This window comes from Typha latifolia, chromosome 11 (genome assembly GCF_019914945.1).
Source record: "Typha latifolia isolate L0001 chromosome 11, TyphaL0001v2, whole genome shotgun sequence".
NCBI classification, from domain to species: Eukaryota; Viridiplantae; Streptophyta; class Magnoliopsida; order Poales; family Typhaceae; genus Typha; species Typha latifolia.
The window spans coordinates 7,025,774-7,091,100 of NC_133096.1; the positions used below are offsets into that span (position 1 = coordinate 7,025,774).

Sequence of the window (65,327 nt, forward strand, 5' to 3'; positions counted from 1 at the left end):
CTTCTCTGAACTGCTAATGCTACTAATTAGAAATTTGAGTGCATGGATTTAAAGAGCAGACTAATTTTCGCTGTCAATTATCGTACCCTCCATTGGCTAACCTAGCCTTTAAGATACATCTTTTGAAGCTTATTTTCATGCCTCTATTGCACATGGATTTGTCAAAATTGCAATATGGATTGTAGGATATTTGCTTAAAATTGTAAAATCTTGATCGAATGATCTCTAATCTTATTTTTTGTGATACTCTTATTATGTTGCATCTAAGCTGTTGGTTTTTATCCAATGGCTAGGGAACATTCTTGAATAAGGTCCCAAATCCAGTTATGGAAGGATTGCGTGATTGGATAAATATGTGGAATTGGTGGTGATAGAAGGAATTCTCTACTCTGTCTCGTGCGGCTGTAGAATTCTTCAATTTTCTCTCTACCTCTACCTTTATTTCTCCCTCCTCTTACTCACCCTCTAACTCTCTATTTTCCTTCTTGTCTTTCCTTTTGCTTGTGGGCTTGTATTATTTTCTTTTCCTAGTAGAAGTATCCATGCTTCCTGGCTTTCCATTCATGCATTTGGAAGTGAGAAGAGGCATAATCTAGAAAGGTCGCACTAGAGGGATTTGGAACTTCACAAATAGAGCATATTGATTCAGCTGGAATCCTAGAGATTCTTGGTTAATGAAATAATTATTGTGATAGTGGTGACGGAGAGATATTCTATGGTTTGTATCACTCTTGAAGCTCATCTTACAAAATTATGAAAATTATGATAGCAATTACTGGAAGCAGGTCATAGAGTACCTGGAAAGTCCCTAGTGGAATCAATGTGGACATGCTCAATAAGTAGTCATCATGACACTTCATATCCTATGGATTTTTTCTTTGCCAAAGCCAGGTATATTTTCTGGTATATTAGCCACATAATTATGAAGATTTGGAGATACCCAGTGTCCCTGAGAGTTTGATTGTTCAATATGCATCCTACATTAAACAAAATATATCTGAAACAAGCAAGTAATAGTGAAAGTTGAAGGTGCACTAATAGCACAAGTAGAGCTTCTAATTTCAGTTCTTTGTTTGCAGATTATTTTAACCGTTAGGCTAAGAACTAGACGCAATGCATTAGTTAGTTGCTTTCAACTATTAGATATGGTTCTGATGATGAACCTGAAACTTACTCCCTATGCAGGAATTTTACTGGTAGCATTACATCCAGAGATTATGGCCAAGCACCATCCCGATCTCATTATGTGCCGAAAGCAGCCTGGAATTGCTATTGGCCGCCTATGTGAGAAGTGTGATGGGAAGTGTGTCATCTGTGATTCATATGTGCGCCCATGCACGCTCGTGCGTGTCTGCGATGAGTGCAACTATGGTTCATTCCAGGGAAGGTGTGTCATATGTGGAGGTGTCGGGATATCTGATGCCTACTACTGCAAAGAGTGTACGCAGCAGGAGAAGGACCGAGATGGGTGCCCTAAGATTGTGAATCTGGGGAGTGCCAAGACAGATCTATTCTATGAACGGAAGAAATATGGATTTAAGAAGAGATGATTTGTATGTAGCCGATTAATATGGTGGAGCCCTGGAGCCTGTGCATCTTGCTGCTGATTGAGATGATATATCCACGAGTTTCGCCAAATTTTCTCACTGTAGTCACTTATTCATCGTTTGATTCCGAGGTTTATGGATGGATGACTTTTAGATGGATTACATGATTCTCTTGTCTGAAATGTTTTTACTTGCTCCTCTATCAATATTTCTTAATGATTTCGCTTATTGAAAGCTGAGACTACATTCAGATGTATTGTACTTGTAGAATATTAGTTCCCTCTTGATTTTATAGTCCCATCGTAATAGTTCTTATAGTAGTTCAAAATGTTTTTACCCAGTTTCATCATATTAGCCAAACTACATATTTGTTTAAGGTCAGAGCTACTTATCTGATCATACTGAACATCTCTTACACGTTTTTATTTTTTAGTTTATATCGTCCTATACATAATTTAGTCCTATGAATTATTTAGATAATGGATGTGAATAAGTGCTATTTGAATGTTTTTAAATTTAAAAATAAAATGATTTATTAGTAGACAATATCAAGAAAAAAAAAATCTAGGTGCTGAAATATCAAGAAAAAATATCTATATGAAAATATTTTATATATTGCTTAATATGCAATTAATGTAAGCAATAATTTTATTTAGATTTTTTGAACTACCATTTTTACTGCATGCACTTCTTAATTTTTTTTTTATAATATACACCTTCTAAATCAAAAAAATTTTAATTTAGAGATTGGTTTTTGTTTGTTTTTTTTTATTTTTTTTGGTTTAAGATGATATATGTAGATAATTTCTCTAGTTAAGTATACATGACAAATAATCTAAGTAAAACTAATTTTAAATTTAATTTTATATTGAGATTCTACGGGCCGAATTATTTTTCCAATATAAGTTTTCTCTTATGTTTTCGGTAAAACAATATAAACTATTTTGAGGTACGTAGGTAGTCGGTAGTAGTACTTAAAATTTAAGGGACGTAGTAGTAGTAGTACTTGTGACATATGAATTACACTTTGTTGGGTTACGGTGAGATCTCCAACAACTCCTATGCTTCCAACCACATTGAATACTCCTCCTAGGTACTATAATTTATAAAAGATGAAAAAGATATAGCCATATACATAGGACACAAATTAATTAGGTTAGATAATTAGGGCACACGGACGTGAATCATAACAAATCTAAATTACAAGGTTTCACCATTAATGCTTCTACCCTTACACCTTAGCCTTGCATTTTATTTATTTCATCACATGAGAGAGATATAAACTTAGGTCTCAACTAAAAAGGATAATTATACTTAGACCATTTAAAATTATATTGCATATTTTTATATAAATTCTCTTAAAACTAGATTTTATTTATTTATTTATTTTATTTAAAAAATATTATGTGATTAATTTTAGATGCTCCAAGAACCGTTTTGATCTTATTTTTAAAAAAAAAACAATAAGAGAAGTAGAAGGTGAAATTGCCATGCTTGGCCTCTACTCCTTTTACATATTTTTATTATCCTAATGAAAGTTTAATTAGGGTTTAATCCCTAACTCTTTTTCAAAAGAAATATAATGGCTCCGTCTCAAGTTTAGAGAAAGCTTCGCCATTTTCATATTATTCGACTCATTTAGAAAGCTCATAGCCAACCCCTCTAATGTTATATATTTAAACAAATTAGGCTTCTAATTAGCACTAAGTGCTCGAGATTAATTTGACAAACGAATCCGTCAAACATCTTAACCAAGCTTCTAAGCAAAACTAGATATTCTTTTGTTTGGCGTAGCCAAATTGTAAAGCTTAGTTGCTTATCAACAGACGTATATAATACTGCAGACTTTGACTTTTTGAGACAAGCTTCTGTCATTAAATCTTTAATCTTTGATTAAGTGTTTGAAACAAGTAACTTATATCTCTTTGATTAGTTGACGGTACGAATCCAAATCCATAGCTGAAAGTAAAATGTAGAATAAAAATAGAACATAGACTATGGAAATTTATTAAAAGCATCTTTTATGTTTTTGTTTTTATTTTTATCAACACGTTACTCGTGCATTTTGTTTTTATTATTATAAAATTATCTTGAGTTAAATTTAATTTAATAATAACTGATAAAGAAATAAATTAAAAGCAAACCACAAGAATTGAATGATAATAAAAGTAGAAGGTAAGATATCTTGAATTAATTTTCCTAAATTATGTTAGATACTACTCTTCACACAATAAAATCCAAGATTTTTGGGTTTGAATGGTTGAATTTTATGTTCAAGATTAGACAATTGACGATTCTTACACCCAAACTATTCTTTTGGTGGGGCTCACTCAGTCATCTTCTAGGTTAGACAAAACCCCTCTCTTTATAGCATAATTACAAATACATTAAGCCTCTTAATTAGATTGACTTGCCACCTAATGGCATAAAGCTCAAGCCTAATCATTTTCTTTATGAAACACAAGGGATTCATTAATTTATGGATTAATTCCACTTAGATCAACTATTATCTTATAATTTTTTATTGACATATATCTTTAGAATTAAGAAAAATTCTTAATTCAGGATGTCTATATAGTTATATATTTTTTAGTTCGAAGAATCTATTTAGATTAAAAGAAAATGAAAAGGAGTATGTAAAAAATGGTGGTAACTCATATGTCTAAACAAAAGTAATCCCTTAATTTATTGGTGTATTCTTATCTTGCATCAAAGCATATCTAATGAGATACTTTGGAAATATTTTTTTTTTGTGTTTATATATATAATAAATGGGGCCATTTTGATGAACAAATCTTGCATTAGTTGAGTGTGTCCTATAACATGGAGGGAGATGGATAAGTTTCTGTCTCACTAAATATAATATTTTAGGAAGAATATTATTATTTTTATTGGCATGAGGATCTTGTGATGATATACAAGAAAGGTGGCCCCCTTCAGTGAGAATAACTAGTTATCAGATAATAGTTAATATCCAGTTAGTAGATAAGATGTGGATCTGAATTGAGGATTTGTTTATATATATATATATATATATATATATATTAGATAGTGCTAAGATGATTAAAAAAGTTAATATAATAATGAGTATTTTTGAATTTGAATTCTATCGAGTATCTCCATTTCTGTGGAATAAAAGAAAGGCTAAATTGCACTACAAACAATTTGACTCATATTATTTGATATCACTTCGATCTTATGAAGGAAAAAAAAAAATATTATAGATCTTAAAGCAACATGAGATTTTTGTCGTCTGTCTTAGACTAGCATCCTACCAGATCACTGGCTTGTGCTGTGGTATATGTGCTCCTTCTTCTCCCACTTAGTCTTCTCATGGAAGGTGATTCTGTGCATTCTTTAGGCCTTAGTTTTCTTTTCTTTTTCTTTGTCATAAGTTGGTGGCAAATAACTTTCATTAGCATCTGTCAATAATTTTTGCTTCCCTCCCCCCCTTTGAGAGTTGGAGGGGTTATGTTAGAGTGTGGAAGAATTAGACTAGCAATATTTCTCAATCAGAATCATTTACAAATTCCAAAGGATCCTAATTCCTGGTCAATTGATTACCACTTAGATTAGATGATAGATGTGAAATCCCAAATTCCCATGGATTCTATATCTCCACATAGTTTGGTGACCCTTTTTTTTATTTAATATCTTTCACTTTCCTAATAATACTCAACTATCTAATATAACTAATAGAATGAGATTTTTTTAAAAAAAATTTAGAGAGTTTAGATAGATTTTTTTTAAAAAAAAATAGCATTACAATAGCCACTCTTCTGGAAGGGTGCATAGTGTTACATTTTAAACAGTGTGAGAGATGAGTGTACATTTTTATTCTTCTGATCATACTATATGGATGAAAATATAGTTTACTTTTTAATGTTGTTCATGTGATGAAAGTGAAATATGGTCAGTCTTTGAGCTCCCTTCTATGGCTACAAAATGATGGATGCCACTATCTTCATGCCAAATCCCACTAGTTTAACTCCCAACCAGAGAAAACATTTTTTTTTTTAAAGACCCATGATAGTGTCCACCAAAGGATAAATCTGATGATGGCATGGATAACTTTTTTATCCATGAATAGTCCTTTCTTTTATTAATTAATAAGTCTAACTAGCCCCCTGTGTGAGAAGAATTGACCACTTTTTGAAGACCATTAAACCTTTTGGTCTCTCCACTTAGATAGATAGGAAAAGAAAGAAAGGAATCTTGCATCCTAATCATTAAATTGATCACTTTGAGGCTAATTTATGACTTTGATTAGTTAATTTTATATTTTTAGTATTGATTTTTTAAAGAGTAAATTTAGTTAGATATAAAAAAAATTAAAAAAAATTAGTTATTGAATCAGATTAGAATTCAAAGAGTTACTAAACTCAAAGCAAACAAAGCCCCGGCAGTCGGGCAGAGCAATAGTAATTTAGGGTTAGGCTAAAGATTAATAAAAGTTTGTCTTGCTTTAGTCTATGGCCAATTAACAGAGTTAAAAGTTAGACAATGGGTCCTAATCTTTTAATTTTGTCCACCAAATGTCCAATTAATGGAGGACTTAAAATTAGACAATGGGGGCCTAATCTTTTTATTTTGTCCACCAAACTATTGCTAAGCTGTGAAGATTCCAATCTTTTTGGAATCCAACCTTGATGGCATATATATATATATATAGCTTTTATATGATCTCTTTCCAAATGTGAGCCAATGGCATTCATTTTTCTGATTGACTACAAAATCTTGCATTTACCCACCCCAGCTGCACTATTCTTTAATTGCAATTTGTAATTAAGGGGGCTTTATAATATAATTATATTTAATATTTTTTATTACTAATAAATATGATTTCTCATGTGGCGTGTAATTAAGAAAAATACTTTAGGTTATTTATAATGTCCTTATAAATAATATCCTACGCAATAAATTTAGAACTATTTATTGTAAATAATATTATTCTACTCAACATTTACAAACACACGACAATAAAAACCTTAAAATTGTCAACATTACATCAAACCAACATGGCCAACTTGGTTTTATATTATTCAACGAAATTAAATATTGGGGCCCTGTTGCCTTCCAAAGATAAGGTTGGCTACGTTTTTGCTCTTATCTAACTTCCACGTTATTTTCGTTTAAAAACTAATAAAATAAACATGAAATTTAAAAAAAAATAAATTAAAAACTCACACACTATTTGAGAGAAAAGATCGCCGATTATTTACTACTCATCGCCGCCAGCTGGCGAAGAAATTGACCTGTCAAGGTCGTCCCTCAAGATGCACGTGCTATCTTACGCGCCTGCCTTTTGTGCGCCCGTTGTCATACGCCGATGGCAGTCCTGTAATTTCCGGTGAAAACTGCGCCCGGTTTAGCGTCGTCTCTTGTTATAAAACTCCGACCACATGCTTCCTTTCTTCCTGCTCTTCTGCTGCTTCTTTCTCCTTCCGCTCCAGAATTTGGGTCGTCTCCCAGATGATGTGAAGAAGAAGAACTCCCCGACTTATCACCCAACTCCGAAAATCCATTTCGATTAGACCACCAAGATTCAATCTTTTATTTATTTTTTTTGTTCTTTTTGTTTTGTTTTGTTTTCGAGGAGGTCTAAATCTCAACCCCATCTCAAAACAGCTCCCTTGTGGTCATTTCGCTCCTAAATTTAGAAAGAGCGAAGAAAGGAAGGTATTCTTGGCAAAAAGAGGTAAAGGAAGAGTTGCGTGAGGTTGGAAAAGGAGAAATATTTCAACTCGGATAATCTTAGCATCAAGTTTCCATCTTGGTATTGCTCAAAAGAGATCAAAATCTCATATTTTTTTCAATTCCTTGGATTTCTTTTTCTTCTCTCTCTCTCTCTCTCTCTCTCTCTCTCTAAGAGCAGATGGGTAAGTCAGAAGGAAGACTGGGGCAATTTTTTAACAACAGATGGCTAGTTTTTGTGGCTGCAATGTGGGTGCAGTCCGTTGCAGGAGTTGGGTACCTCTTTGGAAGCCTTTCTCCAGTGATCAAGATCTCTCTCGGCTACAACCAGCGCCAGATCGCCCGCCTCGGCGTGGCCAAAGATCTCGGCGATAGTGTTGGGTTCCTCGCCGGGAGCTTGTCGGAGATCCTGCCACTTTGGGCCACTCTCTTCATTGGGGCGCTGAAGAATTTTATTGGGTATGGCTGGGTTTGGCTCATCGTCACCCGGAGATCGCCAGCTTTGCCTCTGTGGGGGGTGAGTGGAAATTCAATTGCTATCTTTCCAGTTTGAAGCTAAGAAATTGGTGTATTGTTATGATCTGTGTAATTTTACAACGAAGGTTAACTGTTCCGATTTTTCTTGTCCGGATTTTCATGGAATCATGACAGAAATTTATGATAAGAATAAATCTATGTGTGTATATCGATTAAATCATGTTGGTTGAGATTATTGATTTATATATCAACATTCAATCCCATCATGCTCTTTTTTTTCATTCAGGACTTGTTTATGTTCTGAGGAAATAAGCTTTACTTCTTTCGTGAATTTACTTGAATTCTACTCAATTTGGCCTCAATACTACTCCTATCTTGTTGTTAGTCAATATTTTCTGCTATTGTAACAAACTAGATGTTCAACTCTGCTGGAGATTTTCCTATTGCCATAGCATGTTCTGATATCTAGGAATTTCTTGTTTACAAATTGTAGACATATAAACAATCACTGACCACTGAATCATTTTTCCCATCAGTTCCTTCCTACTATCTAGATAATCTTCATCGATTTAGGAGCTAAAGTGGCCCTTCTAGATTCCTATTGAAATTTATGCAAACATATCATATCACCTATACGTTTTTTTTTAATGATTAGTGCTATTTTATGTTGTTCTTAAACCAAAGTATTTACTTCCTGCATCCATTTTTATCTGTTCTGCAGATGTGTATTCTTATCTTTATAGGAACAAACGGGGAGACCTACTTCAACACTGCTGCACTAGTTTCGTGTGTACAAAATTTCCCTAAGAGCAGAGGCCCTGTTGTTGGAATACTGAAAGGATTTGCAGGTCTCAGTGGTGCAATTCTGACTCAGATATTCGCAATGATGCACACACCTGATCATGCTGCACTCATCTTCATGGTTGCTGTTGGGCCATCAATGGTGGCTATTGGTTTGATGTTCATTGTTAGACCTGTCAGAGGCCACAGACAAGTACGGGCTTCAGATAAATCTAGTTTCATGTTCATATATAGCGTTTGTGTGCTTCTCGCAGCTTATTTGATGGGCGTCATGCTTGTAGAAGACTTAGTGGACTTAAGCCATTCAGTGACTGTAGTCTTCACTGTGATGCTTCTCTTCCTCCTAGTGATTCCTCTTATTGTTCCTATACTGTTGTCATTTCATTTTGATATTGTATCCCCTATGGAAGAGTTTTTGCTACCTGAGCCTTCAAAAGAAGAGACGAGTACATCAGGAGAAAGCGTCAACCAACAGGAAGTCATTCTAAGTGAAGTTGAAGATGAAAAGCCTAAGGAAGTTGACTTATTGCCGGCCTTGGAAAGGCAGAAACGGATTGCGCAGTTGCAAGCAAAATTATTTCAAGCTGCAGCTGATGGTGCTGTTAGAGTCAAGAAGAGGAGAGGGCCACATAGAGGGGAGGACTTCACCTTGATGCAGGCATTGATAAAGGCAGACTTTTGGCTTATTTTTATCTCACTTCTATTAGGTTCAGGATCTGGTTTGACAGTAATTGATAACCTAGGTCAAATGAGCCAGTCCTTAGGTTATGAGGAAGCACATATCTTTGTATCAATGATCAGCATCTGGAACTTCCTTGGCCGCGTAGGAGGTGGATACTTCTCTGAGATCATTGTGAGGTATGGCCATCATTTCATTACAATTTTGGATCCATGCTTCCAGCTATCCAATGATATTTCTTTTCCTTTAGAAACACGGAATTTCTCTTCTATTACTATTTCCTTCTGTATGAATACTAATGCTATTAATTTTGAATTAAGACATAGCTTAATACTTACAGAAAATAGATTTTTACATTGATCTTGTAAATTTACAATTTAAATGATTATATTTCTTATTTGCATTTCAAGTTAAGATTGAGAACTGAGAGCGATAGACCATGATGTAAGATTCATCATCGCAGATCAAAATTTCTTATAATATAACAATCATAATTAGTTCCTGTAAAATGAGAAAGGGAAAAAGGAAATAGGGAGTTTGTAAAGGATAAATTACCTTAGATTGGTAAAAGCATTACTAGCAAAATGTGTAGCAAACTTGCCATGTTTCTGGTAATTCAGTACAAACTTTCGGGTAACCTCTGAGTTTAAGTTCTTAAAATCTTTCCTATATAATACATTATTCTTTCCTTATCAGAGACCATGCATATCCAAGGCCAGTGGCTATGGCTGTGGCGCAAATCGGCATGGCAATCGGACACTTTCTCTTCGCTATGGCTTGGCCTGGAACAATGCACATAGGGACTTTGCTGATTGGACTCGGATATGGAGCTCATTGGGCTATCGTGCCAGCTGCTGCTTCTGAGCTGTTTGGATTGAAAAACTTTGGAGCTCTGTATAATTTTCTTACAGTAGCCAATCCTGCAGGCTCATTAATCTTCTCCGGTCTTATTGCGAGTAGCATATATGACTATGAAGCAGAGAAACAAGCACACATGCATCAGAATTCGGTGTCCTCACTTTGGACCTTACTCCCAGGCACAAGTCTTCTTGCCGACGAACCACTAAAGTGTGAGGGGGCTATTTGCTTCTTCCTCAGTTCCTTAATTATGTCAGGACTCTGCATTGTTGCAGTAGTCTTAAGCCTCATTCTTGTTCATAGGACGAAGATCGTCTATGCCAACCTTTACGGACGCACTCGCACATGAGTCTCAGTAGCGCAGTCGTAAGATTATTTAAGTTGGTATACTTATGCAGTTGCGTGTGCAGTTCCTCCCTTACATATGCATTATGCGGTGAACTCTGTCTTCTGGAGAAGGTATGTGGCAACAGTAACATCCTTCTCAGAGAGAGATCAACTTGGGATAGTCTAGTGGCTTATTCTTATGTAAAGATGTCACTCTATTTGGTGTTCATGTTCTTAGTATACTCAGCATTATTTCATAGTCTAGATTGCCTGCTTCCACCTGAGTCCGCCTTTTTCTTTTTATCTTCTGGTGCGGAGAGAGGGAAAAAGGGGGGCAGTACTACTCCCAATTCATCCGTGGGAAATTCCCAATATATGTCTCTAGAATCTGAGGAATAAAAGTTATATTGTGGCATTAGATACTGTTCTTCTTCGCATGCAGTGGAATGTGCTTCATAATCATAGATTTCAGTTTAATATTTTGAGACCAACTGATAAGTGATAGGTTCATAAACTACAATCTCAAGTTGCATTCTTCATTCAGATAAGGAAGCAGTTGCTTGAATGGCTCTGCTTGAATAGTACAAGTTTTATTCCAATTAATTCAAATAATTATAGAGCACGTATTTAGCATGGGCCTTTCCCATATCTGGGTTTGATAATAACATAAAGCTCTTTACCTTCCCTCGAAGAAAGAATAAGAACATAAGATTCCTCTCAGTTGCGATTAATCGGGAAAATCCCTTAATATTTCAATTGGAAAATTTGATCGTTTACACCCTACTACTATATGTTTATTATTGGATTCCTACATTTTACTTTAATATCTTAAAATTATTTGACTTAATTTTTAAGTAATAATTAGCGGAATAGAAAATATTTTATAACTTTTAAAAGTAAGAACTATTTTTTTTTTTAAAACCGTCATTTGACTTTATAATATGGTTCCTCTTTTATTTTTATCATAGTCTTAAAAACTTTGTTAAAGAGTATTAAGTTCATTTAACTCATTTACATAGTAATTTTCTACTATAAAAGTATCGAGTAACTAACGATAGAGTGAATAATAAATAAAAACAAAAGGTAGAATTTTATTTTACAAAACATAGTATAACCCGTTGGACTCTTACGCATTTCAATGGGAAAGATAGATAATTTAATGTTGAACAATATTTAAATAACTCTGTATATTTATTTCATCATTGATTAGCAACTCCATCTTTAGAAAGATTTTGTAATCTGATTTTTTTTTTCTAAACCCAACTATTTTCTTATCGACGAAATCTATTAACTTTAAATATAATTTTAAAATATTTAAATTACTCTTTGGTAGAGTTCATAACGAAAAAAAGAGAGATATAATTACAAAATCTACATAGAGAGGGGAATATTAGTAGGAAAATAATGATATAGTATGAGTTGTTATTTAAAAATCTCTTTAATGAGACAATAAAGCATGATACAATTATTAATTACTACCTTTTTGTGCAATTTTACGACTGCTTACCTTTTTGCAGTCCGTCTGACCGGTACTTCGGGAAGCTTCGTCACCACGGTGACACGGGACGATGTGACATGACACCACGTGGCATCCAACCTTAGACGCCAGATAATATATCGTCGGCAACGGTACAAATTGTGGTCCGAAAAGACGGTGCGACTACTTGTTTTCTTTTCTTTTATTTAGTAAAAGGGGCTGTAAAATGGAGGCTGCCGGGCATACTGAAGGATAAGTTTACAAAATTCTGGGTAGGATGGAACATTAGGTTCAAGAATATATATGTCAATATACAACCAACCTCGTTGGTTTTATCCGGTCAGCTCGCCGATTGCACTTTCTAAACACATGATAAACTTATATTCCTAAATCCTAATACTAGCTGCATTCTTGACTCTCCATAAACTCGTTCCATCCTATCTTAGCAAATTGATTGCCTCCAAACAGTTGAATTCAACATCCAAGTTGTACTCCTACATTGCCAGCATCATTCCTAGTATGATGGCACAATGTTCTAGTTGTAGGGGGGACTCATTGGTGGAAGGTTCCCAAGTCACACCTCGAGTTCCGGATGACCATGTCTAAACCTCCTTGATAAGCTCCCTCAATATAAGAGTCATTAGTATTAACTCTGATCTATCATGTGTCCAGAGACCTCCAGCAGATGCTCCGTCTGAATTTATTATTCAAAGCGTCTTTCTTTATCTTCTTTTATGTAGTTCTTTACTAATGCAGCGGCCTGATCAGCCTTGCTACTGCTCAAGGGTTTGCAGCTGCCCCACTAAAGGTAGCCTTCTTCATTTGATTCCATATGGACCATAACATAGTAGCAATGAATGCCTCGAACCCACCGTCCTGATTTGGTTTTAGTGCCAGCCAGCCATATCGAGCCTACTTGTAAAAGCGTCAATGGAGAAGTCTAAGCTCCTCCCATAGCTACAGGGATAAAACATTTGGATTGTTGTCTTCGTGTGTAAGCAGCAAAGTGCACAGTTCTCCTTCGGGGTCATGCAACGTTTGTATAGATACTTTTTAGTTGGCAACCTGTTTCAAAATAGCTTCCAGTAGAACGTGATGACCCTCAGCGCTCTCAAAAGATGCTAGAGTTTGTGCCAACCTTCCCACCATTCCAATTTAGACTAAAGAAGAAAGGAGTACATGGCTTTGGTTGTGGGCTCTCCCCTAAGGCGTCGCCACTATATCCATGAGTTAGCTATGTAAGGCTCACCCACCATAAAGGAGGCAATGCTAAAGGCAAGGTCCGGTCCACCTCTTGAATAAGTCTATTCGCAATCCACATGCATGAGTCTTTGATGTCCACTACAATCGCTGTGTCATCCATGAGCGTTGGGTATAGTATTCTCGGTTGCATGCTCTATGATATAGGTAAAATATGTGGTTTGTAAGCATCTAAAGGTTTTTTTTCAGGAAATAAACAGCTAAAGTTGATTGACCATTTCCTACCGATCTTTGTGATAATATTATTGATGCAACTCCCATTTTTTATTTTATTATTCAGGAGCCTGAATGCTAAATATAGGCTAGATAAAAAGTCAATACTTATATGAAATAAAGTCACTTAAGCATCACTAAATTTTAGCCAACAAAAATAGCTATCCAATCTAAGCTCAAAGCCATTAGGCTCCAAGCTGCTCTTTTAAGTTGGCACACCACTGAGCCATTAAATTGAGTTGAGTCGAGCCACTGAGCTAAGTCACTAATATTCAAATAATTTATCCACAATAAATTTGTTTAGATATGGATTTGAACTTATGAACTTGTAAGTTAACAGTGGGTGATACCCTGATCGATTGCACTACCATCACCCACACTTTTTCTTATTTTGATCATTTAAGAGTCTAAAAGTTAAAAATGGGCTAAACAAATAGTCTAACAATTTCTAGATACAAAGACACTAAGGCTCCATAAAACTCTAATTAATATACTAAATCATTTAGTTTAGACTTCAAGTTATGTATATTGCCGAACGCTGAATAATAATACTATCATCCATCCACACACTAATATGGCAATATCGGAACAGTCTCCTCTTTCCCTCGAGCAACATATTACACCGGCTTATTTGGCGGCTTTCCGTTGGGTTTCAGTCTTGTATTATAATCCAACTGTATTAACTTCCTGCTTCCCATCCGGACTTCTAAAACCTATTTACCTGACGCCACGTAATGATCGATCAACCATCTTGTTCCCACCAAACTCACTTGCACCAATGACGAAACTAAACGGATTTGCAAACCTTTCTAGCTACCCCCGGCCAGTCAAAGTCAAAATGTGCCAGCTGTCTCCAGTCGCACGTGCACATTTGTTTTTAATCTGGCGGAGAGGCCGTAGAGAGACCACTCAGTTACCGAGGCAAAAGAGTAAATGCCGCAACCAACGGATACATAGTTGGCATCGTGCCCTGGCGGCCCATCTTAACGCATCTCCCACAAATCAGCCGGTGGCATTTGGACACGTGGCATCCGCCAACCCACCTTCCCCCTCACGTCTATAACGGCTATGCTCTCTCTCTCTCTCTCTCTCTCTCTCTCTCTCTCTCACCAATTGCACAGGAAGAGAATTAAAAAAAGGGGGAAAAAGGCAAAGAAGGGGGAAACGAAACCCTAGTAGATGGGGAAGCTCCTCTGTGATTCGAGCGCCGTCGCCGAAACCTTAGCTCCGGCGCCGCCGCCGGAGATCCAGTGGCCAGATCCGAGCCCGATCCCACTGGCGCCGGCACTTGGATGGGGATCCGTGCGTGGATTGGAGGACCAGCAGCGGCGGAGCCTGGAGAGAATCTCGGAGAGGGGGGTGGCGTGGAAGAATCCAGCGGATGCGGGGGCACTGGCTGTGGTTTTCCGGCTGGATCACGGCGGCGACGTGGAGGCGGACGGGAACTGCTTGTTTACGGCGGCGAGGAAGGCGATGGGATCGAAGGTGGGGGCGAGGGAGCTGAGGCAGAGGACGGTGAGGCGGTTCGTAGAGGATTACGGCGGGGCCGCTGCGGAGGAGGGGAAGGCGGCGGTGGATGCGGCGATCCGGCACCTCTACTCGCCGGATCTGAAGGCCGGGTGGGGAATCCACGTCGTCCAGGATGTGAAGCTCCTCGCAAGGAAGGAGGACCGCGAGGGCTTGGATGCCGCGATCCAGGAGCTTGTAGATCTAGGGCTTCTCAGGTATCCTTTCCCTCCATTTCGTGATTCACTCTTTTTCCGTTCCATTTTTTTTTTAAAATAAAATTTATGCTGCTATCAGATCTGCTTCTATGTCGGGTACCAGTTTTATTGTTCGTGCTATTTCTTGCTTTATTTCTGTTTTTTCTTAAATATTTGATGTCGCACGCATTCTGGAACTGTAATAGTTATATGCTTATGAAGATTTTCAACGCGGTTAAAAATATGAAAGTAAATATGGGAGGAAAGGTTTGTACCTGGGTGTATCGTATGCAAATTTTTCTGGCGTATGGCGTATGTTTGACCACATTTGGGATTTATTTCTACTATAACTTTTTTTTTGGGTTAGACATTTTGTCATTGAGCTGGCTGTGCAGAAGGTGGAAGAACCTAGTTTTGTGTTAAAATATTACTTAGTGAGAGACTTTCACATGGGGGATGGAGATCCGCTGAGGTCAGGTGACTTCACGAAGTAGGATATTGTGTTTACACTAGTACAAGCCTGTGTTTGGTTGGGTTAACTTAGACTGGCTTGATCTTGGTGTGGGCTCTGGTATGTTTAGACTGGGACAAGACAGGCTGATCAAACTCAGTATGATTTATATTCTAAAATATTTGTCTGAAGTCTGAACTGAGCTTGACATGATACGAGTTTGGTAAATGGTCCCAATATAGAAGTGGTATTATCACACTGTTCGAACAATCGAACAGTCAGAAAAAGTGGAAAACTATAAGAAATGATGATAACTTTCATACATACATGAGTTAATTGCATAACTGTGTATAGTTAAGGTCATTACTGCTATTATTGACACAATTTATCATTTGTGTAGCTAGACTTCCTTTACTGATGTAATATATTCTGCTTCACACTTCATCAATCTTGTGCAGCTATACTATACCACATTCTAATGTTAAATGTCTTATATGATTGTCAGTGTATATTATATGGCCTTCATGGTATTCATTTGATTGCAATAATCCTCATGAACTTGATCAAATCTATGACACTGGATTTATCGTTTATACCTTTAAATATTGATTGCAGGGAGGTGGCTGCAGAGTCTATTTACAAGGAGAGATGCATTGCTGTGAATGATGGGTCTAGTTGGGCAAAGTACATGTCTATCTCTGGCTCAGTGGAAGATGAATATGACATCATAACGTTGCAATACACAGAGGAGGGATTATTGAGCATAGATGAGAACCGGGGTGGCCACGCTGCAGCATTTGGGGATGACATTGCTATTGAGTGTTTGGCAACAGAGTTTAAACGAGAAGTATATGTGGTGAGACTATGAAGAATTTGGTGAATTTCCAATTTTCTCAAACTGCAAGTTTGTTTTGTGTTCACCACAAAATTCTCTCAAGTGGTAGCAATCTTATTAATACAAACATTCAACGATCAAAATTTGCTTGAGATCTCACTGTTTCACAGCTAACGGAAATCATGTATCACTTTGTTACAGATCTTAAGTGGGTTCTGCACATTGGTTGCTTTCTTCATTTTTTTCTGACTGTCAGATTATTTCATTGCCCTGAAAGTAATTTGCTGCATATACTGAAGATACTTGAAGTCTTGAACTGTTCTATATTTGATTCTTTTTATAATTATGAAAAATTCTTGTTGGCAAACAAAACTATGAAAGGAATAAAAGCATAAAGATTTATTTGGCATTTTCTATGGAAGCTCAAGTAAACAATTATAGGATTAATTGCTCCAGATCACTGTCGTAGAATAATCAAGAAGGATGAGCAAGATTACTTTAGTTATATATCTGAATGCTGGAAAAAAAAAATTGTTCCAAGAGACAATAACATTAATGCAATTTCTTATTTATCCAGAAGATTTTCGCATACTGGGATCTGTCCTCTGAATTTCTTTCATATTTTTTTATTATCAGGTCCAAGCTCATGGCTCGGATGCCATGGTAGATGAAGACAATTGTGTCTTCTTTCTTCCACACCGCCCCAGGGTCCAAATTTGTGAGCCACCAATATTTTTGTTCATGAAGGGAACAGGTGCATTTTGACTCCATAATTAGAATCTCTTGCCATCTTTTACACATTCTTTACATCTTGTAGGAATCTCTCATCATCTTTTTTTACCACCATCTGGTACCTAATATTATTAATATTGTATTGGAGTTTTTTTTTTCTATAAGCCAGATGATGTGTTGAATAAATTTCGGTTTTATAAATTTATGCTATCAAGGTGTGAGACTTTCTTGATCTGTGGTATTAGATTTACTATAATGGCTTTGTTGACATTTTCTGATGGTAAATCATATGCAAAAAAAGTGCACACATTTATAAATGGTGGTTCTTTGGTGCTTAGTGTCATGATAGATATTTTATAGCATTGGTTAACTGTCCCTCCATCAATACCATGGATGTACCATTGTATTTTGTGTCCTGAGAATGATTATTTGTAGTTGCTTACATGACTTTCCTCTGCTTTTAGTGAAATTAGAAGTATTTATTCTTTGAAGTGCTGGAGGAAAAAAGAATATGAATTGAAGTCTGTTTCAGTCAGGGTAATCTATCCTCCTACTCCTAGGTTAGTACAACTGTTGGCATCGTCTACTTAATTGGTTTCTGCAACACGTGAGTACCTGCTGCATGCTCATCTCCTAAACTAAGACAATAATAAAAATTCATGTATATGGAATCTATAAGTTGCACAGTTGGCAGCATGATATTGGTTGCTACTGCCAAAAGTTATTGGTTCGTCTCCATTGGGAAAGGTAACCATGTGATGTACACATTTTAAGTTGCTAATTGTGATTGTTTCCCCTAATCAAGTATTTAGAGCACATATATCTTTAGAGAACCTCAAAATTTTCCTGCCTCTGTGTGTTGATGACAATGGCACAAATAGCAACAGCATGTGTGTGGATCATTCTTATGTTTTGTTTTTGCTGAACTCAAGTTCTCTCTCTTTTTTTTCTCCTTTTTTGCTTTATCAAATATTTTTAACTGCATTCTGCATTTACAGGTTGGTGTGGTGCTGGAGCAGACCATTATGAACCTTTAATAGCAAATATTATTCCTCTTGTATCTCAGGAGAAGGCCGCTGTTGTACTGTGACAACCTATCAGCCCCATTTTTTATGGATTAGATGTTGATTTGTCTTTCTGCGGGGAATTGTCAACTCATTTTTAGGAGTAAAGAAAGATAACATCGCATTCCAATTTTCTAACATGATCCTTTTGGATCAGCTTTGACTCTAACTTGCAGGTTCCTACCTGCTTCGGAAGACCGCCAACTATTGCATTTTTGTAACTTTATTGTTATCTTTGAGTGATAAGAAAGTTTTGGAGCTGCTAGGGGATTTTTGTCCCATTGTATTGTTCTCAGGCATTACTGGAATTGGAGTTACCCTTTTTTAGAGATGAACTTTTCAAATTGGACACTGCTTTTGCTATAGTGAAATCAATTTTCTTTTCATCCTTATCCCCCACCTCTCCATCGCCACACATTTGTACCATTTTCAGGCATTGTTAGAATTTAGGCTATTCTTTCTCACATTTAACTTGTTCACCAGTAGTTCTGCGGCATTCGTGGAGAAACTTTACTTGTGGATACTTAGTTACCATGTGTATTCATTTTGACACTGCATGTGATACCAGGCCAGCTCCAGTGTTCAGAGCTGCAATAGCTGGGCTACAGTTTCTGAATCTGTTATTGAGAGATGAAGTTGTCAATCACTGAGCAGATTGATATAGCTGTTCAGTGTTGAAGGTAATGCTGCAATTACACCGGCATTCAGTACAATCAACCAGAGGAGCATGTCAAATTCAGGTACTCATCTGCACTGTAAGTATTGTCTTCCATCCATTTTAAATCTCAGTAATCAACCATATTACGTGATAATAAAATTTTGAATTTCTAAGTGATCACTAGTTTTAAATTTTATTTTGGAGATTTTAACCATATGATATCAAATTTTGGAACTTCTTAAAATTTCTTTACGTGATCATTAAAATCAGTGGTAAGTGATCACTTAGTTTTAAGGGGGGTTCTTTTAAAAGGTGAAGATAAATGGCAAAGATGCTGGAGTTAGTGGGGGTGTAAAGAGAAAAAGTATGTGATATTTGTCAATTTACTTCTGAAAAATTGATTCTTGGCAGAAAGTAAAAGAACAAATACAAGGATTACTCGGCTTGATGGAATAATCATTCTTGTAGTTTCATGATGCAGTATGATAATATTTAATTGTTATTATATGTTAACCACCTTTTCTATTCTTCTTGAAATATTATTAAGCTATCCAGACCATAAAACATGAAGTTGTAAAACGGGACATATATTTAACTTAGATGCACTTGGATCATCTCACATATGACGGTTATTCTATATTTTGTAAAGATAATTTCACTTAAACCTTCTGAATTATTAACCCTTTTTTATGTGTACTTTTTAATTTTTTATAGTTTAGGGGTCTCTATACTTATTACTATTATTTTGGTTTAAGATAGTTTTTATGGGTGGAGGAAAAGATATATGGGTGGTGGTAATAAAGTATCTATGTGAAAAACTATGTGAAAAACAGTGATAATTTGAAGAGTCTAATTAAAATTATTCCCATTTTGTATGGTTTCTGTGGGCTTGTAGGAAGATTTTCTTAAGCATATTCTTGTAAGCCTTATCCCAACTTCTCATGTTCATATTAGATTAACAATTCCATTACTATTGCATTACAAGTATCTTTTCTCATTTCTCTTCTCCTGTGAATTTCCCTACAACTCTTCTCATCATGCCGTATGTAGCTGAAGAAACTTCCTTACCATCTGCGTAGTAAATTCTCTTATACTTGGATGCAATGAAATCATCATCATCATTTCATACAGCCATTAATTTCTCCCTTAGGTCCTTCCATGAAGCTTCCTTCTCTCTTACCTACCTATATAGATAGGCCTTTCACAGTACCTAATAAATTGGAAAGGATAAAGTGATGGACATGGTGGTATGAGGGACTCTGATGTTGACTACAAAGTATTTGGAAGATTGATTCCTTTACAGTTACCACCATGCTCTCCTGGAGTTGTAGAGTTACTGTTGTCATGGACCCATATGTTCCCATGTTTCCTTGGGCCCAAAAGGTTTAGAAATTTGGACAATCACATGAATAAATTGTTGCTGAAGAGTTTAATTTATTTATTTTCTGTATAGGAATCTGAAATCAAGTCCATATTTTCGAGATAATTATATTTTCCTTATAGTTAGTATGATAAAATTTTTATCTAAGACTAAATATAAATGAAACTACAATTACCATCAAATCAAAATTTCTTTCAATGGGTGTAATTAGGTATCATTATATCCTTATTAATAGTTGCAACTTGTCTGAACCACGGGAGTTAAAAGTGCTTAAATTTAAATTACATGGAGCCATGGAGGATAACTACAATTGGGCCAAACCACAAGAGGATAAATTTATAATTTATCCCTTTTTTTTATGTCATAAGTCCTTGGCTAAACATTAAATTAGACGTTAGCTCTCTTCAATATATAAATTAAACAACTAACTAAATCTTTTCATCAAAAATTGGGCCACAACAAGTTAAACAAGTTAAAAGTCTACTAAGTATCATCTCCAACGTCTGTGGAGGATTTGAATTTGTCACCTCTATCGTGTGTTATAGGATCCGAATCACTAGGCTACAAAGTTTAGCCTTGTAGTGGTTGTTAATATTTGGGAGAGAAGCATTACCTCTATTCTCATTTACTTGCCTTTTCTAAAATAGATAAATAAATGTTTAAAAAAATGAAAAATAATAATATGAAAGAACACATTGGGCACACGCACACATACATATATACACATGTATAATAGTTGTGCTAAAAAATTTATTTTAAATTTTGAAGGAAAAAAACTAACACTCGCATTATTTTGTAACTATTTAATGCGCCTTAGGATCCCTCAAGCCTCACTCCAAGATGGAGAGGTTTAGTTCCTCACCTACATATATATATATATATATATATATATATATACTTTTCATCTTGGATGAGCTTCTACAAGTTCCAAAACATATTGATGTCTATAAAATATACAAGTTTTAATATTTTATGTTCTAATATCGAACATGTACATCTAGTAATATACAGACGCATAAAGAATTAGTGCTACTTTTCTCTGCTCTTTCCCTTACGATCGCCGCAAAAAACCTAGTTTCCTTTCACAACCTTTGACACACTACTGCAAGTATGTGGGTGTGGGACCAAGACTCCAAGCAGATTCCAATCACCTTCCATGGCTTTTCCAAAGAATTCCTGCATGCTAAAGAGAAGCAAACAATGATAGGAGCAAAGCTTCCCAACGTGATGAAGTCCTTTCCCTTACCTATAAAACCCTTTTAGTCTTGCACTCTTCTATGCTCATATTCTGAAAAGAGTACTCTCTACCACACTCTACTTCTCTCAAGATTGCTTCACATCTCCTTCACAACTATGGATTCCATCAAGAGTGAGAAGCTTCAAGCCATCAGGAGATATAAGATGAAGCAATTCCTTTCATGTCTCATGACCATGCATGCTCTAGCTTCACTGCTTGCTTTGACATTCCATGCAAGGCCAAGTTGGCTCCCCAAATTGTGTTCCCTTTCCAGGTTCTTCTTCTCAGTATGCCTTCCTAGCATCGGTTACGTACTTATAATACCCAAGTGGTTCTTCATAATCGTCAACATCATCATCATCTTCCTCGTCTGCGAGCCGGAGTCAAAGCTCTCGACATCATCCGAAGAAGAAGAACCTGACATGTACGAAGAGTATGTAGAGAGGAGGGCGAGCCTTCGGGGGATGGCAACTGGCGAAGACAAGCCGCAGCAGGAAAGCGCGGCGGAGGACAGTTTGATTGAGGAAGAGAAGGATGGAGAGGTCGTTGAGAAGACCGAAGAGCAGGAAGAGGAGAGAAGTCATGGGAGAGTGTGTTTGGAATTGGATGGAGAGGAGGAAGAAGAAATAGAGAAGTTGTCTACAGAAGAGTTTAATAGAAGGGTGGAAGACTTCATTGCAAATATGAACATACAGATGAGGTCCGAAGCTCGGGAGGCTAACTTGTCATGGCCACAGTAGGTAGAGAGAGGAGTTTTGAAAGATAGTGTTGATACATAAAATATGGGCTGCATGTTTCATAAGTAGAGAGCCGTCAGTTTTGTGAAAAAATTTGAAGGGCATTCATTCCCTTTCTCTGTGAGATCTTTTGTTGATATAAATCTCTCATATTATATAACAATGAAATAAAGTTTGGGCAACAAAAACAGCAAAGGCAGCTTAGACATAGCAAAGTAAACCATTTGTTTTGGCACACAGCAAGAAAGAAGAGAGAAGAACTACTAGTAGCGCAATTTCATATATTTGCTCATCTTGCATGCTCCTATACCAAGGGGAGGAAAATCACTACTCCACCCCTTGCATGTCCCTGAAATGCTGATAAAATCATTTCCTACTCTTATAATGTCTTGTTACCAACTCACAATCCGCCCAAGTGTAAAGCCGATGATTCATTCTAAGAAATAGGGGAAAAAGAGGGGGAAAGATATCATGATCATCTCAAAAGGAGAAAAGGTTATCTCTCGATCAGACTATTGGAAGCTCCCCGCAGTCACTGATGACGACTTTCTTCTTGGGCCGGTCACCCCTGTCGGTCTCTTGCGACTCAATTAGCTTCACCACATCCATACCTTCAAGGACCTGGCCGAATACAACATGTCTTTGGTCTAACCAAGGGGTCTGCATCCAAAAAGAGTTCATGCATCAGCTACTAAGGTAGCCACAACATTCGCATATTGCCCCCGCAAATAATAGCTCACTCACTATTCTAACAAAATAAATGAACAACTTCGGTACAGATATGGAAAACATATATTAAGGTATTAGTAGCTATTCTAATAGTCAGAACCAACGGCTCCCATGATAACTTTTGCATGTCGAAGGTGCATTCCAGCAAGTTGGAGCCATTATGTGTTATGGGGCCAACCAAATGCACATAGATCTTCCTAGCTATCCCAGATTTTTTTTTAGAAAAGAATTCTGGAGTTGAGTTTAAAAAATGTATTTTTCATGTTTGCAGCAACTAAACTTTGGATTTGATAGGTGAACATCCAAAACGCTAAACCAATACAGATAAATCCAACTTAAAGACAAAAAGAAAAGAATATATATCTCAATCAATTTAAAAAAAATTTTAACAGTATACGACAAAAGTAGTCATTTTCTCATCAAGTTACTAAAAATCATAAACTTAAGAATCTCATAAACCAATGAGTTTTTTATTGATGCATATATTAACCAACACTTCATCCAACATTATTACCTTTCATTATTAAATGAATTTACGTGGTTCATTAACAAAAAATTTTGATATAGCATGTACTCTAGTTATTCACACTTGAATCCTTGTTTAGGAAGCAAATATCATCCCGGGAGACTAATAAGCCTATGATAGAGGTCATGGGTTCAATTTTCCCTTGCCTTCGTTGGGATTGATGTTTAGTAGATTTTCTGCTAGAGCATTGTGTGTTTCAACCTGTCTCTTGAAAAGGTTGGACCAATTATCTAACTTAATATATCAGAGAAGATTAGCCCCCCTTGTGTAGCCTACGGCATGATCTATCAGAAAAAAATTGACCTGAGGCTAAGGTCCAGCACATGTAAATGTTTTCACAATTTCATCACCTAGCTCCTGCTCTAATTAATCCCTTTACATTTTCATAGCCTCGTATCTCTACAGATATAAGGAAAACAAAATCTTTCCTCAGGCATTTTAGTGGGCTACCATTCTTTCCTGCTCCACTTGTCAATTTTTCTTGGTCTTGAGACTCGTGAACTTTACAATTGCATTAAAAGGTTTATTAAATCAAAAACATGAAAAAGTACAAAAAGAATAGACAGGGCTACCGAGCACGTGATAAATAGGGTCAGCAAGAGAGCAATTTATAGAAGAGAAGGCATTGAAGGAATTGACAGATTCATATAAACAGTTGCCAGACCTAGCATCAACCCTTTAGATAGTGGTATCAATTTCCCGATAAAGCAAAATGAGACAACAGAAAGACTTGCCAAGAGTTGAAACACCAAGAAGAGGGTATAATACTATAATACTTATCATCAAGCCAAAACAATATACAAGATATAAAATTCAAAGATTACTTATAAAGTAACCCAACAATTACCTTTACAGTGCAAATGAAGAATTGACTACCATTGGTGTTTGGTCCAGCATTTGCCATGCTAACAATTCCTGGTCCTGAGTGAACCACTGCAAAAAATATTTAAGCTAATATCGTTACCAACTTGGCATGGATATTGTGTGAGAACAAATAGTTGTCTGAGTTGAACATACACTTGAAATTCTCGTCTTTAAAAGTACGACCATATATGCTTTTACCTCCAGTCCCCTGCAAAAGAAAAAGAGTATACAGTCTAGAGCTATCCAGAACCATAAACCATACTGAATTTTAAAACTAGATTGAACCAGTAGCAGTTATTCCATTTTGCAGTAGACTGAGTAACCAATAAGACTTGGGAGTGTGCAAGTCTTTTCACAATACGATGAGGTTCGTTAATTAACCTCATAAAATTAAGAAAATTTGAAGGAATAATTATCCTACTTTCTAATGGACAATCAATCAGAAACATCTTCTAGAAATTGATGGCAAGATCATACCATTAGCTCCCTGTCAAAATAAGTAACAATGGCATATATGTTTGAAAAAAGAAAAATCAGGCAAGAATGCAGCTTGTGAAGTAGCCTCGAGCCAATTTCTATGCGCTTCTCTAGCATTCCAATATGTCTACTTACAGTGAACCACAAGAAAATATTTTTCAAGCATGTTTTGGAATTCCTTTGTGTACCTGTAGTACTAATGGAGGCTATAGTTATGGCGTAAAATGTATTATACATATCTAATTATATCTGCACATTGTGGCCTTAGTGTGCCACTTCAATCCATGAAAGAGTCAAGGGCTGATGGAGAAGTATTAAATATACTAATTCAAGTGTAGGGCTGTCAGGCTTGACGAGCAGCTCGGGTGAAGCTCGGGTGAAGCTCGAGTCCGGCTCGGCTCGATCAGAGCTGAGCCGAGCCCGAGCCATCATAATAGGCTCGAAATTAATATCGAGCCGAGCCTGAGCTAGAGCCGGCTCGCTCAGGCTCGGCTCGATAGGCTCGATAGCCTGACTCCCTATGACTAAGGACACGTGGCATAAAGAAATATTGCCACGTGTCCCTCACTAACTCATTCTCACCCGTAACACAACATTCATCACCCTCACCTACCCCACCCTCATTAATTACTTCACATTTCCCATCACATCACCTTCCCCATCCTCAATTCCCCCACCCCACCCTCACCTTCACTCTCACCCTCATCCATCCGATCACCACTCCTAACCTCACCCCCACATGTCGCCACCTCTTCCCTCCCCGTCGGCCTCCATCGGCAACGACGGCACGCCACCACCACGACGCCACGCCTTCCTCTCCGTCGGCCTCCTCCTCTGTCGGCCTCCTCCTCCTCCTCCTCTACCGTTGGCCTCCTCCATCTGTCTCCGACTCCTTCGACAAGCCGCTGTCCATGTCGCCACCACCCACGTCGCCACCGCCTCATCCTCTAATCGAGCCCGAGCATTGCTCGGGCTCGGCTCGGGCTCGGTTAGGCTCAGTTCGAGCTCGGCTCGGGTTGAGCTGAGCCGAGCCTGAGCAACATTATGAGGCTCGAAACTAATTTCGAGCCGAGCCTGAGCTAGAGACAGCTCGCTCAGGCTCGGCTCGTTTACACCCCTATTCAAGTGAGAACATATATAAAGGTTAAAAGAAGAGATGCAAACAAAGAGAATGCAGTTACTACGTACAAATAGAAGTTTAATATAAAATCATGTGCATGTGATGGCAACCATATAAGATGCAAACACTCCATTTCTGAGAAGGTCTTGTGTCAAATATATGAGGAACACATAAATCAAGGGACTTAGTAAGGTTCACCTGCATGCACATAGTTTAGGCCTGCAAAACTCTAGGCCTTGCAAACCTTTTCAAACAGAAATTTCTTGAATAACAAGGACGGGGTAGGGATCACGTTGTCAACATTATGTATTTAGCTAGAAGATACATCTGAGCTCAGAACTTTCTATTATCATGTTACATACTTTTTCTGATAATTGATCAGCAAAACCATATATTTTATTCTTAGAAAAACAAGACAACTGTTATCAAAGTTGCAGTGCTCTAACATGCACCTTTGTAACCAATGAGAAGTTTTCTTTTGCTAGTCTTCCTAAACATTTGATGAACTTCTAGGTTCTTTTTAATATGCGCTAATCAAGTTATTGAAATGTTAATATCTGTAGCTGATCAAGAGGACAAAAAACATATATACATGATGACAAAGAAAGATAAAATAACTAAAACCAAAGCAATAAAATAAAGGCTATAGAGTAAAGCAATAAAATAAACCAAAGAAAGATCACAATTCAGCACAAAAACAAGAGTTTTTAAAACTTATTGCAACAGACAACCTAATAATGACAACTCTGAGTATAGGATATGGAGGCACATACATTTCCCTTATCAAAGTCTCCTCCTTGAATCATGAAGTCCTTAATGACACGATGAAACGTGGATCCCTTGTACCCAAAACCCTTCTCCCCTGATAGAAAGACAATAAAATGCTCAACAAATTCCATGTTCACCTCAAAATCAACCAAGAGACAAGAAGATTAGCAACTAATACCTGTACAAAGAGCACGAAAATTCTCAGCAGTCTGGGGCACATCATCTCCAAACAACCCTATCACAACCCTGCCCACAAGCTTCCCCACCGGGTTCCCGATGCTTATGTCGAAGTACACCTTGTTAGTGACCTTCGATTGCAGGTCAGCTTCCTGGTTTCCATTGGGGAAAACAATTGCCAAGAATCAACGAACTATACTCAAAGAACTTATGTCTTGTTAGATCTTGAGCATTAAAAAAACAGATAATGATGTTTACCGACAAAGATATTATCTGAAAGGTACTGTGGATATTCTTTTTATTTTTTACTTTTCCTTTTCTTTGCTCTGCGATATCAGTTCCTTAAAAGCTGCCCAAAATTTTGTCTTTCCAGAAAATTGCAACGAAAAAAAGATTTACTACCCAATCTGTAACTTTAATCCCAAATTTAGAAGGAACCAAGCAGGGGAAACCAGAAACTGCGACCAGAAAAACAAATGCTACCGAGATTCCTTTTTGAACCCTAATCCCCGAACTTTGAGAGAACCGAGAAGGCAAGAAGGGGATATGAAGCCCTAGACCAAGTCTCTCACCTTGAGCTCGGCCCGAGCCGAGGTGGTGAAGCGGGAGCTGCTCCGAGACGAGGGGGAAGACGGCGAGATGACGCCATGGGCGCTGGAGAGGACGGAAGCGGAGGAGAGAGGACTCCTACGAAGACCCAACAAAGCCTGCGAAGGGTTCGCGACGCGGCACACGGCGAAGCTTCTCGGGCCCGAGATTGCAGGACGAACGCTCGCCTGCGAGAGAGAGAGAGAGAGAGAGAGAGAGAGATTCTTGTTAGGGTTTAGGAAAGAGAAGAAGAGAGGAGGAGGAGAGGTATTACGAGAGTGGTGAAGGAAGCCGCCATTAATGGTGGAGGAGAGTGGAGAGCTGCGTTATGTCCAAGGGTTCGTTTCTATTTGATGATAAGAGAGTATCTATAAGTGGGGGAGGAGTATCCGGGAGAGGGAGGAGGGCAGTCTTGGAATTTGGAAATTTGCAAATTCCCACTTTATTTACTATTTAGATTTTAGAAGAAGAGAAAATGCTGTGAGATGTAGATGTTGTTGTCATAGATTTTTCAAAGGATGCAAATCTTGTGAGTTGCTGTTTTAATCTTTTAAGACAAAATTGCAAGAATTTGGTAAATAGTAATTCCATTGCAATCTTCCAAATTAGCCTTTACAATTAGGATTAGGATAAATTATGTGATATAAATCTATTATCAATCACATTTAAAACTATTTGCATTCACCTCCAATATAAACTATACGTTATTAAAAAAAATATATATATATATACATATAATGCATAAAATAGACGAACTAAGTTTTTAGGATAATTTTACTTACTATTACTAAAAGAGATAATTTTACTTCGATTATTAAAATTATCACTATTTTATATATACACTTTCTGAATTTTTTTTATTGCACACATACGCCCTTAAAATTAAGACCCTTAAACTTAAAAAAAGAAGAAGTAATTATATAGAGCTCTAAACTAAAAAAAATTTGAATAAAGATTTAGAGATTGTATACATAAAATTGTAATAGTTCTGTAAGTAGAATTATCCCTTACCAAAAATTTGTAAGAGCTTTTTGAAACAGATGTCATGGTGGAAGTCTACTACTATGGAAATCTCACAAAGCCTGAGTACTGGGCTGAATAACTCTTGACCAAGACCGACTGTGTATTGGGTTTACTAAATCGATCTACCTGTGCTCAGGTCTAGATACAAACCGCAATAATATCATGGGGATCCATAGTTACAAACAATTATAACTTTACCAGCAACTTGGTATTTTGCATAACTAAGATGAAGGTAACCCTTATAAATATAGTATGTTCATATAATCTGGCTGTATGATCTAACAACTGCAGATCTATAGTCAGTGGACAGCTTTTTAAATGAACCTTTACATTTTGTTATGGTAGCCTTTGCTATAAACAAATTGGGTCTTTTATTCAAGCAATTTGACAATTACATACCATACTCAAAGTAAAGAAGGAGAGACAGTTTAGATTCTTCTTCTTTTTCCTTTCGTTTCTATAGTTCAAGAAAAATGAGACAATAGAGTGCGATGAGCACAAATTGAAAAATGTGAAAGAGAAAACTTGAAGGTTCTCTATTGTTGTGCATTTTGTACACCTATATTTATATGTATGGCATAGTCATCTGATGAATTCAGGTAAAACAATCTTAATCTTTAAGTTGGTCCAGTAGTGTAACGCAAACTCATCTTAGCTTCCTTAGTGGCAGCGCACGACCAAAAACTTTCTCGACCTCGGTTGCTTCCATCTTCAGCTCATCCAAAATTTCCATCTCTTCTTTACTCAGCCCTTTGAAGAAGTTCTCTATGTCCCCCTTGAGTTCCGTGATCCCCTCCTCAAGCCTCTGAAACAAGGTGGCCTCAGTCTTGCCTAGCTCCTCGACCTCCCCTTCTATCTCTTCTACTTCTCTAATTATAGTCTTCTCGCCTACCTCCACGGTCTTCTCCAGTCTTTCTACAAGAGGAGGTTCAGGCCCACATGTATTGTCTGTCCTGATGAACCTACTGAAGTCTCGACCGACATTCCTTGCTGCTTTCTCTAGTTCAGGTCTTATGGTCTCAGGTAAGACAGCACTTCTTGTGTATACAACAGCACCTCCATATCCATCCCAAGCATCATTTTTACCACGATAGTATACAAATATGTAATCATCTGGTTTGTTCTCTATCTTAGATGATATAATGTACCTGCAGAGGCCATAAATAAAATAATCAGTATTTTTTACCATGATAACTATAAAGTAGTTATTTTGTACACTCTAGTGCATCAATAATAACCCTCAAGAAAGGTTAAATAGTTTTAGATGACAAGGCAAACCCAATTAACTAATGAGTAAGGATCCAAAATGAAAAAATTCACATAATTTAATTTTAACATTTTTACAACAATGTTATAATGTGTCACCACTTGCTTTCTATAGACAGGGAAAGAATATATTTTAGAGAGAGAAAGACACGGACCAGTCATCTTGATAATGGAGGTACTCATTATCATGATTGTATAGTATCCCAGGCTGCATGGGATCTTGCACAAATCTCTGTACGGTGGATCTAGTGAAAAAACCACTATCTGGAGTCCTTATCCGCCATGATATATTTCCCACAAGTTTGTCTGACTCCACGTGAAACTCATGTAATTGACAATCAAATGCATCAAAGGTAGGATTTAAGCCACTTGTTATGTACCACTTCCCATTAAAGTCTGACATATTAAAGCTTTTAACAAGAACAGATGGATCAGGAACAGGAAATTCGCCAAGATCAGACTTCATTGGAACACATTTCTTGCGTGCAACTGCACACTCGTTGAATTCATCTACGACATTGTTTTCAAATAGGTCTCCACATTTAATCTGTATGATAAAGGGAATAAAAGAAAGTAAATACTACCGTCAATCACTAGCTACCAATATTCTTAGTCTGGCAGGGATCATTAAATACTAAAACTCTAAAAGCAACCTGACATTCAGTCTCATCAGGTCGATCATTACATGTCTGCAAACATGCAATATTTGCTGCACAAGATGGATTAGCAATGCACTTCGCCAGCTCCACCCTGAAACAAAAAGAAAAAATATTATACTTTTTCCAACTAGAAAATGCAGACCAGCATGCTTCATAAGAAAGTAGGAAGAGTGAGATGAATTACACTAATCTCCTTAAAAGTAGATGGCAGACATTTCTCATATATATAACCCTCATCATTCTTAAGTATAACGGTCAAGTTTATGCATCAGTTATTCACTTTACCATCTGTGAAAAGCTATCCTGTTTTCTAGATCTTGCATACATTATGTGACTCCCTTTGTTGGGATTTCCTCTTTTATTGCGCACAGAATAGCATCTCAAATGTGAAGATGGGTTGAGTATCACTAATATTTTCTGCATGATGGCATATAGAGATTGGTTCCTAATTCCAGGATTGGCATACTAATGTAAGAGAAGTGACTTGCCACAGAAACTATAAGGTCAATAGGTTAAGAATAATCAATTTTGTTGTAATTAAAGCTTGTGGCGATTTGAAAGCATGAGGATTCAATTTGCTGTTCCAGTTTATCTAACCAAAGGAGCAGATTTCCAAAATTTCCAAACTTTCCAGTTAATCTCCAAGATGATCCAAAAAGAACAAGATCAACCCCCTGCAGAAACACAGCATTGATGTTCTACAGTTCTAGCATCTGTCTCGTAACTATATTGTCTAGCAAAACCACGAATTGACGTACAGAAGTACAGAATAGAAGGAAATTAATACCCTTAAGAGAACGTGCTACCTTTGTACTGCATCTGCAAGTATTGAACATTGGAGAATCATGCAATTCTAGTTTAAGTATTGATAGTAAAAAGAAAAAATCTCAGAATTATGGCATGATTAAGAAAAGAGAAAAGTTTCTGTCAGTCACCTGCATTCCTTCAATAGGCAGGTGCATGTCTTAAGCGCATCAACAGCATGAGCTGGAGCAACAGCTAAAATGATGCAAGACAGTAGTCCAGTTAAGCTTATTAAGTGTAACTGGCTCGAAATCTTGAGAGTATTCAAAATGACAGATGTCGACAATGATCCCTCCACCTTAACCTATAAGCATCACACTTTAACATGTGACTATATAAACATTAATAACGGAAAGTAACAAGGACTACAAATTTATAAATGGTGTCGCATCAACTACCTTAGAATTATGAATACCCAGATCAGCACATTCGTTTCCCTGATCAAAGTTTCCTCCTTGAATCATGAAGTTCTTAATGACACGTTGAGTCATCGATCCCTTATACCTAAACACCTTCTCCCCTGATAGAAAAATGACACTAAGCTCAACAAAATTTCATCACCTCTAAACCAACCAAGAAACAGAAAAACTTAGCAGCCAAGACATGTACAAAGAGCACGAATATTCTCAGCTTTCTGGGGCACATCATCCCCAAACAATCCTATCACAATCCTCCCCACCGGGTTCCCGATGCCTATGTCGAAGTGCACCTTGTTAGTGACCTTCGATTGCAGCTCAGCTTCCTGGGTTCCCATTGGGAAAAACCATTGTCAAGAATTAATAAATTCCTACTCAAAAAACCTATATCCTTAGCTTAAAAAGGGAATAAAGGGTACGATTTCGAGCCGAGGTGAAGCTCTAATCCTAAAAGTAGAAGGAAAACAACGAAGGGAGCTTTGCTTTAAAAAACCAAGAAGGAAAGATGAAACCATAGGCCAAGTATCTCACCTTGAGCTCGGCCCGAGCCGAGGTGGAGCTGCTCCGAAACGAGGGGGAAGACGGCGAGGTGGCGCCATGGGCGCGGCTGCCGGAGAGGACGGAAGCGGAGCAGAGAGGACTCCTACGATGACCTAACAAAGCCGAGGAAGGGCTCACTACTCGGGAGACGGCGAAGCTTCTCGGGCCGGACATTGCAGGACGAACGCTCGCCTGAGAGAGAGAGAGAGAGAGAGAGAGAGAGAGAGAGAGAGAGTAATTTGTTAGGGTTGGAGAAGAGAAGAAGAGAGAAGGAGATGGAGGAGAAGAGGGCATACGAGAGCGGTGAAGGACGCCTCCATTAATGGTGGAGAAGAATGGAGGAGCGGAAAGCTGCGTTATGTCCAAGTGTTCATGATGCTGCTGATAAGAGTAGATATACAAGTGAGGAAGGTCCACGTCTCCACGAGAGAGATGAGGGTAGTTCTGGAATTCGGATTTCGGAATTATTTACGCATTTAGGTGTAATTATTCTTAACTCTCTTTCTTCTGTAGGTTTACCAATCCTTTTTATAACTTAAGACCAAATTCTAATTATGGTTTATATTTGAGGGGGAAGAGGAGAGCACCTGAGACCTGCGACGGAGTGGCGATATCGGCGCGGACACTCGGGGAATGGAGGGACCTTCCCCACCGGCTGATGCTGGTGGGGGAAGTAGCGAGCCAAGAGAAGACTGTAACGGAAAGGGGAAGGAACGAGAAGACATAAATAGGTCGTGGGCATCGGTTGCAAAGGAAGGGAAGAGGGCCAACGGCACCAATGGCCGCATCCCGGAGGAGATTCTGGAGAAGTTAAGAGAACAAACTGAAGACTGTATTATTATAGACCCAGAAGTACTGGTGAAGTGCAGGAACCGGTGGAAGCTCACGCTGTTCGGAAGGTTCTTAGGGAGGAGTATTCCTTTAGAAATGCTCAAGCGCACACTGATCAGACTTTGGAACGGAATAGACAAGTTCGCTGCCTCGGACATGTCTGGAGGGTATTATTTATTCCGGTTCAAGAAGGAGGAGGATATGGTGCACGTACTCACAAAAGGGCCGTGGACTATACAAGGAAGAGTACTTAGCCTCATTCCGTGGAGGAACAACTTCAGGCCTACAGCAGAAGCGTTTACATCTGCCCCGGTATGGATCCAACTTCATAATCTGCCACAGGAGTACTGGGAACTAGAAGCGTTGGTTCCGGTGGCTGGGTACTTCGGGAAGCCACTGAGGGTGGACGAGACAACACTGGACCACACGAGGAGCAGGTTTGCAAGGGTGTGTGTGGAGATTGATCTCCAGAAACCACTAAAGAAGGCAGTGTGGCTTGGACCGAAGGAAGACCAGGTGGACCTCCGAGTGGTCTATGAGAATATACCGGTATTCTGCTACCTCTGTGGCAGGATAGGGCACCGGGCAGCAGGATGTGAACACAGGAAGGAAGAAGCGAGGAAGCAAGGAACGAGCAAGAGAAGTGTGAACAGACCAGGAGGCGAAACGGAGACAATGCAATATCCGATGACGGAACAGGATACGACCTATGGTCCGTGGTGCACGATGAGGAGGCGGAGACGGAAGGTGGTGCAATCGCAGATGGCGCAGAACACGGCAGCGCGGACTCCGATGGAGCAGATGAGAGAGGTGAAGGCTGAAGGAGTGAAGACATGGGCTAGGAAAGAGAGGCCAGAAGCGAGTAAGGTGAACTTTCATCAAAATGGAAGGAGTACGGAAATACCAGGCAAAAGGTGCAATGGGAAGGAGAACCTGGCAGACCAGACCAAGACGCTTCCTAGGACTAATAGACAAGTCAAGGAAACTGACCAACAGAGGGAGAGCTCGAGTTTCCATAAGGATAAGGGAACGCCAGCCAAAGGGAAAGGAAAGATCTCCGAAGCCACGCACAGCAGGGAGAATCAGGAGAGTAACACGAAGATGGTTAAGGTGGTGGAAACAAAAAGCGATGACTCACCTTTAACTGGCGGGTTGAAACAAAGGAAGGAGGACAAAGGGAAGTCAATACAAGATGGAAGGAAGACGTGTCATGAGAAGGCCAAGGCTACCCCACTTGAGCGGGACGGATTAGTGGAGTTGGACTGCAGAAGGACGGAAGTGACGCAGGACCGGGAGTCTGTCAACATCAATGGGATAGTAATCAAGCTCGGGACAGGTGACGATCGCGGCCGTAGATCACCCTTCACGACAACAAAGATAGAGCAACGTGGAACCAAAGCACCAAAATACCCAGCGGATATCTACACCGATGGTATCGCGACTACCGGATCGAGGCCACCTGAGGAGAAGAGGGGACCGTCCGAAGGACACTGCTCGGCGGTCAGGAAGCTCAAGGAGGCGCTGACGAAACCACCGGACAATGGGCATGAGCCTATGGATCTGGAAGGGCAAAGCGAAAACCAATGGGCCTTGGTCTGCATTCCAAACAGCTCAGATGGCAATGCACAGCCTGATGAAGCACGAGAGAAGGCCAGAAGGGGCCAGGAAGGATCCGCCACAAAGCGTGGCAGACTGGAGTAACCCTATATTGTGTCTTATGTTTAGAGCAATATTTTGGAACTGTCGAGGAGCCTTGAAAAAGGATGTACTGGACAGATGTCGTGATCTAAATAAAGAACATAAGGTGGATTTTATCTGTCTACTGGAAACCCATACAGACTGGGCAAAAGCAAAAATGGTGGCGCGGATAATGGGAAGGAACTGGTCTTCCTTCTCGGTGCCAGCTGAAGGTGTATCAGGAGGGTTGATAATGATGTGGAAGACTGCAGTTGGTTACGTGGACGTAGTGGCGGTGTCGAGGTATGCGGCACACATGGTGGTCTCCTCGGTGGATGGCGAAACATGGCTGGTGACTGCAGTCTATGCAAGCAATCGGCTAGAGCAGCAGATCCAGCTGTGGGAGGAACTATTGGGTTTAGGTTCTCTCGGTTTGCCGTGGGTAGTTGCTGGCGACTTCAATGCGATACTCTCAACGGAGGAGAAAAAAAGTTATGCTCGGGTGACGCTTGGGCCGAAGTCATCTGCTTTCGCTAAGTTCGTAGAGGAGGCGGGAGTATGCGACTTGGGCTTCGAAGGAGTTCCGTTCACACGGTGTAACAACCGAAGGGGAACGGGGAGAATGCGGGTCGATTAGACCGAGCGCTGGCGAACACCGAGTGGGTGCGAAGGTATCCGCGGAGCCGCGTGGTACACCTGGATAGATCAGCGTCGGATCATGCACCCTTGCTTGTCATGGTCCCGAAGGTGGTGGAAAGTAGGAGGCCTTTTAGATTTGAAATGTACTGGACGGAATACGACAGCTGTAGGCGCATCATGAAGGAAGTCTGGCGAGAAGACGTGCATGGGAATCCCATGCATGGGTTCACGCATAAATTGGCGAACTTGCAATGACAGCTGAAAGGGTGGAGCAGATCGCAGATAGGTCACCTGGAGACTCAGCTGCAATCCGTGAAGGCCGAGTTGAAGGAGCTAGAAGAGCCTGGATCCGCCGGCACCCGGATGATGAGGAAGCACCAGCCGAGAAGCCGCTACAACGGGAAGGCGGCCTTAAGCGAGACAACTAAATCTAAAGTGGCTTCAACGGTCGCGTCTGCGATAGGTGCAAGAGGGAGATAGAAACACTCATTTCTTCCACCTTACGGCGACGATGCGGGGAAGAAGGAACAGAATACAAAGACTAAAGTCGGAGGCAGGTTTATGGGTCCAAAGGCAGGAGGAGATAGAGAAGAGCTTTCTCGAACACTACGAGGAACTATGGGGACCAACCCATGATGATGCCTGGACATTACCGGCGGGACTGGACCTACCGGGCGTCTCAGCGGAAGACAGTATCAAACTGCTGAAACCGGTGGACAACGACGAGATCTTGGAAGCCCTTCGAAGTATGCCTACCGGCAAGGCGCCGGGCCCTGATGGGATACCGGTGGAAGTATACACATTATACTGGCAGGAGGTTGGGAACAAGCTGTGCAACGCGGTTAAACACTTCTTCCAGCATGAAGGACTCCCCCGCCAGTGGGGGAATACTTACATCACCCTGATACCGAAGGTGGAAAAACCGGCTACGGCGCGAGAGTTCCGGCCGATTTCCCTATGCAACGTGGCGTATAAAATCATTGCCAAAGTGCTGGTCGGAAGGCTACGGGGGCTCCTCCCGCAGCTGGTGGATACAGAGTAGGCGGCCTTCATCAAAGGCCGGAATATCTACGATAATATTCTGGCGGCACAGGAGGTGGCTCATACTTTGGTCAGTGGAAGGCACATGAAACCGTTGATGATGCTAAAATTGGACATGGAAAAGGCATACGATCGAGTTAGTTGGAAGGCAGTGTTGGGGGTGATGGAAGCAATGGGTTTTCCGGCCAAGTGGTGCAGTTGGATCAGTGCATGTATCAAGTCCCCGAGATATGCAATCCTTGTGAATGGATCACCGTCAAGGTGGATAACGCCCCACCGTGGGTTGAGACAGGGGGACCCGCTCTCCCCTTATCTATTCCTACTCGTGTCTCAGGTTCTATCTAGCTTGCTGAAGGATCGCATGGCGCGAGGGCTTCTGCAGGGCTATCGAGTTGGAGATGTGCACCTGTCGCACCTACTGTACGCGGACGATTTATTAGTCACGGTGGAAGCTTCAGCTCAGAATGTTAGTGTCATTCAGGAGTGCCTTCAGGTCTACTCTAGTATAACTAACCAAAAGGTGAATGTTGCGAAGTCGGAGCTGTTCCTGCCGGAGTGGATGGAGGCCAGGGAAGCGGACAACATCCGCAGTTTCTTTGGGTCTACCGAGGGCCAAAATGCCGTTTAGGTACCTTGGTGTTCCTATAGCAGGGGAGGAGAGTCGGCGTTCGGGATCATAGCTGGCTGGTGGAGCGTCGACGAAGAAATTGGCGGGATGGAAACGTAATGGCCTCTCTTTGCGGGTCGGCTAACCCTACTCGAAGTGCCTTGATGTCTATCCCTAACTATTGGATGAGTTGCACCCGGATACCAGATACGCATCTTGGAGAAGATCAACAAGGTAGCGAGAGCCTTTCGTGGGGTAGAGGAGAACGTAAAGGTCTTCACTTGGTAAGTCGGGAAATGGTGACACGGCCCAGAAGAAGAAGGGGGCCTAGGTGTGAGGAGACTTAAGGAAACAAGGAGCAGTCTGCTTGGCAAGCAGGTTTTTCGCATCCTAAATGGTGACGATGCGCTATGGATAAGAATCATGGATGGGAAATACAGTGGTCTGCATCCGTGAGAGCATAGGAAGTGGAAGGATGCGTCGTGGATCTGGAGAGGCATAACTGCAACAGCAGAGGCCATCAAAATGGGGTGCCGAAAGCTAATTGGAGACGGGACGGGCTCGAGTGTAGCTGACGACCCGTGGACCTCCGCCGTGCCGTGGAGGTGGCAACCACGAACAATCAAACCAGAGTTCCTAAGACCGGAACTGACAGTGGCGGAGCTTCTGAAGAGGAGAGAGGGCAACGGCCAAAACATGGTTGATGAAGTAGGGGTGGAGTTGGCAGTCGAGATGGCATCCATTTCACTAGGGAAGGAAGGATCAAAGGACACATGGATCTGGTGGCCTCATCCCATGGGGACCCCCACGGCGGCTGCAATATATCGAGTCCTACGGCCTATTGAAGACGATAACTAGAGCGAGTGGGGGAGTTGTGGAAGATAAAGGTGGCGCCACGAGTGAGGCATTTCTGGCTGGAAGCTACCGAGGTAGATTACCGACCAAAGAGAGGCGCATGCTTTACGGATCGGAGGAGACGATAAGTGTAGCCTATGTGGGCTGTTCTCAGAAACGATAGAGCATCTGTTCTATGGGTGTAGGTACAACAGAGAGGTATGGACCATATTGGGTCAGTTGCGGCGTAACTAAAGAAGATGGGGAGCTTCATCGGACCGAGAATGGATCACGCGGAGTGGGGAGATGCAGAACGGAGGCCTCGCCGGAACACGGAACGATAGCAACCACGTCTCGGGGCATCTGGAAACAACGGAACCGCATAGTATATGGAGAGACGAGGGAGGCAGCGTGCCTGGTGGCTAAAAGAGCTCAACACTTGACCGAGGAATATAATCCACCCAGGAGCGGTGATCAACCAAAGAGGACACTGCAGGTAGGCGGCTGGTGCCGGCCTCCGAGCGGTTGGGTGAAGGTGAACACGGACGGAGCATTCCACTCAGGAGCGAGCCAGGCGGGAGCCGGAGCTATCATGCGAGACCACAACGGAGGAGTGGTGCAGGTCCGGTGGGAACCTATACCAGCGATGTCTCCACTCCACGCGGAGGCATGGGCGATGCTAATGGGGCTTAACCTACTAAGCAGAGAGCAGACTGCACAGGTGGAGTCGGACTCGGAACAGTTAGTGAAGGTTTTGAGGGAGAGAGGCCTTGCCCGTGGCAAATCCAGTGGTATTGTGTGGGAGTGTAAGGTTTGTATTAGCCAAGGTGGGAGCGTATTCCATTACCCATGTAAGCGAGATTAAAAAACAAGGCTGCGGATTGGACTGCCCGTAAAGGCTTGGGTGCGACCCAGATCGAAACTCTCCGTGAGGGGGACCCTATGCCACATGAGTTGTACATCCTGGTTCAGATGGACAACTGTTCATCCAGGAATTCTTAATAGCTGAATAGAGCTCCTTTATCAAAAAAAAAAAAAAAAAAAAAACTTAAGACCAACTCAATTATCACTAAATTATTTTAAATGCATTTAACCTTATTATATTTATGCATAAAATTACTTTCTTCTTCTATGTATAATTATTTTTAAAGATATCAGTTTAAATGACTAAAGTAAAACTATTAAAATTTATGTCTCACTTAACTGAATCTTATTTAAAATACCAAAATGCCCATGTTATATTTGTTAGAAAAATTAATTTAAGAAGAAGTGTAATTCATAAATTTGATAATTTTATTATGTTTATTACACCGGGGCATTCTACTATTTTGGACCGAAACTCTAAAACAAGTATGTAATAATTAGTTCAAAAATTATACAATAGATAAAATAATTTTATGCTATGAGCCCAGTAAAATATTAAAATGTATTTAACCCTTTCTTATTTTACTTTGCTATCATCATTTAACTTAAAAATACCCGGATTACTGCTAAATTGTACGTCCGGATCTCATTTATTATTTATCATCTGTGGATTTCGCATTATCTCTGGATTTGGTATAGACTTAGTTTTGCAAAGTGGAACAAAATGGGTGATCTGCAAAATTGAAAATTAATTTGATATTTCATAAAAATAAGCTTAAATTTTGTGATTAATTTGTTTGTAAGAGTGGTTAAGGGAGATGTGAAATATTTTATAATTAGAGGAGTTCCTAACAAAACTCTCTTAGAAATATTGTGGATGATATCGGTATGAGTTTCTTATTAGAAAATAGGCTTCGAGGCTCTTTTTGCTATACCCCTATAAAACCAACTCAACTTATTTGCAGATGCTTCGTGCTCTGTTAAATTCCTTAACTTATAGGTAATGCAAATTAGTAACTATCCCACATAATTTTAATAATTGATTCACCTGGGTCAGATTTAGGTAATGCATTTTTTGAATATATAAAACCTTGTGAAATAATTACAGAGATCTATAGAGAACAAGTAAATATATGCGAAAGCTAGATTAGAGATTCACATATAAAAATATATTTTATATCAGCATTTTTACAATATAAATTAAATTATATGTAGATATTATTATTCAACTTATATTTATATCTCATAGACTATACCCGGATAGAAATATCTCAACCATATCTAACAAAACTTGGATATGGAACCGTATTGGGTCTGATAAATTGAGATAGCATTACAGAGTCAAAGTATTCACAACTTAGCTAAGTTGTTACAGGGAGATAGCATGAAGTCATAGTTTTCCAAGAAATAAAAGCTCTAGTAAATATGTTACTACCAACAAAGAGGAGTGCAGAACATTTAACATTGCACTCTGGGTAGGGATTTGATGAATGATACCTCTCTGATCTGAGAGAAAGTAACTCAACCCTAATTTTTTCCATGTACAAAAGAGACAACTGAAATAGCTATAATAACCTATGTATCCTTCCAATACCCAAGTGAAATGAATTCAAGCAGGAGTATAATGAAAGAATGCAAAGAGAATAGAGCCCAATTCTTGCACTTGCTCAGGATACACCCATTTTTTAGTTTCTGGTCTACTTCTTAGTTCAAGATCCCTCTAACTAACTGAAATAAAAGACATAGGCATCTGTTTTGCCCAAAATGGGAGTCAGTTGGGCTCTTATGAACTTACAATCATGAAATCGACTCGATCATCAGATTACAAGTTAAATCCATACCGAGCTTATGCAAACAGATACTATGTTTACATACAGATCCCTAAATCCTTACATTCTAACTTAGGATTAGGAATAGCCATAATCATATAACTTTCTTCGGGATTTTATTGCATCGAAAAAAAAAGGTTTGATTGCACATCATTTTGATATGTATAAGGTATCCTCCAGATAAATCAAACCCAACACTAGATGATATAGATCTCACAAAGTGCACTATTAAAATGTAAAGAAAGATGTATATATATAGCCTACAAAAAGGGATAATGTGAGAAAGAGAATAAATAAAAATATGCTTGAGATCAGCTATGAAGAAAAGGAAGAGCTACTTTACATCCATTGATCTTGGAGAAATTCAACCCTGTCGCCATGCCTCCTCAGTCTTCTTCTCCAACCGTTGCACGGCCTGCTCCAATTGCTCCACTCTCTCGACCAATCTCTCCATCAGACTGCTCTGCTGTGCGCTACTCATACACAACTCCGCAACCCAGCCTTCTAACCTCGCATTCTCTACCATCATCTTGTCCAATAGATCCCTTGGTATTGGGGCTTCTTGGGTTTTGCCGATCTTCTCAGGAACTTCTTTGGCAAAATCGCTTTCTACTACCGAATCCACCATGACCCAATCTTTGAAATTTGTCGTCCAATTTTGGATTTCTGGCGGGTTCTCGTTCTCAATTTGTGCAGTATTGGTTGTTTCTTCGACATTACCTATCTCCAATCCTTCTTCCTCTACCTTTCCTCTATTCCCATAATCAGGGTCCTCATCTCTTGCGATGTCTTCTAGTGGTCTCTCTTCTACCTCCGAGATAGAATCGATGGTTTCTTTGACGTCCTCAACCTCAATTTGAGCTGAATCGATCCTTTCTTTGACGTGCTCGACACCAATTCGCGCAGAATCAATGGATTCTTCGACACAATCCATCTTAAATCCTTCTCCCCGTACCATCGGATCAAAGCCTTCATCCATGCCGGTGTCACCTCGAAATCTCTCCACCTCCACCGCCGCCGAGATCGAATCTACGATCTCCTGCAGCGCGATCACTTTCCCGATCACCTTCTTCCTGAGTTCTCTGACACCGCGCGCCGAATCGAGGAGGAGGAGCAGCCCCATTAGCATCTCGCCCACACAAACTCGTTCCTTGGCGTCATACCAGATCGTGGCTGCCGACGCCGCAATAACGCTCTCGATGTTGTCCGCCTCCGCCGCCAACCTCCTCACAAACTCCACGTTCTTCCGGACCAAGAAACCTCGGAAGACCTTCTGCACCATAACGGCCGCCACCACCGGAGACGGCTTCATCTCTCTCTCCCTCTCTAAAACTCTTCTCTAGAGTAGATTGGAAATAGCCAAACTATCACAGGAAATTCTTTATCTAGGGTTTGGTGTGGATATGGAATTGGGATCGTTCTCGAAATTTGCTGGGAGAAGTTCAGATTACGAATTTAACTAGGATATGATTGACTTTGAGATCATCTACAAACCAGGATGAGTGAAAATATTGCAACCGGCTACGTGGCAGATATCTTTTTAGGGAGAATATTAGGGAGAAAAAGTAGGAAGTTAACGTCGAACTTAGCATTATCCCATTAGCTTACGTGTACAGATAATGATTGACTAGTAAAATCTTATGTTAACCTAAAACGTGATAAACTTGGATTATTTTCTAATATGCAAAGTGGTGTCAATTAATTAATTAATTAATTAATTGTGGTCATACTTACGGTTGCAAATCACAGAGGATATGTCGGTGCAACAATCCTAGATTTTATTTAAAAAAGAATAAAGATAAATTACATTTTATTTTCCGGTAGTTAAGCATTTGATGTGAAAAGAGTAAAACATTATTTTAAATGTTTATAACAATTAGAAAAAGTAGCCTTTTTTCTAAGAAAAAAATCCGAAGTGTTATACTTCTTTCACTCAAATCCTTCAGTTTTGCATTTTAAAACATTGAAAATCTTCAACAACAAATAAAAAGAGCAAAATTACATGTTGAATATGGATCGGAAATCCAAGAAGATTAAGCGAGACAAACAATTCAAGAAGACAATCTAAATTGTAGCCTAATCACAGGTACAAATTGTATTCCTTTTAAAAAAACAGAACAATTATAAATTTACTATCCCTTCCCACAATATGTCAAATAGACTACTAATGACCTCCTTTCATCCCCAGGAAGTTGTGATCGCAGAGGTGGAATAATGATGTACTAGGAGAAGAACTAATACAACAGGACTTCCAAGTTCCAAAATTATTTCCATTTGAACACACAATAGCTTAATAAACCAAAATTATTTCCATTTGAACACACAGAATAGCAGCAGCATGTCACGGGTGCACCGAAAATGCTGTCTTAGCCAGACTCAACTTCCTCCAGGAAGGATAACTCAATTCCATATTGTGATGTTCCTTTAACACCTTGATAAAGCTGCGCAAAATAAATTCCCCTTCAGTTTATCTCCGTGAGTGACTAATCATGCCTTCCCCTCAAACAGAATCCAGAAGTATGATCTCCCTGAGTTCTCCATTGAGCAGTTCTCTTCCATTTATCAAAATTGATGCTGCTTCATATTTTTTGCAAACCAAGTAGAGATCAGCTTGGGCATTGCCTCCAAACAGAGTCTGTAGAAGAAAATCAAAGCCACAAGTCTCCAACAACTGTGTTGTCAATGAGGGTCTGGCGCATCAGTTGAGATCTTTCCACGTATAATATGCATCACTCATATGAAAGTGGCAGAATACAATTATCACAATCAGGGATTGGCTCTGACTTGAACAAACTAACCATGCCAATAAGAGCTATTTTAAATTAAAAAGAATATCAACAATATTTATATCAAGTTTTCAGCTGCATCAAACCTGTGATTCCAGTAAGCATATTCTTCTAGTTGCAATTCTTGTACAATTGACTTATATCTGCCTTCTAGTTCCTGGCAAACTATCTTGAACGACATACTTAAAACACCAATGATCATTACCACTCATTCTTGCAATATAACCTCATCTTTTGCAGTCCTCTAGGCAAAACCTGCACTAAATTACAGCTATTTCTGTTGTATCAGGTATTCCAAATCTGAATTCATAATTTCAGGTTCTGGGAAAGGAAGCCAAAAGGCCCAAAACCTCATATTTGGGTTCACTTAAAAAGTTCACATACCATTATTTTTCACGTAGCGAATCCACATAGCTTTCATAATTAACCTCTAAATATAGGTCCTTGACTCCTTGTTCTTTCGGAGACAACGCCCTCATGTTGATTCCATTTAATTGAACAAGAATATCAAAACCTATATAAAACCAAACTCTATTCTTTTTCATTCTCCAACTCTCACATGCCCGATCATATCAATCTGCAATAGTCACAACATTAACGTTCTGAAAGAAGTCCTTCAGCTTTGGTGTTCTTGAAGAACTGATGTGCCCAGGATCCATCTACCTCTGCTTTTCAAAAAGTATTGGATCATAAAAAATACTCAAGATCACTCCATGTAATTCAACATGAAAATCACCTCTTATATGGTTTGAGATGATAATGCTGGAACTCAGCACCAAATTTTAACGATTCTTGGTCAACCCTGTTTTTCAGTCTCCTCCAGGTCCTTAGCATATCTGCTTGTATTAATCCACGGTAGAGAGTTTCAAATGTGACTTTCTGCGGAAGAAACCCTTTCTCGATCATCTCCATGAAGAACTGGCATGCCTCCCTCCACTTCTGCTTCTGACAAAATCCATGGATCAGCAAGGTATAGGAATCCATATCTGGTCCGACGCCACTCTCACCCATGTCATTCCATAATTCTCTGATGGTATCTAACTTGTTCAACCTTGACAACATTCCGAACAATATGTTATATGTGTGAATATCTGGCGTGCACGGTGAACCCAACTCCTTCATCTTCTTGTACAATTTTATTGCACTGTCCGCATCATTCCTCCCACGATACTCTTTAAAGAAGCAATTATATGTAGCTGGGGACGGGCATACTTCACTTCTAATCATCTCATTAAGCAAGTCCTCAGCATCATCTAATCTCCCACACGAAGTAAGACACTTGATCACTGAAGTATATGTTGCCACCGTTGGAGAAATGCCTTTCTCTCTCATCGACTGCAACATACACAGTGTTAGCTCAGGTTTGTGAGCTCGACTGTAAACATGAAGAATGATAGAATAGCTTGTGACATCAGGTTCAATCCCTCTGCTGCGCATTTCCTTTAGAAGATCTTCAGCTGCAACAATTGTTCTATCAAAGCGGTTTTCAGGGTGCAAGCTTGCATGCCTGCAGATCCCATTCAATAGAATGTTATATGTGACTATATTTGGTTCTATTCCATGATCAACCATCTCTTTTAGGAACCGTTGGGCCATTTCATTTTTATTTACCTTGCACCATCCATAAATCAAAATTGTGTAAGTCTTCTCGTGAGGTTCATACTTGAATTTCCTTTTGTTGAATATCTCTGTAGCAACCTGCATCATCAAACCATCATTATGCTTAATAATAAAGCATTAAAAAGCATAATATCTTACAGGAAATAGAGCACAGAAGCCAAGTATTCCCAACGTAAATCAGGTTACACCACTCAATCTTAAAATTGGTGAATACTCTTAAGGTGTTCTAGGACACAGTTCCACAAGCTAAACTTCATCATTTTTGGCATCTTATTGTATGTAAGGAAAGAATACTGATATACTGATATAAGTAGTAAAAGAATCCAGAAAATTTGAGGTGCCATTTTGTCAACTTAAAAATCATTGGATAATGGACTAGAAGGAAAAAGTTGTTAATAATAAAATATGTGCGATACTCTATGTATATGTACATATGAAAGAGCATACATATATAAAAACTATGTGCCAGTCAGCACGTGCATAAAATTAGCACTTGACACACAAGATTATCCAAGAAGCACTTGACCCAATTACCATGCAATGCTAACAAAAGAGCATGCTTACTGTGCCCACCCAGTTTCAGAGCATAACGTGTTGACAACTTACCCATACAAGGGCATGCCGTCATAGCAAAATTCCAGATATGTAAAACATTTATACTCCCGGGTTATCTCTGTACATGTGAATGCAGTAATTAAGGAAAGAGTTTGTTTGGAAAAAATGGACTTTTGAAGAGGAATAAATAAGAATCTGCAAGTCATACAAAATGAAACAGATTATTGGGGATGGGGCATTAAGAAATGGGAAGTTATGTAGTATGTCGAGACCTGGCTTCTAAGTGACACTTTAAGAGATCAATATCGTCAAACAATAATGTACCTCACTCAACTTGATCATATAGAGAACTCTAGCATAATTGTGTGAGTAACTCCATAAAAAGTACATATATTGTAAAACGTTTGTAAAATTAATGGTTTTTCTCAAAGCATCTTAATGAGAACCACCATAAATTTCTCTAGAATTCTTGTGAAGTGTGACAATTGAGAAAGATATGCAAAGATCGAAATTTCACATCATTCCCAACTATTATCACCACAAGTATTCTAAGGAAGATAACTCAACACAAACACCAGCTCGAACTATTAGCAGATTGAATAGAAAATGGAGAAGCGGAGTAGTAAAGGTGAGACCTTTGGATAGCCATACTTGCAGAGGGTATCAAGCAGTATCTGGAACTCCGCCACACTCGGCTCCCTCCCAACAAACGCTTCCATATCATCGAACGACCTCACCGCCTGCCGCGTCATCCCGGCCGCCACGTACCTCCTCACCAACACAGCGAATATCCTCGCCGTCGTCGCCCCCGCCCCATCCCCATCCCCACCACCGATCTGTCCCATCTCGATGACGAGCCGCCACGCCGCGTCGAACTGGTGGACGCGGCCAAGGGCGTCGACCATGATCTCGTACGCGGCGGCGTCGTGGGCGTGGCCGGCGTGGTCGCGCGCCCAGACGAAGAAGGCGAGGGCGACCTTGGATGCGTGGCGGAGGCGGAGGAGAATTTGGATGACGAGGTGGTGGGAGAGTGCGACGCCGGAAAGCTGGAGGGGGACTCGAGCGGGTGGAAGGGGTTGTGGTGGTGGAGGAGGAGGTGGGCGAGGGCGTCGGCGGTGTCGGAGGGATCAATCGGGGGAGGGGTAGGCTTAAACCCCAACCCTAGGTCCTGGGAGTGGGAGAGGAAGCGGAGGGTGAGCAAAGTGCGCACCGGCGGCGCAAAGAGCCGGCGCATAGCTAACGTGCGCCACATTTAGGCCCCAGTTTGTTTGATCTTCCGGACGAGGGAGGGGGGGGGGTAAGAGGCCGGGCGTAGAGGACTTTTATGTATATATCACGTGTGCTGCGCGTGTGATGAGATCCAAAAACGAAGCCCAATATAACATGGGCCAGGCCGAAAGATATTATCTGAACAAGGCCCATTCCGGCCCATGATCAATTACTGACTACCATCACTTCTTAGTTCCTGCAACTTACACGTGTCCACAGACAATCTGCGCGGCATGCAAACACGTCGTAGAGATATGATATGATATGTTATGTTTTATTACGTTATGATGCGATGCCATGATGGGTGATGGATGGTTGAGTGGCATCGTTTTCGTGGAGAGACCAAAAGCCCCACTACTCGTTTGCCTACGGTCCACGTCATGTCATGTGGTCTGAGTAAAGTTGGAATACCCCTCCCCCTGTGTCACGTTTAGCACCACTTAAAAGGGACGTTACAAAGTGCTACGTGTCAGTATCTCCCACGACCTCGACGGTAGATTTTTTTTCCCCTTTTTTTGCTTATTTATTATTGAGGTGATAGGCTGGTCGGCGGAGACGTCCTTTTATATTGAACTCGACTTTTTTTTCAAGAGTATTTTACAAATGACACCCTACGTTTTAAGCATTTTATAATTCATAATACCGATCGTTGACAATTCTGTATCTGGCCGTTTTTTTTTCTCTATAATTCTTGTATTATATTATGATATTATTTTAACTAATAGATATCTACTAAATGACTAAAATATATTCATCACTATTTTTCCTCCTCTCTCCTCTTTCTCTAATGAAGACATAGATAATTTAAGTATATATAAATTATTTTATATATTATAATAAAATATTTATTTGCTCCTATCGTTTAAATTAACGAAAGATATTAAATAAGATTTATGAAAAAATAGGGGTTAAATTATAAAAATTTTAAAGACGGAGTGTAAATATAAAATTTATAAAATTCTTTTTTTTTATCTAGGAATTAATAATGAAGACATTACTAAGGTCAATTTAAAATATTTTATGGCCTAATTGTAGAAAACTCTATTTGTCTTCCATCTGTATGATATGAAATAAATTACGAATGTTATTTCTTTTATTATATTTAACTAAACCATATTGAGAATTTAAAGATTTTCATCAGAAGAATTGAATAAATTTGTAGATGTATCTAAAATAATACAATTGAATTTTAAATGATAAACATATAGTCTATATCTAGAACATATGTATATTTTAATCATACTACAAACATATAGTTATGGGGACATTTATTAATGCTCTTTCTCATTTATCTTTCTTAAAATTTGCATCTTAGCATATACATATCACTAACCATTGAGATTAATATTTAATATAATTCTTTACTAAAAAACTATACGTGCATGAGGTTAAAACATTTGTCCTACTTATATATATTGTGGATGACTAACCTTTTTATTTGACCCCATAATTTATTACAAATAGATGAATAAATAACCCTTAAATTATATGCAAAAGTATGCTGTAAACTTTGGATAGTACTGGAGCAATAGAAGAATAAATAGGAAGAACATAGAGATGCATAAAGATGGATACGTAATTATGCATGCATGGTAGAGCACTTTGTCACCAAGAATGGCATGGATACCTCATGGACTTATGCAAAGTTTACACATGCTAATGTTGGTTTTAGATGCATGAAGATATCACCATGCATCTTAACAAGGTGAGTTTATTTGTTCTTCTGGATGTGTTTTAACTCCTGGCTTTTATTATCGATCTTTGTACTGACTGTAACCTGCATAGGAACATAGGATATGACACCAATTCTAAGCTCAAGTACAATAATACTTAGGGGCATGAGTTTTGTCCACCAAGAATATATTTATATGAGAATAACAACAGTTTACGTCTCTTGAAAATAATTACTTCACCTTCTTAGATCGGAAAATAGTAGTTGACACTTAACATATTCTTATGTTTTAAAGTAGAGAAATTTGCATATAACACAAATATTTTTTTAACAAATTTATGGTTCATCGAGAATATGTACATAAAATATTCTGCTGTTAAATTCGCTAGTTAAACTCAACTAAATCCCTGGGTTAAGTTAAGTATACTAAAAGATTACGAAAAATTATTTTAGAAATAAAATAGTGTTAGTTTAAATCTAAATTTTATGCACGTACTCGCTAAATTATAGGAGTTGATATTAAAATAATAAAAATATAGAATGTAAATCTAAATTTTACTAAAATGGGGGTGTTATATGCAAACTTTCTTATAAAAAATATTATAAAAGATACGAAAGACTACTAATGCGAACCGGTCAGATTGGATCACATCAAAAGGAGATTGGGCTCAATGAATTGAGTCTAATTATCTTATTTGATTATTTGGTTTAGTTAGAGTCTTAGCAGGTTAGAATTTTATTTAATTAGCTAAATCCAACTCTGCCTTTGATATTCACAACTTCTCCAGATTTGGAATATATCTGCGGCAAATCGAAGGGTTAATCGGAGAAGATAAAGAAAACTGGTTTACTTGATTTGTTAGAGTTTTAACTTTAATTATCGGTTTGTTAGGATTTGTTTGGAGTTGTTTAACTTAGTTGATAAGTCCCTAGGGTGAACCTTTTATATATATGTGGAGGAAACCCTAATTAGAGTTGTATAATGATGATGATATTGGAATTAGCTTTGGCCTTTATTTCCTTCTCTCCTTGTATCTAGCCATTGGCACATTCTTCCACCGCCCAAGTCTTTGGTTGGCTTCTTCCAGCCTTCATCCCTCTCTTTCACAATAACTTCTCTCCATTCACACTAAGAATTAACCCTAGCATCCATCTAGCCATTGGATGGCTATCAAGCTAGGATCTAAGTTTCATAACCGTTGCAGATCGGATTAGACTGGTTCGCAACAACTACATCTGTACTTTTATGTAAATATTTGATTTATATGGTAATTAAAATTACCATGTCTGAAATATATATATATATACTCAACAACTATGAAAACAGATTACTAAGTGGTTTTTTGTTTTCTTTCCATAGTTAAACCTAGGAATTTGGGGAAGACCAAATCTAGTAAATCACATACACTGTGTATTAATAGTTGTATCAAAAATAGGAGCTCCAAATATAATTTTTTGTGAAAAATGAAAATTAGCATCACTTGTATTAGTCTATAGCAAAGTAAAATGATTATTAAATGGTTTTTTTTTATAATCGATATCCTTCTAGAATCTCCTATTTGAGTGCCTACCTTTCAAAGTTTCTTATTTGTTTCACATTTGTATCAAAAACTTGATTTTTTTAACCTTTTGAACCCCTTTTTTTTTTAAATACTCTTGAAGCATAACTAAATGTTAGAATATCATTAATTAACTATAGAAGGATAGAAACACTCTTATTCTTTTTTAATTATGTTTCTTATCGACATTTTTTATCTGCTAAAATTATGGATTTTAAAGGGCATGCACATAAATATGAAATTTCGAAGAATATACACACAAATAAAAAAACTCTGGAAGATTATATTCGTATACATGCAAAAAAAAAGAGCAAAGAAACTTTTTAATTTCGCTAAGTGTTTTCTAATTTTCGCTGCATAACTAATCAAATCCAATTATACGACAACAAACACATTTCTTCTTGACTAATTTCTATACTCAAGATAGAAGAAATAATTTGATTAGTTTTATAAAATAAAAAAAATAAAAAATAGGCGATTATGTAAAATAAAATTTAATTTGAGACTTTTTATAAATCACACGCTATATTTTACCTATCCCGTTTTTGAGGATTTTGTAATTTGATTCCTCATTTTTTCTATAATTTTTACGATATTAGAAAGTAAATATTTTATATAATATATAAAGTAATTTATAAATATCTAAACTATCCTAGTCTTCTTTATCATCTATTTTTTGAAGAAATATAGCTGGAGATATTTTAGTAACGACATTACTTAATCAAGAAAATGAGAGGTAAAGTTATAAAATCTTCAAATACCAAATAAATTATAAAATAAATAAAATATAGAATATAATTTATAAAAATTCCTTTAATTTTTTATGCAAAGGACTGACCCTAAGAATTCTCTCTCACACACAGACACCCATCCAATAAATCATAATGACATTACTAAGCACTATAGTCAGACTCAGAATATATCTCAATGACAATGACCACAATAAGTAGCAGTAAATGATTAGCATAAGTTATTTTAATCTTATTTTCTTCTACTTTAGCTTATAATAAGATATTAAAAAGAAAAAGAATTCTAGAAGAATAAGACCCATCAAAGAAATTTGTTACACCTAACCAGAATAGTTACACGTGCAGTCACATGGCTAAGAGTCCCACATTTCAATATTTATCCACAATAAAATTGCAACATATTTCTTATATCCCCCCACTAAGAAAATGGCCCATTTTTGCTACACTTAAATATGTAAAATTGTAAACCACCCCATTTTGGGAGAATTCTTGCAAGTACTCATTCCAATCTCTACCATAGAATGTTGCCTGAAAAAGATTTGGATAGTAGCAAATTTGGTCCATATTTTTGAACTATTTTCTTACTTCATGAATAACTTTTTTCTTATTTTAAAATAATAATTAAATATTATAATATTCTCACTTTAGAATATAAATACTATTACATCTTATACCATATACTAGCTCAATTACTAATTTACCCGTAATATTTATCCTATCAACCTAGTTTGTATTAAATTAAAGAGTATTCATGATATTTTCTTTTCTTTCTTCATTTTATATCACATCAAAGTTAATTATTATATTTTTATTTTAAATACAAGTGACAACAAGAGCAATTATTTCTAAAATAAAAACCTTATTTTAGTAATAATAAAATGAATAAATTGATCTAATTTTAATAATAAAGAGATTAAGTGATAATCAAAATTGAGTTAGTGATATGTAAATAGATTTTTATTTTCAATAGAGCGGAAAATTTATGAAATATTAACCCAGCATTTATGAGAGAATTTAAATGTATGATCTTTGTCATGGACTGGTAGAAGCTATAGTGTATAAATAATTACTAGTTTAAAGGGTATTAGATAATTAGGTCAACTAAATTGGGAAAGGAAACATTAAATTTATACCACCATATGGTGGTGGTAAAATTAATTAGGGAGGATTGAATTGAGGCGGATAAAAGTACAGGGAGTAAGTTTAAAATTTACGTTAACAAGAGGGGGTAAAATGTATATTTGTACCACCCCTCAGGCACTCCTTCGGGGAAAAGGGGAGTTAATTATAATTCGGATGGCCAAAGTGGAATCTTCACCTAAGACGTCTCATGGTATATGGTAGGCGAGCCGAGGCAGTGGTCGGCTCACGCGGAGCCCACTGTTCCTTTCTGCAGCCGTAGCGCAAAAAAACGCTTCCTTTCTTGCTATTTCATCCTCCCTTTCTCTACTCTGCCCCGCGTCGATCGACTCTTCTACTGCCCGTCTCTTCGAGCCGCGTGAACTGGATCGAAATCCACCAGAAGCGCACCTGGAATTCGATGCCCGCATCTGGTTTTACGGGCAAATAGCGGAGAAAGGACACCGGTGGAGTGGAGATTTTTCATGAGAAGGACCGAAAAGATCTGACCTTGGTGGGCTTCTCGGCGAGTTCGGATCGTTTTGGGAGATGGGTTGTTTCTCTTGCTTCGATTCGAAGGAAGGGGAGCAGTTGAATCCTAAGAATGGGCGAGATGAGAGGAAGGAGGAGCATGCTATGGTCCCTCCTCGTGCGGAGAAGTTTCCTTTGGGTGAGTTCGACGCCTTTGCTTGTTTTTAAATTTTAGATTGGTAGATCTGATTCCTAATTCTGTGACTTTGTGCCCGTGTTAAAAGTGTAACTTGATAGTAGAAACAGAAAAGATTAATCCCAGTTGAGTGATCTAGTGATTTCTATTCAAGTCTCATTTGTTATATAGACATTGAGATCAATTTATCTGTTGTTTTTTTTTTATAAATATTTTGGTCAGATCTTTTTGTTGATAATGAGGCTCTGCCACAATGGTGTCTTGATCTAGTTATTATGTTTATGTGTGATAAAATTTGAAAATCTACATAGGACTGTAATCGATGATATTGATATTGGGTCTTATTTAGTTTATTTTCCACAGAAGAAAATTCAATTTTGGTCACTGGCTGTATAATAGATTGGATTAAGTTCGATATTTGATCAGCTTATGCCCTGGTTGGATCTTCCTGCTCTGCCGCACCATCTAGAACTTTGTTGTTAGCATTTCACAAGGTCATAATCTTCCTGATGCTCACTGGTTTATCCCATTTTTTGTGAGGGATATTTAGGATCTGATCAATTGAGGACAAGAAGTAACTTGAGTTTGAGAAGAGAATCATTGGGCCAGAAAGAAGGTTCTGGTACTAATATTTCTGCACAAACTTTCACCTTTCGGGAGCTCACTGCTGCAACCAAGAATTTCAGACCAGAATGCTTCATAGGGGAAGGGGGTTTTGGACGTGTCTATAAAGGACGTCTAGAAAGCACAGGCCAGGTAACTCGTTATGATACATGTGCAGCATATTAAAGTTTGATCTGCTTGTGGCGATACAAATAGTTATGCTTTAACTTTAGCATTAGTCATTGTACTTTACAAATTTCCTTGACCAGAAACATATGTTGTAAGCTAAAGAATGAGCTCGAGTTGAATATTTTGCTCCTCTATGATATAAATGTACATGTGAGCTGCAGGTTGTTGCTATAAAACAACTTGACAGGAATGGGCTCCAAGGAAATAGAGAATTTCTGGTAGAGGTCCTCATGCTCAGCCTATTGCATCATCCCAATCTTGTTAATCTGATTGGCTACTGTGCTGATGGAGAACAGCGCCTTCTGGTGTACGAATTTATGCCCCTGGGATCATTGGAAGATCATTTGCATGGTATGGGTATTATTTCTTCTAAGTAGACTTTTGCTAAAAGAATTTGGTGGCTGTACTTGCCTTTCCTTCTGTGCTGCATGCTTTTGGATGACAGGTAGTGGTTTTAGTATGAAAGTCAATATTAAAACTTAGTCCACACATCTTTTTGCAAATATTGTCTTTCCTATTGCTATCCTTTGTTCATCATTCAATACTTGACTTGGGGATTTGATGAGAACAAAATTTGACTTCTGTAGCAACTCGATTTGTATTTGACTCCTTTATGTTTTATGGGAGCTTCAAAGTGCATGTAAAAGATTGTACTTGCGAGTAGCCAAATATTGTGAAGCTAAATTGCTACTGTAATTCCTCTTGATTTTCAAACAACCAGATCTTTTAAGTGATCTTTCCTAGCCAGTACATATGTGATCTTGTCATGAGTTACCTAAATAAGATTGCTAGTGACTTGGTGTTATCTGGATCATGTCCTCGTGTTCATGTTGCCATGCATGAATCATGTGCAGCACCATCGATATTTGTTCTGTTCACTGTTCAAATGTTTATATTTGGAAAACAGTGACTAGAAAATAGGATAAAAATGAGTACAAAGAACACAAGATCATCGACCAAGATTAGTTTGAGAGAGGGAGGAGAAACACTAACATGATCCTCTTCACATTTACTTTATATTGCTACTAAAGCAAGCACACATCATGTTTAAAACTTTAAATTTGGTAATAGATTGGCCCCAAAGAAGTTAATGCAAAGTGTATCTCTTCTTTTTTTTCTTCTTTTTCACTATCTTGATGTTTCCTAGTCATCCTGGCCCAGATAGTTGCTCTCTAGTTATCTGACTCTAAAGTGCAGAAAATTAGAATTTAAGTCTTTATGCTCATCGATCGCCTTCTCTGTTATCCTTTATAAGTTTCCTTTGCCTCCAAGTGTTATTTATATAGAATTGATTCAAATCGGGTCAGTATAATATTCAAAATATTTTATGTTAATCCATGTAAATAGGACACATATTTTTGCTTCTCTTTGCTTGGTTGTTTCTTAATGTGTACAGCATGTACATCATGTTTACTGAACTTTCCATTTTAATTTAAGATTAAACTATTACAACATGTATTCTATGGTTACATATGTACCTAAACCGGTATTTAAGTGCTAATCTGGGAAGTACACTGTCTGAATCTGTTTCTTGTAAAAAAACTGTGGGATAAGTATTGGATTTCTTCTGCAGATCTCCCTCTCGACAAGGAACCGCTGGACTGGAATACGAGGATGAAAATTGCTGCAGGTGCAGCCAAAGGGTTGGAATATCTCCATGATAAAGCCAACCCCCCAGTTATCTATAGAGACTTCAAGTCATCCAACATCTTACTGGATGAGGGTTTTCACCCAAAGCTCTCTGATTTTGGGCTTGCAAAGCTTGGTCCAGTTGGTGACAAGTCTCATGTCTCAACAAGGGTGATGGGAACTTATGGATATTGTGCCCCTGAATATGCTATGACTGGACAATTAACAGTCAAGTCAGATGTTTATAGTTTTGGAGTTGTATTACTGGAGTTGATTACTGGTCGAAAGGCCATCGACAGCACTAGACCACAGGGAGAACAAAATCTTGTTTCATGGGTAAGCTTTCTTTACATTCTTCTGCTAGGATTTTGGGTCCACTTGCTTGCCACTCTAAATTAATGTTTTGTTACATTCAGCTTAGAGGTAGTAATTTGAAACAACCATTGTTAGGTACTCCTTTTGGAATCGATATGTTTTTCGTGTTTGCAATTTCGGTGGACTAATCAATTTGATGTGACTCATGCTATTCAAGTTTGCCCGATTCAAATAAAAAATTTGGCACAATTTCTAGAGGCTTGATTGCAATTGCAGAATGAGAGCTGGTTGTTTCATTGGAGTCTTTCAAATTGAGTTGTCCTTTGGCAGATTCCACAAAATGGTGGAAAAAGGCTTAGATAATGATGAAATGATTTTCAGCTTGAAACAAAATTGAAGCATTTATTTATTTGAATTAGCGGATAGCTCTTCTTACATGTAATTTTCATGATTTTTCCAAGCCTATGAAAGAAGTCCCTCGGGAATTATTGCGCAACATACTGGAAGGAAGCTATATTCAGCATTGGCTAAAAATCTTATACTGCTTTCTTTAAGTGGTAGCTAGCATTCTGTTGCAGCAATTTAGAACCTTGTGCATTGAATGTATCAAATTAGTGTGAGAGAGTCGTTGAGGCATGTGGTAAGGCGAGACAACTTTTTTGCCCGGATGGAAGTATAGAACTCCCATATGATCCGATGGCTTGCTAAATTAGATGGAATACCTTAGAATTGAGTTAAGTTAATTAGCACTTAGCAATTCATTTACTTGATGTTAAATCCATTTATAATGTATATTTTTGAATGGTAAGACATTCATGAGAACTGGTTAAGTTTTAACTCATTATCAGAAGCATATGTGTATCCTTGCAGGCACGGCCACTGTTCAACGACAGAAGGAAGCTCCCCAAAATGGCTGATCCGAGGCTTGAAGGGCATTATCCCATGCGAGGCTTGTACCAAGCGCTTGCTGTAGCATCCATGTGCATCCAAGCAGAAGCTGCATCCCGCCCGCTTATTGCTGACGTTGTGACTGCGCTGTCATACTTGGCATCCCAGCTATACGATCCCAACACAACCACTGGTTCAAACAATAGATCAAGTGGTGGTGAAAAACGAGGCAAGGTTGGGGATGAGAAAGGTGGAAAGATGCTGTCGAAGAACGATGATGGAGGAGAGGGTTCTCCAAGGGAGACAGCTGGAATTTTGAACAAAGATTATGATCGGGAGAGGGCTGTGGCAGAAGCCAAGATGTGGGGAGAGAATTGGAGGGGGAAGACAAGAGCTACTGCTACTGCACAGGGAAATTTAAATGCTCCAAGTGAAAATGGGTAGATACAGCATCAGGCAAGTTCTTTTCTTGTTATTTCCCTTTTTGTTTTCGGTTTCTTCTCCTTAAACTGGCAAACAGAGTTAGATTGTATATGTTTAGACGATTGAAGGCATCGTCCTGGTTATGGGTACATCTTCTGGTTCTTGTAAATCTTTGGAAAATTTTGTGAGATAAGAGTAAAACAATATACCGAGATTATGTATTTTATCACCTGTGTTGAACCCTGAGATTTTATCAGTTGAAAACATCCGGAAAGTGAATTGTGGAACTGAAAATTATACTTTTCACTATGTTGTAGTTAGATAGGTAACAGCTCTCTTTTTTCGCCTTCAAATCCAGCTGCAATCTAAAACATTTTAGCCTTTCCTAAGATGTGGTGCTGTGGAAAATTATGATCCATAGTGACATGTTAATTCTATTGAGACCAGAGGAGTTTTTATGGAGCTAGAGGTTTGCATGGATAGCATAAAAACTATCCCACTAATTAAGACTACAACATATCATAGTTTCTTCAGGCTGGATAATATGGGCCATATAGTTTATTAGTAATAAGAAGCTATATTCTAACAAATTATTTATCGGTTATGTAGGCAGGTACTTGGCTACTTTGAAGAAGATGATATTTACTTTTCAGTATTAGTTATCTGGATCATAAACCTCTTGAGAATATCTAACTCGTGATACTATGTCGGATAACTGGTACATCTTAAATCTTGAACTGTTAGGTTGGGAATAAAGCTAGTACTAGTATAGATAGCTATTCTAAATTTGTATACTAGTATAAGAGAGCTTATACTGATACAAGTTATTTTATTATGTAGTCGAATATTAGTATAGAATATAATAATTATGTTTAATATGACATAAAATTAAAATAAATTTGACAAACAACTAAAATACCCTTTACGGGATGGATGAGGAGAAAATAGACGATAGGAAGAAGAAAGAGTGATTAAAATGATAATTGAAGTAAATTTTTTTAATGATAAGAATTAGTAATTATTAAATATAAAAATACGATGGAAGAGGAGAGGTGAGAGAGATAGGTACTATCATAACAGTACAGACCTAAGTGATCATTTACATATTATATCAGAATAAGAATTCCACAAGTGAAAAATACCAATGCATTGATACAGTTGTAGGGCATCCAATTGCATGCACTCTTTGCTCTCTTGAGAGGATCCAGTCTTATCATTTGATAATTAACACATTTTTTCTATGATTGGGCTGAGATATAATTTGTCCATTTATTTTGATTTCTTTGCATTGGTTCCTCATGGTGGTTGATAACTTATTCAATTAGGTATGTCTTAAGCTCTAATCATGCTAGTGCTTCTGTGCTAATATTTCCCATGCATCCCACTCTTGTACTGTAACTGTTGTGCCGATCTCAACTTAATAAAAATGATTATAATGGGATAAAATTAAAGAAGGCAAGATAAACCCCAATTCTTTTTCTTTAAAAGAGATTCAAGGTGGATCATAATGCATAAACTTTCTTACTAAAACTTCCTCTTCTGCTTCTTTTTTTTTTTTTCTTTCTTTCTTCTTCTTTCTTCTTCCTATTTCTGGGCGGATTAGAATACTTCGAATTCTTGCCCATCTGGGAGAAAATTTGTCGAGCTTCATTTAGGAAATGAAACTTAGAGAGAAGGATGCCATGAGCTAACCAATATTGTTCTGAGGTACTTTCTTTCCTTTCCATGAGAGTTGCATGAGCTATCAAACTTCTCTCATCTTCTCTACTTCCTCTCGGGTCTCCATGTCTTCCTCCTTGTTATTATCTTCGTCGTCGTAGTCTTCGTCGTTGTCGTCGTCGTTGTCTTTGTCATGCTCCTCTCGATCTCTTTCGACTGTGATTTCTTTGTTTGCGAGCTGAAGCTGCTTCGAGTCGATCGGATGGACCTCCAGGCTCTTCTCCAGCGTGCCGAGCTTCGCAATGGTTATGATGTGCTCCGGCAAGGTGTACTCTTGAATGACGACTGGCTTCCCGTCTTTGTAGACTACGTAGATCACCATTTGGGCGATGCCAAATAGAAATCCCAGCACATTTGGAAGCTATTTGAGCAAGAAGAATAAGATTTTAGTACTCATCAGCAATAAAAAAAACAAAAAAGGAAGAAAAAAATGAGCTAAAATTATATGATAATTAGGTAGATACCGCTACGTATTTGTCCTTGGTCAGCAAACCGTATGTGAACCAAACAACAGCACTTAGTGTGAGGAAGAACGACAATGAGAAAGGCATGAACTCCACGCTTTTCGTGCGTACTACGAGCCTCTGTAAGTAATTAAATAATCTCAATCATATCAGCTTATATGCTTCAAAATATGATTAGATTCTGGAAACTTATTATATATATAAATCATCATAATGCACTCACTATGACACTTAGAGGTGCAACGAAGACGCTAACGGAGAAGCCCAAACAAATCCATCCGAGAATGCTAACTCGATTCGATCCCTCCGATAACACGAGAGTGAGAAGAAGGATCAAACCGAACATTCCGACGTTCAAAAGTAGAAGAATTTTGGCAGTAAGAATCTGCGTTTCCAAAAGTATACTTAATGTTCTTATCTCTAAGATGATCAAAAAGTATCTCACATTACTACGAAAGTGTTACCTTAGCATCCTTTGGTGCATAAGTGAGATACATGATGATGTATATAGTCTCAATGACACACCCAATTGAGTTGATGGTGATTAAGAGATCAGCATTGGATTTGATCAAGGCATAGTATATCCAAAGCATGGCACTAAACAGGGCAACCACATAAGGTAGGGATTGGAATCCTTCTGTCGATTTCTTCGTATAAACTCGGTAAAATGTGGGCCTGCCACCAATTATAGTTCACATAAAATGGAGATCTAGGAGACTAAATTTAAACAAGGATAATTAGTACGTAGTTCTTGGGCACTCACAATGGGGCAAGATACACCATAAATGAGATGATGTTACCTGGTAATATACAAGAAAAACATTAGCAAGTTCAACTTAACGATAGATATACAATTAATACAAAAGAAAGGTATACGTACCTAAGACACCAAAAGTGAAGGCCCAGGGTTGATCCAAAGGTAGAAGAGCCATATTCCTCTTCAAAGAAGAGTAGAACAATTGCAACAAGGAGAGGAATAATTAAGAAGGCCAAGCTTAAGCCACCATTAACTACTCCTCACACACTTGGGGGCATGAGAGGAGAGAGAGGTGAGAATGAGCATTTATAGAAGGATAGCAGCTAAAAAGAGAGAGAGAGAGAGAGAGAGAGAGGAGGTGGGGGAGATGGCATTCCCTCATTTAGCTTACGTGAGTGAGGTTATAAACTAAATAGTAGTTTATAATCTCATTATTAGAACCGGAATAAGCTCAAGTTTCTTGTGAAGTTTAATAGTTTATAGTTATATATATATTATATACATATGAAAATATTTATTTTTTTTAAATTTTCCTTTTTGTATGTATAGTTTGAGTACGTATATGATGTCACGTGGTTTGGATGTTGGTATATGTTATGTTTACGTTACAAAAATAACAAAGAGAAAGCTACGAGATTGGGTTCACGTGACACGCACTCTCTATTTTCCAACACCCTCACACATACACGACTTATTTGCCGTTTTCCGTCCACGTCATCACCTTTCCGTTTTACTCTTACGACCCTTAATTACAATTACATCTTCACTAATTAGTTTAAAAACGTTACAAATTCTCATCTGTCTACAAGCTTAATGCATCGATCTAAGCTTGACCACCTTCTAATTAAGAGTTCTGCTAACTTTCATCTAGAGAGAGAGAGAGAGAGAGAGAGAGAGAGAGAGAGAGAGAGAGAGAGCCATCTAGTAGTAGTTTAAACACAGTGAAGTGAAGAGGTTTCAAAGTGCCATCTTTAGTTATGCAATATCCCACTCTCCATGGATACTCACTTTTTATCTTGACATATTAAGAGGAGGGGTTCTATGGGCAGACAAAGAAGCTCTCCTCTGTGAAGTTTTTGTCTGTGATATGAGATTGGTATCAGGTTGAGGAGGAACAGAGGCTGGAGATCTCTGCACGCTTGTTTCTATGCTTATGTTCTTAGCCAGACAAAGATAAAAGATTGCGTGAAAGATTTCAAATTTGGTTTAATATCTCCATTTCTTTCGATAAGCTATTTGAATTTTACTAGATAACTAGTTGACGCAAAAGTTTATACTTATTTGGAAAGCTTATATACTCCCTTCAATTTAATGGTGAGTTAACAAAAGAGTATACTTATTTGAAACTCCATCGCCATGACAGGAGGTCACAGGGTCGCATTAAAAATTATAAGTATAGGATCATATCATAATCTGCCATTAGTTTCATGAAAGCTTATCAAATTACGGCAATTATTCGATGGAAATAAATCCTCTCTCTTTCTGCATGATTTGGACACAGTTTCTAAACGAAGTTAGAGAAAAAGGAAGCACCTCCTTCTCTACTAGTAGGCAAAATTATGGCCTTCTCCCTTCGTGTCTTTGTTTGCTTCCATAGTTGGTGATTGTATTTAGGTGACTTGGGACATCATCAGTAGATTTCTCTAAGCTTGTCGCCATTTTGTTGGAAACCAGAAATTAGGTTTATATTTTCCTTTGAGATGTCTAAAGCCTGAAGTTAGGTAATGGTTTGGATGGTTTCGTACATATTTGAAGCATTCTTTATTAATGTTTTCTATTTGAGTCATTTGTACTAAAAGTATAGGTTATTTGGTGAGTGCTACATAAATTATTCAAATTATTAAAAATTAAACGGGTATCGACACTAAACACAAACACGACTTGTTTATTACTAAGGCGAATCATTTATGTTCCTACTTGCGAAATGAAAAATGGGTGATACTATAAAATTACAAAAACTATTTTAGTTTCTCATGTTCAACAAGCCCGATCTATCCATCAATCTTTTTATCCTTTATTTATTTTTTATAAAAGCTAGATTGTTTGTTGCATATTGTTCATGAGAAGCTTATAAAATTATAGCATGTAGATGTCCATTTCCTTTCATAACTGCTACCATATTAAGAGAGTCTGAACATCATCTATAGATTTTCTCAGGCCTGTCGATCTAACTTTGGAAACCAGAAATTAGGTTTATATTTTGGTTCAACATGTACAACAAGAAATTGGATTATGTTTTTAGAGTAATGATATGCTTACAAACCACTTTATGAGATGAAGAGTTGTCAATGAATGCAAGCATAGCATTGCTCATATTTTTAGGACTACTTCAAGATTTTGAACATATTTCAGGCATATGGTAAACCATGTCTATCTGCAAGTACTATTGATTTGTGTAGTAGTTTGATTAATTTCAGAATATTGAGTGTGTAGTGTATACATATATTATCTTATTTCAACAGTTAGCTAATCTAACATCTAGAAAAGAGAAGCCCATGATATTTATTTCCAGACCTAGAGCAAAGAATTTTGACATATAGTTTACTTCAGCAATAATTAAAGGCGACGACAAAACCAATATTTTCTTTCCTCTCAAAACTTTCCTAAATTTATGATTAATGTCTTATGTTTTTATCCAAAGCTGGAATTGGCTCACAAGTTAAGCAAGGAAAGATACTGTGTTATTGCAATACATTCATAGTTGATTCTATTAAAACCAAAGTATAGAAAGTACATCCAGAAAGTTCAAAGGAAAAGAATATGAAGTAATTACTTCCATAAGGAAACAACAGAAAAAACTAAACTAGAAGAAGTTTCTCCTTCCACTTCTCTTTGCTTAAATTTTGCTGTCTCTGTTTCAACTTTCAAGAGTCCTAATCAATCTCTGCATTCATATCAAACAAAAATGTTAGTTTTCAATACACATTTACAGAGAAAGAAACTTGAGCAAGTACTTTGAATGGTCAGAAATCTCGTGTGGAAAATAACGCACATCGCATCCGTGGATGCTACGTCATAATAATACATTCATCATTCCATTCAAAGACATCCAAGATTTTAATAAAAATAGACAAGTGTCCCCAAAGAGAATTTGGCATTTAGTTACTCGCAAATCGCAAGATAAGTTATATCTAGAGATAGTATGTAACCATGTTCCGTAACTCCATGTCATTCTATTCTTCGACACATGTGTTTGAACTCTAATTTCTCAATTCATACACATCAACCTATACAGAAACAGAATGCAAACATTCAATCCTATGGTGCATTGGTTAGCTGAATCTTCTGATAGATTCACTAATTGACAGAGACTTCTATATGATATGCAAACTCTGAATAGGAAAATGCTAGAATGGTCAGAAATCTCGTGTGGAAAGAAATGCACATTGCATCAAATGATGCTGCATAATAGCAATACATTCATCATTCCATTCTAGCATATTCATATCACTTGGTCAGGGAGAGAGAGAGTTTAAGAATAATATTGCAGATAACAAATTGGCAGACCTAGCAACATTAAATGCTAAAAACTCTTTACTTATATGATCAAAGAGTAATTGCCAAGTTGCCCATAAGCCAAGCAACACCAATTTGAACTCCCTTCACCATGAAAGAGGAATAGCTCAGAAACATAATAATAGGATTAAGCTAGTTTTAGACATATTGCTTGGTATAAGGTTACCTCCAAAGCCAAATGCTGCTATATGGAATCCAAAAAAATTACAATAATTCTAACTTTATTTTACTCATTATAACCTAAACCTAAATCTATATATAATATTCTTGACTCAAGAATCCAACACATTGCTCTACTCATCTCCATCACACTACAACATATTCATCGTTACTAATTGTCGGTCAGAAAAACAATGCGACCCAAAAAAAAAAAAGAGATAAAAATCAAAGAAAAAACGCTAGAAATCATCCATCTTGACTGCGAGATAGTAGAGTTTGTGGATTAGACCTCGAGAGAAACGGATGCGAAGCCATGGATTTAAGCAATAATCTAGCCGTCGCTATAAACCCTTAAAGGGAAAGCGTGGATGAAACCCTAATGGGGTTTGCCGTATAAATAGAGCCTAAGATGTCTTCAGAAAGGAGGGAAAGCGGATCGAACATATCTCATGTTCGGGTTTCGGGTTCGGATCCGAAGACCGGGTAAAACCGTTCGACTCTAGGTAGGGCCTTAAGTATATGTAATATGTAATATTGTTGTTAAACGAGTTGAAATATTAAATACGAAACGCCATCAATTTATTAAATGAGTAGGACACGTGGAACCGCCCAAAGGCCTTTGGTCACTTGCTTAGTCTATTTAGAAAGTGGATTAAATGAGTTAGATTCAAATGAGTTGCATGAGTTTATTCAGGTTTATATAGATTATTTGGGTCACAAATGAGTTATATAGATGAGTTAGCGGATCATAAATGACTTGATACGATCCGATCCATTTAACTACTAATTTATAATTTAAATCTAATTATACTAAACTCAAACACGTTTAAAGTCTTTTAGATTCGTGGCGAATTATTGCAATTGATACGATTGAACGGGCTTGGGCCTATTTTGGGCCAATTGGGCCCATAATTCATAATTGCCCCTAGAATTTATTTTTCTAATATATATATATATTATAATTGTTAACTAAAATCTTATGTTTCTTCCTGAATTATTATTATTATTATTATTATTATGATTCTTCTTATAATTAAATATTCATAGAATATTACTAAATGGTAATCGTTAAAGTTAACAAATATATTAAATGATTAAACTATCATCCATTTTATTTTTCTTAGATAAAAGAATTATATATAAAATATATACAACTACATAAAGATTTCTTTTCCTTGTACTATAATATCAATTGACATTATATAGCTTTCAAACTATTTTCACCAATTTATATAAGAGCAAAATAATTCTTTTCATCCTAATTTAAGTTCAATTCCAACCTTGACTAGTGGTAATTATTATATTTTAAAAAAACCAATTGCAATTATGTAAAAAAAAAATCTCTTTAAATCAATTTGTTGGAAAAACTCCATGGGAAGAAACAAAGGAAAAGCCAAACTGGAACAAGAAACCGAATTCAAAAACACAATAATTGAAACTTTTGAACGTCTCTCATAAAATATTTAGTCCCATAAACTATGAACTACAAAACCTTCCTCTATTCCCACACGCAAATCCTTTTGACCACAAAATATTATTAAAACACAGTAAAGAACTCAAAAGGCAACTCACCTACTCTAACGCCGCCGCATAAGTTTCCTACTTCCTTTTCCTTTCGCATTACTTTGAATTAATTGACATTATTTATTTCGAGAAATTTTTTTTTTTTCAATTCGAGTGAAATGGAAAATTAGAGGGAAATATAGGGTTTTTTTTAGAGATTTTTCGTTAAAGAACCGAAAAGATTCTAATAATTAATAGTGAATATAAAACAGGGTGTAATATGATAAAATCTCTCAGAGTCGCCGCCCCGCCCCCCCCCCCCCCGGTTGCCAAATGACAGTCCTACCCTCGAAGACAAATAGCTGCTCCGTTGTTTACGTTAGTAAATATCAATTATATTCGGGACTATTTGAGACAACTCGCTCCGCTTCCATTCGTTTTACTCTTTAGAAGATATTTTGCGAAATACTCTGTATGACAAGGACCTCATAGCAAAATTGGACTTGAACTTCCGAGTTGGTGCCGTGACAAAAATCATCAATAATTTGCCCTCGCACCGCCACTTATAAAATCTCTTACATGATACCCCCTCACTTAGTCATTTATTGTCCTCTACTATAACATAAAAAATAGGAGAAATTACATTTTACCCCCTTTAGTTAGGTCTAAATTCACTTCGCCCCTTTATTTATATCAATTTTCCCTTTAGTTTAGACTAATGTGCAAAAATTATCTTTTTAATACATTTAACCGACC

At 38.0% G+C, this 65,327-nt stretch overlaps 7 protein-coding genes and 1 long non-coding RNA gene across 18 annotated transcripts in view; 4 read left to right on the forward strand and 4 right to left on the reverse strand.

Moving 5' to 3' along the window:
- Window positions 1-1,867, forward strand: part of LOC140797663 (PHD finger-like domain-containing protein 5A) — a 3,538-nt gene extending 1,671 nt beyond the window's left edge. For 3 of the 8 annotated variants that reach the window (XR_012110699.1, XM_073151283.1, XM_073151287.1), the window contains one exon: window positions 1,186-1,867. Coding sequence is in view for 6 of the 8 variants with exons in the window: in XM_073151283.1 (XP_073007384.1) it covers window positions 1,218-1,550 (333 nt within the window). In the remaining 2 variants the exon portion in view is untranslated. Of the gene's footprint in view, window positions 1-293; window positions 719-1,183 lie in introns of those variants that run through there. The other 5 variants (XR_012110698.1, XM_073151284.1, XM_073151286.1 and 2 more) reach the window with 5 other exon arrangements.
- A 5,099-nt stretch (window positions 1,868-6,966) lies between these two features.
- Window positions 6,967-10,801, forward strand: LOC140798055 (protein NUCLEAR FUSION DEFECTIVE 4-like). The gene is made up of 3 exons (XM_073151782.1): window positions 6,967-7,758; window positions 8,440-9,377; window positions 9,895-10,801. The coding sequence occupies exons 1-3, from the start codon at window positions 7,423-7,425 to the stop codon at window positions 10,403-10,405; spliced, it is 1,785 nt and encodes a 594-aa protein (XP_073007883.1). The 5' UTR covers window positions 6,967-7,422; the 3' UTR covers window positions 10,406-10,801.
- Window positions 10,802-14,419: 3,618 nt separating this feature from the next.
- LOC140797118 (uncharacterized) lies at window positions 14,420-18,510 on the forward strand. Its single transcript, XM_073150381.1, has 4 exons — window positions 14,420-15,057; window positions 16,103-16,343; window positions 16,959-17,076; window positions 18,053-18,510. Exons 1-4 carry the CDS (start codon window positions 14,513-14,515, stop codon window positions 18,142-18,144), a joined length of 996 nt encoding a protein of 331 aa, XP_073006482.1. The 5' UTR covers window positions 14,420-14,512; the 3' UTR covers window positions 18,145-18,510.
- Window positions 18,511-22,383: 3,873 nt separating this feature from the next.
- On the reverse strand, window positions 22,384-32,468 carry LOC140797311 (violaxanthin de-epoxidase, chloroplastic-like). 4 transcript variants are annotated; one of them, XM_073150654.1, is made up of 8 exons: window positions 32,385-32,468; window positions 32,080-32,280; window positions 31,742-31,874; window positions 31,531-31,652; window positions 31,264-31,450; window positions 30,323-30,419; window positions 29,825-30,216; window positions 28,751-29,551 (listed from the first exon to the last, which is right to left on the reverse strand). In XM_073150654.1, the coding sequence occupies exons 7-8, from the start codon at window positions 30,133-30,135 to the stop codon at window positions 29,050-29,052; spliced, it is 813 nt and encodes a 270-aa protein (XP_073006755.1). In that variant the 5' UTR covers window positions 30,136-30,216; window positions 30,323-30,419; window positions 31,264-31,450; window positions 31,531-31,652; window positions 31,742-31,874; window positions 32,080-32,280; window positions 32,385-32,468; the 3' UTR covers window positions 28,751-29,049. The 4 variants fall into 4 exon arrangements, with proteins under 4 accessions (XP_073006757.1, XP_073006756.1, XP_073006755.1 ...); XM_073150653.1 differs by having other exon boundaries at window positions 31,264-31,436; window positions 32,385-32,452; XM_073150656.1 differs by lacking the exons at window positions 28,751-29,551; window positions 29,825-30,216; window positions 30,323-30,419; ... (1 more) ...; window positions 31,531-31,652; window positions 31,742-31,874 and adding exons at window positions 22,384-22,791; window positions 24,234-24,319; window positions 24,404-24,458; window positions 26,621-26,709; window positions 26,794-26,944 and having other exon boundaries at window positions 32,385-32,452.
- Window positions 32,469-42,479: 10,011 nt separating this feature from the next.
- On the reverse strand, window positions 42,480-46,658 carry LOC140798045 (pentatricopeptide repeat-containing protein At2g13420, mitochondrial-like). The gene is given in 3 exon segments (XM_073151768.1): window positions 42,480-44,894; window positions 46,007-46,428; window positions 46,431-46,658. Coding segments are annotated over 3 exon segments (1,581 nt in total). The 5' UTR covers window positions 46,624-46,658; the 3' UTR covers window positions 42,480-43,928.
- A 5,229-nt stretch (window positions 46,659-51,887) lies between these two features.
- Window positions 51,888-56,747, forward strand: LOC140797498 (serine/threonine-protein kinase PBS1-like). Its single transcript, XM_073150968.1, has 5 exons — window positions 51,888-52,409; window positions 52,957-53,162; window positions 53,360-53,549; window positions 54,772-55,163; window positions 56,013-56,747. The coding sequence occupies exons 1-5, from the start codon at window positions 52,289-52,291 to the stop codon at window positions 56,472-56,474; spliced, it is 1,371 nt and encodes a 456-aa protein (XP_073007069.1). The 5' UTR covers window positions 51,888-52,288; the 3' UTR covers window positions 56,475-56,747.
- A 1,450-nt stretch (window positions 56,748-58,197) lies between these two features.
- LOC140797757 (bidirectional sugar transporter SWEET14-like) lies at window positions 58,198-59,568 on the reverse strand. The gene is made up of 6 exons (XM_073151401.1): window positions 59,517-59,568; window positions 59,400-59,436; window positions 59,101-59,311; window positions 58,860-59,021; window positions 58,637-58,756; window positions 58,198-58,533 (listed from the first exon to the last, which is right to left on the reverse strand). Exons 1-6 carry the CDS (start codon window positions 59,566-59,568, stop codon window positions 58,198-58,200), a joined length of 918 nt encoding a protein of 305 aa, XP_073007502.1.
- Window positions 59,569-62,074: 2,506 nt separating this feature from the next.
- Window positions 62,075-63,483, reverse strand: LOC140797837 (uncharacterized). Its single transcript, XR_012110729.1, has 2 exons — window positions 63,358-63,483; window positions 62,075-62,277 (listed from the first exon to the last, which is right to left on the reverse strand). It is a non-coding gene; the product is annotated as an uncharacterized lncRNA (long non-coding RNA).
- Between the last annotated feature and the right edge of the window lie 1,844 nt (window positions 63,484-65,327).

Bases quoted from the DNA above. Each gene is read 5' to 3' on its own strand.
- LOC140798055 (XM_073151782.1), top strand. From the start codon at position 7,423: ATGGGTAAGTCAGAAGGAAGACTGGGGCAATTTTTTAACAACAGATGG. The intron at 7,759-8,439 runs GTGAGTGGAAAT...TCTGTTCTGCAG, and splicing joins CAGCTTTGCCTCTGTGGGGG to ATGTGTATTCTTATCTTTAT. The intron at 9,378-9,894 runs GTATGGCCATCA...TTTCCTTATCAG, and splicing joins TTCTCTGAGATCATTGTGAG to AGACCATGCATATCCAAGGC.
- LOC140797118 (XM_073150381.1), top strand. From the start codon at position 14,513: ATGGGGAAGCTCCTCTGTGATTCGAGCGCCGTCGCCGAAACCTTAGCT. The intron at 16,344-16,958 runs GTGAGACTATGA...TTTTATTATCAG, and splicing joins TTAAACGAGAAGTATATGTG to GTCCAAGCTCATGGCTCGGA. The intron at 17,077-18,052 runs GTGCATTTTGAC...CTGCATTTACAG, and splicing joins TTTGTTCATGAAGGGAACAG to GTTGGTGTGGTGCTGGAGCA.
- LOC140797311 (XM_073150653.1), bottom strand. From the start codon at position 32,408: ATGGAGGCGTCCTTCACCGCTCTC. The intron at 32,281-32,384 runs GTATGCCCTCTT...TCTCTCTCTCAG, and splicing joins AGGCGTCCTTCACCGCTCTC to GCGAGCGTTCGTCCTGCAAT. The intron at 30,217-30,322 runs GTTGCTTTTAGA...TTTATCATACAG, and splicing joins CTGATGAGACTGAATGTCAG to ATTAAATGTGGAGACCTATT.
- LOC140797498 (XM_073150968.1), top strand. From the start codon at position 52,289: ATGGGTTGTTTCTCTTGCTTCGATTCGAAGGAAGGGGAGCAGTTGAAT. The intron at 52,410-52,956 runs GTGAGTTCGACG...AGGGATATTTAG, and splicing joins TGCGGAGAAGTTTCCTTTGG to GATCTGATCAATTGAGGACA. The intron at 53,163-53,359 runs GTAACTCGTTAT...TGTGAGCTGCAG, and splicing joins GTCTAGAAAGCACAGGCCAG to GTTGTTGCTATAAAACAACT.
- LOC140797757 (XM_073151401.1), bottom strand. From the start codon at position 59,568: ATGGCTCTTCTACCTTTGGATCAACCCTGGGCCTTCACTTTTGGTGTC. The intron at 59,437-59,516 runs GTACGTATACCT...GTATATTACCAG, and splicing joins CTTCACTTTTGGTGTCTTAG to GTAACATCATCTCATTTATG. The intron at 59,312-59,399 runs GTGAGTGCCCAA...AATTGGTGGCAG, and splicing joins ATGGTGTATCTTGCCCCATT to GCCCACATTTTACCGAGTTT.